We start from the raw sequence: 72,089 nt of genomic DNA, 5'->3' as shown, positions 1-72,089 counted from the left end.
CATCTCCTATCTTGAAAAGTAGGCTTCAAAGTGTGGTCATTATCTGCTCAACCTTTTGGTCTTGTCTTGATGACCACCCACCAATCTACCTTATCTCTTATCCTCTCAAGATAAGATAAATAACACCACATGTTGGAGAAGAATGAATGGATCAAACTTTAGATATCTTCTATTATGTTGAATCTCAATAATATCATATTGTTTGTGCACTTTTATCCTCGATTTATGATATGATCAAACCATTCATAATAAAATATCACCACCCTTTTATCACCTTATCTTAGATACTATAACTCCACCTCCTTAAGAATACCATAGAAATTATTTTCACTATCGTCATATCCTCTGTCCTTAACACACTCTACTATTGATTATTTTTTTATCCTCACTGTATGCATCTGTGTGGAATTTGAATCCACCAACGAAATACATGGGCCATATTTTTATCACTCTCATGGGATCCTAGGCTAAATCATTCAAGTGTTGATTTTGTATCATATTACATGGATTGTGCACCTAATCATAAATTGCAAAAGCAATGTATTAGACTTATGTTTCACATGAACAAATAATTTCTATTCGCACAAGCAGGAGTTAAAGCTTACATAATCTTTGAACCATGATGCAAATGAAGCCTCAACCCGTGCATCTATTTGAGCATCACTAAGATATCCAAGTGTGGAAGCATGCACATACTGCACAAATATACTAAAATACCATATTGTATTAATTTTGTTGGATTCATCGATGGAGTATAAATTCTATGTGGAGTTAAGGAGAATGCAATACTCACTCAAGATATGGCTTCACTTCATCACAATTTAATAATACATGTAATGTTGCAATAGTAAACTTTGCATCAGTCAAATATGAGTTCTACATTGACCAGATGGGTGGTCAAACTGACTGAATATTGAAAGAGTTGGTTGGCGCCTTATTTCATACTCTTTTCTATCATCATTTTGATTAGGTCCAATGCCCATAGCATGTATGTGAGGCTCAAAATAATACGAACAGAAGTAAAATATCTCCTGTGCTAAATATGCCTCACATATAAAGCTTTCAATATGAGCTTATTCTTAACCATCTTTTTCAATTTATTAAGAAATCTAAGAATAGAGTATTGTATGTTAGCATATGTGATATGAGAGATTATGTGAATAAAGATTTGAAACAAATATAGAAATATTATTCTTTATCTCTCAAAGGGATACATCTATCTGTATTGAATGGATCACCTACTCGTGCTTCATATGGTAGGTGAATTGGTAAATATTCTATTCAGTCAAAGAAATTATGTGAAAATATGTGTTCCAACTTACATAAGATGATAGAGATATTGTATTCCATTTGTACTAAATCCTCCTCCCGTCGAATAGTTGAGCATAAGTCTTTAAAGAATATACTCAATTCAGTAAGAGACTTCTATATCAGTTTCAATAATGCAATAAATGCAATGGGCAACAAATATTCCATAAATACGTGGCAATCATGACTCTTCATCTCAAATAACTTGCCTTCGTTCATGTCTACACATCTATCCAGATTTGAAGCATATCTATCAGGCATTTTCAACCCTCTTATCCATGCACAAACAACTCTTTTTTGGTCTAGTGTGAAGCTAAATTAGCTTTTGGTTTCACCACCTTCCCATTAGGTAACTTATAGAGCTCCAAATCTTGCCGCCTATAATGCTCTTTCAAGTCCATTTTGCTTTAACATTGTTCTTTGTTTTATTTTTACATCTATAATAGTATTAAGGACATTGTCAAATATATTTTTTTCTATATGCATGATATCTAAGTTATGTCAATTAAATTCATCTTTCAATATGGTAATTCTCAGAATATGCATTATTTCATCCAATTATGACTTTCTTTATACCCATAAAATTTACATGGACCTATTTCAGTTATTTTGGGATATCGACGAACTTTTTTCCATGCTTGGTCCCCTATTAATTTGAGAGGAGGCTCTGATCTATTAACTTTACTTTTTCAAAAGGCATCCTTATTTCTTTTGAATATATAATCAAAAGCAAGAACTGATAATGACAATCAAACTATATATTTTACCCCCATGTTCCAGCGAAAAGCCTTCATTCATCTGTACGATAAGAACATGCTAATTTCCAGCTACACCCACCCTGACAACATGCCATATGCCGAAAAATCATTAATTATCTACATTAAGGTAGCCCTCATAAGAAAATTTTACTTTCTTGAAATGTTATAAGTAACTACACTCTCATTCCATAAAACTTTTAATTCATCTATTAGTGGTTGCAAATACACATCTATCATGATCTTCGGATTATGCGATCTAGGAATGAGTAAGGTTAAAAACATATATGGAGCGGTCATACACATATCAGGAGGTAGATTGTAAGGTGTAACAATTACTGGCCAATAGAAGTATGGTGAAGTAGATAGGCTATATAGAGTAAAGCCTGATGCACATAACAATTATGTGCTGATGCACATAACCCAAGTCTAACATTTCTTAGCTCTAATGCAAACTCAGGATATGCATGGTCAAAATATTTTCATGCTTCTCCATTTGATGGGTGGCACAAAACACCCTATTCCCGTCTATTCTCATAATGCCATTCATGTGTCTAGCGATTTGTTCGAGGCATAAAGCCTCTTAAGTCTAGAGATAAGTGGCAAATAATGTATCCTCTTGTAAGATACTTGTCTATGATTCTCACTTCCCATCCTGCCTGATTTGTATCAAGGATGACCATAAAACTTGCAATCAGTTAAAGACTCATCATCTTCGTAATACAACATACACCCATTAAGCAACAGTCTATTTTTTTGGCAGATATGCTAAGCTTCGAAACTAATTTCTTTGTCTTATAGAAGTCGGGAGGTATTTGGTTATCGACAGGGCTTATCTCTTTTAAAAGCCTCATAAATTAATTAAAACAATATTGGGACATTTGTTATCAGACTTGATGCTTATCATTTTAATCACAACTGATAACTCTAAGTGATTAGTACAATCTGACCACAGGATTGATCTGCTACATGCAGCATCTCGTAAAATCTTTCAGCCTCCCTATTTAGAGGCTCCTCTACATAATTTGGAGCATCCCTATTCAAGATGAGCATCCACATTGCTATTATAAATATCTTTAAAATTCAGTCCAACAGCATCAAAAACCATAGCTTCATATCTACTGGTTTGCTTGCCCAATTGACCACAACTAGGAGCACTAAATTGAGCAATATTTGAACCAACAAACTATGTTTGATCAACACCATAATTCATAGTTGGTTCATATTCTCCATATTCTGTCCAATACCAGTAGTCAGTTTGAAATCTTTTTTATAAAGATGTACCTTCACTTCCTCTACAGTCAAGTATTTTGTGTTTTTGCACTTGAAACAAGAACATCTAATTTTTTTCTCACTCAAAATTATAGGTTGTCGGCATACAAAGTGAACAAACTATTCCACCTCCATTAAAAACTCATCTATATAACTCTTTTGGTCCGATAAAAATCTATTATATATCCAACTATGATAATAACAAATGTCTATATTCTATCAAAAATATAACACACAAGTTTATCAACAACAAAATTTTATCATTTTCTAATGCAATAAAGAAATAAGTAATTATCTATACATCCCATTATTTCACAACATACAATCAAGCAAATCGGATCCATAGCAATCAATGGGAAGGCACAATTCCTTTTCGAAAGCATGTATATATATATATAGGAGATAAAACTCTGAAATCACCTAAATTATTTTCTAAATGCCCAAAATAAGATCCTTATCCTATGTGGTGGCACGTGGCATTCCCCACAGATCTCGAAAAAACATAATATGAAATGAAAAGAAAAAGAAACCAAAAGGAACACACCACAACTCTCAAAAAAATAGAATGAAATGAAAAGAAAAAAAATTAAAAGAGGAAAAAATCAATGGGAAAAACCAAAGAAACATAATGAAATGAAAAGAAAAAGAAGTGAAAAGGAGAAAAATCAATAGGAAAACCTCTGGTTTTTCCATGCTCAGGGGTCTCGATCGGGTGGGAGGCTTGGAGCGGCCGAAAAGGGATGCTTAGATGATGGCTTCCATGCTCAGGAGTTTTAATTGGGTGGGAGGCTTGGAGCTATCGAATAGGAATGCTTAGACGATGGCTAGATTCCTTAGCAATCTTGATCGGGTGGGAGGCTTGGAGTGGCTGAATAGGGATGCTTAGATGATGGCTAGGGTTTCGACTCGAGCCGCCGCTGCTACTAGATGTGGGGGAGGAGGGGTTCCACCAAGCGGGAGTGAGAGAGGTAGAGAGGGGGATGGAGGGTTCCATTGAGCGAGAGCGAGAAAGAAAGGAGATGGAGGGGGAGTGAGGACTGATCGATCATCGAGCGAGAGAGAGAGAGGGGGGAAGGGGATGGAGGTTTCGCCGCTAGGGTTTCACCGAGCGAGAGCGAGAGAGAGATAGAGAAGGAGATGGAGAGGGAGTGAGGACCCATCGGCCATCGACTGAGAGAGAGAGATGGCGAGGGGTGGGGGGTGGGGGGGAGTGAGGACCCACCGGTCATCGAGCGAGAGTGAGAGTGAGAGAGAGAGAGAGGATGGGGGGTTGGGGGAGGGCGAGGATCGGTGCAAGTTTTTTTTTTATGTAAACGAGAGAGGGGGGGTGGGGGAAGGGTGTCGATGTGGATTTTTTTATCCAAATTTAGAAGCTATCCTGATTGCGTGTATGGGATTAAAGTTACTAAGTTAGGGTCAAACAGCCAGATTAGTCATGTTCGATTTAGATTCGAAAACTCCAACAACCTAAATCCATCCGATCTCAATTTTTAGCCTAATCAGGAACCTTTAGTAGTTACGAATCGCTGGTATCCTTTACAATTCTCTCCAATATCGAGACCTATCACCAATGCCTGTTGGTCCATTCTCCTATTCGTGTCCGCACTCGATGTCGTCGTAAAAAATCAAATTCCTTTCTAACTATTGATTATAAATTAACTTTAATTTATAATAACTAACTATTGATTATGAATATATTTTAATTACTATATCTAAATGAACTCTTATATATTTCAATTAAGTAACTCTTGTGTGTGTGTGTGTATATGAATTTTTCTAATATGTGCCCTTAGGGCATAGGATAAGATAATATTTATAGTAGTTTTTTATGATTTTTAATACAATAAAATAGTCAAAATTCAATTCTAATGCATTGACTAAATAAAAAGTTACCAATAGTAGTAGTCTTATAAAGATGGTCATCAAGTGTACTCTCACCATTTGACATGCTTTTATATTTATAAAATAAAAATTCAATTTTAATATATAACTTTCAATATGTAATGATAAAATGACTAAGAAACTAGTTATAAACAATAAAAAATTGATTCATTTTAGTTTATATAGTAATAATAATTCATATAAAATAATCAATAAATAAAATAGAAGTAATTACATAAAAAATTATTTGAATCCAATCTGACTCGACCCAATCCATCTAAATCAGAGACAATAAAAGCATCGAAAATCCAAATCCGAACCGCCTGATCGACCCTACTTCAATAATAATTAAGATGTGTAAGACATATTCAATAATCAATATATATTACTTTTTAGCTGTTAATTATATATATATAATCAAGATATATAAGAGTTAATAAATATTGAGAACATACTAGATAGTTAAGAGTTAAGAATATACTAAATAATTAATTCATTAGCAATCCTTCGAAGATTCCCTTGAAAAATCATTTAAAAATAATTTATTGGCAATCCCTTAGTAAAAAAAATCATTAGAATAAATAATTTTTTGAAATCCCATAGAAAAGCTCTTGAAAAACCATTTAAATAAATAATTTATTGGTGTTCCCATGGAAAATCCCTTGAAAAATCATTTAAATAAATATTTTTTGATATACATCAGAGAATCCCACAAAAAGTAAAATAAAAAATAATTTATTTAGAATCTCTAGAAAAATCCCTCAAAAAAAATATGTGAAAATAATTTATTTAAAATTACTCAAAATATCCCATGAAAAATCTCTTGAAAACTAATTTTTCAAAAAATTTTTTGGGGGACTTGTTTAATCAAAATCTTACTGAAGAAATCATTTGTAAGGGAAAAAACCCTTGGAAAATCCCTCAAAAATTATTTTTATGAGGGATTTTTTAAGGAAATATTTTTTGACAAATTTTTTTTCTAAAATTTATTTTTGAGGAAAAAATCTCTTAAAAAATCTCTTGCAAAAATAATTTTGGAGGAATTTTCTAAGAAAATATTTTTCATTAAAATTTTTTACTAAAAACTCATTTATGAAGAAAAAATCCCTCGATAAATTTTCAAAAATTATTTTTTTGAGAGAATATTTTTTATCAAAATTTTTTACTAGGAACTCATTTATGAGGAAAATATCTCTCGAAACATCCCTTGCAAAAATAATTTTTGGAGAATTTTTTGCGGGAATATTTTTCATCCAAATTTTTGTCCTAAGAATTGATTTATGAAAGAAAAATTTTCGATAAATTTCTAGCAAAAATAATTTTTAGGGATTTTTTGAGGGAATGTTTGTCATTAAATTTTCCCTAAGAACTTATTTATGAGGGAAAATTCCTCAAAAAGTCCTTCACAAAAATAATTTTTGAGAGACTTTTCGAGGGAATGCTTTTCACCAAAATTTTTCACTAAGAACTTATTTATGAGAAAAATATTTTGTAAAAAATTTCTCATAAAAATAATTTTTGAAAATTTTTTGAGAGAATATTTTTCATCAAAATTTTTTCCTAAGAACTCATTTGTGAGAAAAAAATTTCTCAAAAAATCTCTTGCAAAAATAATTTTTGAAGAATTTTTCAAAAAAATATTTTTCATCAAAATTTTTTTCCTAAGAACTCATTTATGAGAAAAAATCTCTCGCAAAAGTAATTTTTGAAGGATTTGCCAAGAAAATATTTTTTATCAAAATTTTTTAACTAAGAACTCATTTTGGAGGAAAAAATTCTTCAAAAAATTTCTTGCATAAATAATTTTTGAGGAATTTTCTGAGGGAATATTTTTCATCAAATTTTTTTCACTAAGAACTGATTTATGAGGTAAAAATCTCTCAAAAAATCTCTCACAAAAATATTTTTTAAGAGATTTTTTAAGAAAATATTTTTCATCAAATTTTTTAACTAAGAACTCATTTATGAGGAAAAAATTTCTTAAAAAACCTCTCGTAAAAATAATTTCTAAGAGATTTTTTGAGAAAATATTTTTCATTAAAATTTTTTAACTAAGAATTCATTTATGAGAAAAAAATTTCTCAAATCAAATTTTTTTCACTAAGAACTCATTTATGAGAAAACATCTCTTGAAAAATCTCTCAAAAATTACTTTTATTGGATATTTTTCGAAAAAAAAATTTCCTTAAAAAATTTTAGTAGTTAATATTTTTTGTCGAAAAATCCGTTGGAATTGTGAGGGATTCTTTTTCCTTGATAAATCACCTTTTTCTAGTAGTGATTTATAGACAAAATGTTGTTTTGGTACTGGCTATGAGAGTCATAGGTGAACTTTGAATGCTAGATATGACTCCATAGAATTAGGGGGTCATTACAACAAAAATGACCATTAACGACATGCTATAGGCTATAAAGAATGCCGCAAATATTTTTATCAGTATTTTTTATGTACCGTTTTAAGATGGTGTTGGTACTGAATTATCAGTATTTTTAAAAAAATTTTGATAAAAATTTTTATTTTAGTGATATATATTAGTGCCTTTAAAATTTCAATTCCATCATATATAAGTACTTTTAAAATCTTAATAATAGTATTTTTTATATATCAATAAAAATTATCAAAACAACAAACTATATATATCAGAATTAGAACGAAAGGAAGATTCAAACCAATAAACTCTTGTTTAAATGACGAGCTCTTAATCACCAAACTATAATTTTTATTATTAATATATAAAAATAGTTTATTTAACTTATTAATATTGTTGGCTATATTCTAACTCACACCTTTCAGGGTCTGATATGGGATTTATGTGGTTGGTGATGTGGTAATAATTCTCAGAGGATCGATCTCTTATGAGGAGATTGGCTTATCCCTCGGTGGATTAAAAGGAGACTGACCGCTCCATCTGCCGCTGGGATTGATCTAGCTTGAAGTGGGTCGATGCCAGTGCGAAGGTCCTCAGGTCTACCCGCAATGCGTATAGACGTGGAGTTTTGAGTTTAGTGGATAAAGACTAATAAATTTCACTTTTTATTAGTGATTTCTCTTTTAGAAGGTTGGTCAGAGGCTATGGTCATAACATCTAGTATCAAAGAGAGATTGTAAGTACGAGTCTCGCTTGGCCCTTTGGATAGCCCTAGGGGAGGAGGATTGTTGGCTATATTCCAACTCACACTTTTTGGGGCTCCAACCCTTATGGGGGGTTGGCTCGTCCAAAAGGATCGATCTAGCTTGAAGGATCTTGCCTTCTATTAGGGGATTTCTTTTTTAGAAGGGTTCGTTAGAGGCTACGGTCCAACAAATATTTGTTCATATCATTAAATAAGTAATACTAACAATATCTATATATAATAATATATTTTATGAGATCGATATGATTAAATCAAGTTCTGTATAAAAAAAATTAATAATTTAAAATTTAGCAATAATTTTTCAAAATACTGTAAGTTATGATATTATTTACTGGCATATTAGTTAAATTTCATAATAGCAGTTCTAACATTTCAAGTTATATGCCATAAGATAATAATTATAGCAGTATTTATAATAAAGTACTATTAATAAAAAATATTTATGAAAAAATAAAGATATTTTTATCAAAATACAGTAAAAAAATTTAGTGGCATGTAATAATTCTCGAAGGATCGACCCCTTATGGGGCGATCGACTGATCCCTTGGTTGGATGATTAAAGAGAGATTGACCATTTTGCCTACCGCTGGGGTCGATTTAGCTTGAAGCAGGTCGACTTCAGTGCAAAGCTCCTCAGGCCCATCCACAGCACATATAAATGTGGGGTTCTGAGCCTAATAAATAAAGACTAATAAATCCTATCTTCTATTAGTAATTTCCTTTTTAGAAGGTTGATTAGGGGCTATGGTCCTAACATCTGATATTCTAGCGAGATTGCATGTTTGAGTCCCACTTCACCCTTTGGGTAGTCGCTGGAGGGGGGAATTGTTGGTTATATTCCAACTCACATCCTTTGGGGCCCGAGTGTGGGGTTTATATAGCTAATGATGTGGCAACAATTCTCGAAGGGTTGACCCCTTTAGAAGATTGGTTAAGGGCTACAGTTCTAACAAATATTTATTCATATCATTAAGTATTATAACATATTTTATGAGATCGGTACGATTACATCAAGCTCTATATAAAAATAATAATAATTTAAAATTTAGCAATAATTTTTTAAAATATCATAAATTATGATATTATTTATCGGTATATTAGTTAAATTCCACAATAGCAGTTCTGATTTTCAGTATTTCAGGTTATATGCCATAAAAAATAATTTATAGCAGTATTTATAATAAAATATCGTTAATAAAAAAATACTTATGGGAAGATAACGGTATTTTTATGAAAATATAGTAAAAAAAAATTTAGAGATATATAATAAGAAATATCATAAATAATTTATTGTTAAAAATTATTTTTGTTGCAGTGGGTTCATGATAGCAGGAAAATTATGGCCACCAAGAATGTAAGAGGCGAAGGTTGCATTTGCAGTTTATTTTGATTGCAAGTATTATACAAAAGTCCAAGAAATCGCAACTCAACGAAGGCCACAGGTTGAAAACACTAATTTTCGCATAACTCACTCATATTAGATAGTTATGTCTATTTTATATACACTTATATACAAGTCGACGAATAAAATAATCATCGAAAAGAAGGGCTAGAGATCAAAATGTTCAGTCAACTGATGCTAAAATGGCAGCCCGTCCAAGGGGTTGGAGTTGATTTCTCTTCATATCATTCTCAAACTCACTGTGCTAAGAATAAGATTCTACAACATCCTATCTTTACAAAGTCAATGCATGGTGGAAAAGATAATATAAACAAAGATCACGCATCAGGAAGATTACACAATATCTACTTCTTTATAAAAGTCAATAGTAGGCGGCGTGCATGTAGCAAGCGCTAGCAACATCAATAATGCAATGAAACACTTCATTTCTCGATCATGTGTGGACTGTTCGGTTAACACTGTACGCAAGCTACACTATCGATCGACATCAAATACTTGGAAGCTTATGAGGAAGTCTATTTCTCCCAAAAAATATGGATCCCCAGAGAGCGATTGGCCTTACTCCGTTATTGGTATACGAATATTCAATTGATGCTGGCGGCATCGTAGATCAACATAGAAACCATTATTTACTGTTGTAATGACAGCAAGGCAATGATTTACCATTCCAGCCACGATTGGGATTATCGGTGTCAATTTATGATTCATATTACGGACGTTATTTTTTGTTAAAAAGGAAACTAATGAATAATAACCAAAATATTGTAGCATTATTTGCTCAAGACACAATTCACTGAACTAAAGATAATATTTTTAATCAACTGATTAAAGTTAAGCACATATTTTGGTCAAAGATAACAGTGAATAACCTAGATAGTAGTTTTATTATTTCTTTTTTAATATAAAAGTTTTTATAATGGATAAAATGCACAAGATGGAAACTTCACCGTGAATATATGAAATATATGTCTATACTACTACATAAAACAAAACCTTTTTTTTGCTTTTTTGGCCAATTGTTGCTTTTATGTTCAAACAATTTAAGGTGATGTTATATGAGAAAAGAAATTTGATAAAAAAAATGAAAATAATTCTTGAGATGTAGGGGCTTTTGGTTCAAGAAAATTAGCATTTTAATGACTGATTGCTTGATAAAAAAATCAGGCAAATAAAAAAAAATAAATATATTTTGAGAAAACAATACCGCCTCCAACATTGGACATCTCAATGTCTCTCTTCATTAATCAGGGTAGAGGATCACAATCGTGCATTCACCCTCACGTGTAAAACAGATAAAACAATTACAAATAAAACGATCAAGGAAAAAAATATTGGCTATGAGATGCTTAGTTGCAAAAACTTTTGATATAATATATATCACTAGAAAAAAAGATATTTTCCAGCGCATGAACGTATCCAATCATTGCAGGCGTCCACGTTCAATGTACGTTCCAAAATACAAAGTCGAAGACATTGCGGGTTAAGGTTACTCCCGGCTCCGCTAGATCGACTCCCGTCTCTCTAATTACAAATATAGAGAAATAAAATGTTAGGCACCATGTGAGTGCACTTAGTAAAAAAAAAGAGCGTATCTTTAAATCAAAAGAATCATTTGACTATTTAAGCCCGCGCTCCTCTGCTCATCCTATCATTTCCAAACACCAAACAGTCTTGCGAGCCCTTCTGCAGCAGAATAGGTGGTGGGACCCACCGTCAGTCTTATCTTGTCGCGATACATATGATGAGATGTTGACGTGTCATAAAAAATCTAGGAGCTTGGTGTTTGGAGGGGCATAGCTGCTGAGCCGAGTCAGTTTTGATTACGTATCCAGTATCTGTCTCATACTAATGGCGTTTGGCTCGCTTTTTTTATTTTTTATTTTTCTAGATTTTTATTACCAATAAAACGAAGCGTATCGCGAAGGATCGGCTTTTTCTTTCTTCGTGAGGCCCATACGAACGGTACAGTTCTGGTCATGGTGAAGCGACTTGTGACTCACCAATTCTAGCGCGACACGTGGCAAAAGTTCTGTTGCGAGTAACAGAATTGGGCCCGAATTTGAGTGAAAGCCTCAGAATAAAATCCGGCCCTCGGGGCCGGGGGTTGTAAAGGCCGCGTCTTATTCTTTGCTTTCGCCGCCGCTTCTTCCTCCTCCGCTTCCATTACCGTTGCCACTGTTTGTTGGATTCCCGGTATTCGCCTCCTTCTTTCCGTCTAAATTTTCCAGCATCTTGTTCTATTGATTTCGCCATCTGTCTCTCTATTTGAAGAATAAACGTTTAAAAAAAGAAAAAACATCCAAAGTTACATCTCGACTTTGTTTTTTTTGGATATATTTTTTAAATTTTGGACGAGAGGAGGTGGTTTTATTAGCAAAAACATTTCTCCAGTTATTCTCAAGGTTTCTAATGCGAGTTTTTTTTTCTCCTTCTTTTTGACAAATCCTTTTTATACATGACCTTTTATTTGTAACGGTATTTCGAATTATATGTTGCGATAATTAGAGTTATCGTTCTTTAAGAATTTCAAGTTTTTTGATCTGTTTGGCATATAATATGTGCTGATTTTTCTACATAAATAATACAGTTGGTTTACAGAAGCGTGGGTCTGATTTCTTGTGTTATCTGTTACGTGTTATGGGTTTGATTTCATGTGTTTGATATATAAAGAATATCAAAGAGATTTCCAGCCGATACCATATATTAGAGGACATCGGAAAATATCAGAGAATATTAGGAAAGATTTTCAGCTAATGTAGGTGTGCCGGAGAGGTTCTAGAATGTGTATAAAATCATGGGATCCCAATTTTGTTTATTTCTTTCTCTAAAATCATTGGATTCCGATTTCCTAAATCTTTATACTCTTGTATATATATACCATCCTGGTGAATGCAAAACCATAATAAATTTTTCTGCTCAACTCCAATATTTTCTTCTTATTTCTAGATTGCAAGAAGAATTGAGGGTTTGCTGTATCTTGTATGTATTTTTCCCTTATTGCAGTTGCTCTGAACGATGGGAGAAGTAGGTCCTACAATCGCCAAGGATGTCACTGATGTAAGCTTTCTAATTCATATCCTTCTTCTTCTTCCTCTTCCTCTTCCGTTACATTTATTATTATTCATCTAGTTATTCGTCCTAGCTTTTATTCGCACTTAGTTTACCAAATGATTATCAATTTAATGCACTAGTTGATTGGCAAAACCCCATTGGTGTACCTAAACAATGTGACGACCGGCTGCGTGGCACGTATTGCTGCTAAGTTAGAGATTATGGAACCCTGCTCAAGCGTCAAAGACAGGTGATTGCTGTTCATCATTTTTTTCATCCCTTTATCACTGGTGATTTGATATTTTTATGCTCATCTAAATTTTTTGGTGGACAGGATTGGATATAGCATGATTGTTGATGCAGAGGAGAAAGGACTTATCTCACCAGGAGAGGTTAGATATTTGATCAAACTATTCTGTTTCACTTCAACAAAACCAAGAAAAGTGAAAATTATCTGGTTATGATTTGGAGTGTAATTAAATCTTTGTGGATATTCACTAGTTAAAAGGTCATCTCTGGTATGATTCATAACTCATATAACTGTATACAAAATGAACTATCACTATTCGAGAGCATAAAGCCTCAGCCAATGCAGAAATCTTGATCTACATGCAGTGATTATTCAAGTGGTGTTTGTTAACTAGTGATTTAGAGTAATTAATTTATCTGTGTTTGGTTTTAAATGATCAATGTATATCCAGAGTACAAAGGAATTATGTTCTGAAAAAATTGAGGTGCCTCTTGCTGCAAAAAACAAAAACTACAAAGATGAATGCAATGATTGACCTGGCTGATGCGTTCCTTTGTGTTTTGCAACATTTGTAGAGTGTCTTGATTGAACCCACTAGTGGTAATACCGGCATAGGGTTGGCCTTCATGGCAGCTGCCAGGGGTTATAGGCTCATACTTACCATGCCAGCTTCCATGAGCCTCGAGAGAAGGATCATTCTCAAAGCTTTTGGTGCCGAATTGGTCCTCACAGATCCAACGTTGGGCATGAAAGGTGCTGTTCAGAAGGCAGAAGATTTGTCTGCAAAAACACCCAAGTCATACATCCTTCAGCAGTTTGAAAATCCTGCAAACCCAAAGGTAATGTAGAGAATAGAAATGGTCTTACAACATTTACATTTCAAAAGAAGGCATCTATGTACTTTACTTTGTGCTTGTAGATTCACTATGAGACAACTGGACCAGAGATTTGGAAAGGAACCGGGGGCAAAATTGATGCCCTTGTGTCTGGTATTGGTACAGGGGGTACGATTACTGGGTCAGGAAGATACCTTAAAGAGCAGAATCCCAACATCAAGGTTAGTTCTTCTCCATTTGGGTGAACTATGTTGCCAACTAGTTCCATGTTGTAGCTCTTGATGGAGTATATTTTTGGTGTGGCACATTTATGTTCTAGAATTTTAACATCTACTAATTTCCTTGTTGTGTGGCATGTCTTTCCTTTGATTTAGCTATATGGTGTGGAACCGGTTGAAAGTGCAGTTTTATCTGGAGGAAAACCTGGTGAGTTGGTGCATCTTGGTTTTCTTTGGTACTTTTGGCTTTATTAAGTTCTATTCTAGCATATGAAGTAAATATTGGATCCATTGCTTGCATCCGTACTTTCGCTGTAATTTTGCATAAACATATTGCATGTATATCATTTATTGAGGAACTTGTATATTGCACATGCCCACCATGATAGGTGGATCGCATTTGAAAGGCTTGGTTTCTGCAAGATTCCCCACTTTTACTGTTCTTGTGCATAACTCTTTTATTTTTTGTGACTGCATGTTTTTTTGTTTGTAATGTAATCTTGGAGAAAGTAATAGAAAGGACAAAGGAGGCAAAGCTGATACTGTTATCTTTGATCATTTTCAGTACCTGAACATCTCTTTTAGCCTTAATTCTAGAATCCTTTCCTTGAATTCTTTATTGGGTTAAAAAATAAACCAAAAAAGAAAATAGTTGATATTTGTGTATAAGAAAGTCTCTGATACTTGGGTAATGAAGATATTAAATTTTGGAGAACTAACAATATGTAAAAGACAAAAGAGAAAATACATTTCCATTTTCAGCATTTTTGAAGTATCACCAATATTTCTCTTGGTGTTGGATTATATTGTCTCTTAGGTTTAGCCATTGGGATCATTTTTTTTTTTTAAGCCTGAGATGTTGACAGGTACAAACCATTTGGCATATCACATGTAAGATTTTGTGGTTAGATCATATTAAAACGTATGCATTTTTTAAAAGAAAAATATCTAACTGCTTAATATGATCTGAGTGGTATGTTTGACCTAGGCAGATTGAACAGCTTGTTTTTGATTTGGTAGCTATGTGATATAAAACAAATGATGAGCCTTTGCAAAAGGTAAGGTTGCTCCATTGTGACCTAGAGGTGACAGGTTCAAAACTAGAAAATAGCTTCTTTATACATGAGGGTAAGGCTGTGTATGTCTAATCCTCCCCAGACCGCATGATAGCAGGAGCCTTGTGTATTGGGCATCCTTTAACTATGTTATGTAAAATAAGAAAAGAAATTAAAATCCTACCTAAAGCACCCAATCCTCCTTCAACCCTCACATCTTCCATGTCTTTTCTCTATGTTAAGGCAGCTGAGGTGCATAACAACACTTCAAAGAGGGTGACAAGGACATCACTGATGGGGGATGATAAGGATGCTGCTACTCTCTGCTAGTTCATGGAATGTTTTGCAGCAGTATTGATGATGCTATATTTGGACTTGAGTTGGAAATTGCCATCAAGGAAAGAGGATGTTGGCAAGAGGAGGACACCACCAGCGGAGAGTACATTTATTAGGGAGAAAGATTCGAGAGGGGTTGTTCTCTTCTCTTTAATAGAAGATTTGGCATTATATAAGGCAAAGGATGGGCATATGAAGAGGGATCGATGTTGTTTAAAATTAAAAGGGAATAGGGATTTGGATGGGAAAGCATATTTTGAGATTTAGGACAAAAGAGGTGTAGTTGTTCTTGTTATCACTGATCATTTTTAACAATTCATGCTCATCTCTTTGTGCCATTAGTTCCGCCTTATTTCTAGAATCGTTTCTTTAAAGACTTGGATAGGTATTGAAGAAAGAAAGAAAAAGAAAAACAAAGATCATTGATATTTATGTATTATGAAAGTTTTGATACTTAGGTAATGAAGTTCCATGGAATTCATAATATTCAAAAGGCAAAATGACAAAGTAGAGGATAGATTTTCATGTTCAGCATATTTTAACTATCACCAATATTTCTCTCCATATTGGTTTACGCCAGTGTTATTAAAAGCACGCCTTAGGTGCAAAAGGCGCGGGGTGCAAGGGCTGTCGCCTCTGTACCCCCTAGGCAAGGCGACAGCCCTCAGGCACAGCCTAGGCACCTTAGGCGCACGTCTCTGCATTGTTCAGAGATGCAATGAGGCATCCAAGAGGTGCAAAATTTCAGTAAATATTAATTTTTAGTTTCTAAGAAATAGGAAAGATCGGTTATAGTACATAGAAAATGTTAATTTTATAGTAAATAGAGATTGGAAAGGCATCATGAAAGTCAGACAGGCTTTAAAAACATACATGAGGCTCTTGGAATCATCTAAAAGAATCAGAAGGCAGAAGCTGAAGCATCTCATCAGACTATCTCATCTCATCACCTAAGAAGCATCTCTATCTCATCTCATTGCCTAACACCATCCTAAGTGTAGCTTGTAGATGAATCAGAGGAGACAGATGATGAGTATGAGAAAGATATTGAAGAGAAACAAGAAAAAAATGATGAAGCTAGTATGCTTGATGATGATGAGGAGGATTAGCCAATAAGGAATTTAGAAAGTACTTATTTGATTGTTTTTGGGTTAGAGCTAATTTTTATATGCTAGACTTCTTGTCTATAGCTAGATCTTTTTCTTTTTTACTTTTTAATAACAGGGTGCTAGTTTTTACTTGCTGGAATTCTTACCTATAGCTAGTTCTCTGTTTTTCGATTTTTGACGTCTGACTTTTCTCAGGTGCGCGCCTACGCCTTGCGCCTAGGGTCCAAGGACCTTTAGCACCTAGGTGCGCTTAGAGCCTTTAACAACACTGGTTTACGCTATCTCTAGAACTAGCATTATGATCAATTTTCTTATAAAACTTGAAAGGTTGATTGGGATAATCTATCTGGCCCATCACATGCAAGAAATTGCTAGTTAGATCATACTAAAACTTGTGTATTTTGAAAAATAAAGTCTAACTGCTTAATGCTAATCTGAATAGTTTGCTTGAACTATGCAAGTCGAACAGTTTATTTTTGACCTTGCTGATACATCTTGAAATTGACGCAACCAATATAGCACGTTTGACCAATCTGAGCTTGACATGTACCAACCGCGAAGTCCTTACCTCAGCCATTCAACTCCTACCACATGGCCACCCCAAAGGGCACATGGAGATGCCCAAATCTCTCCCCACTCGGTTATAGTTGGCCCATAATGACAGAATGGCCTTTCTAACCATGAGATCTATATCTCACCATATGTCTTGGATGTGCGAGCAGTTATCCTCAACAACCTTCCTCATATGTCCCAAGATTTTGATTGTGATAGGCTTCGACCCTCGCCTATATAAATCATTCCATGGGAGCCCTCCAAGTAAGCCAGACTAAGTCTCTAAAAACTCTTTCTCCAAGTCTTTGAGTATAATGTCTGAGCTTAGAGGACAAGTGATAGTGGAGATCCATATAGAGGTGCTAACAGCTTTAGGCTGAGCAATACTGAAGGCATGGAACTCTTCTTAACTCACAGAGCTCTCCTTCTCCCTCACTTTCACTCTAGTCTCTCTCTCTACCTTCTTCCACTTAGAACCTCCTTTGTTCTACTGAGATAGACTGATGTAGGCATCAGAGGGTCCCTTACTGGGAAACCCTCGGCAAGTGGACTTCTTCGGCTTGTGTTGTTTTTAGGTGCCATCCTTAGCTCTCCAGCTTACCATTCAGTTTATTGGCCTGAGCCAGATTGATCCTCGATGGCAACACCCGTAACTATGTTGTATAAAATAAGAAAAAGACATTCAACCTTGTTAAAAGCTCCAATCTTCACCCCTTATATCTTCCTCTCCGCTCTCTCTATTAAGGTGGCCGAGGGATTAAATGACACTTCCTAAGGAGGAGATAAGGATATCATTAATAAGGGATGATAAGGATGCTGTTGCTAAGTTATGGAAAATGAGAGGATATTGCTACCAAGGAAAGAGGATGGTGTTGTAGGCAAGAAGACACCAAGTGGGGAGAGTATTTCATTTATGGGGGAGAGGAAGATTTAAGAGGGGTTGTTTTCTTCTCTTTTTTTTCTTCTCTTTTGAAGAAGGTTTCCTATTATATGATATCTTGGATGGGTATAGGGAAAGGGGTGTGGTAGATGTTTAATATTAGAGAAAAATAGGGGTTGAATCTGGGTCGAAAAAGCATATTTGGAGATTTAGGTAATGTTGCATGGACATGATATGATAAGTGGGTTTGGGCACGTGTCCAAGTGTCTAACTTGACAAGAGGGAAAAAAGAAGATTAAGTAATATGTAGAAAAAAGAATTAATTAAATTATATGCTTATTTTTAATTATTATATAAAAAATATTAGAATATGTTAATTGTTAAGTCCTTTCACTATATGTGTTTTTCAAACTTATTTGTTGAGTCACAAGAAAAAGAATATTTTGCAAATTTGTTTCACTATTTATGTCCTTGACCAATCTCTATAAAAAAGATCACTTTCAACAATATTATGTTGGTTTAACTCATTATTGGAAGAGTCAAATCATCCACCTATCTATAAAAGCTGGAGAAAAGAGATAAGTATCCAAGTCTTTAACATGTGTCTAATTCAAATATGTATCCCAAACACATTCTTGGAGTTAGAAGCAAGTGTCCATGTAACACAGAATTTAGGTAGAAAAAGATAAATATTGCTGGTTCAACTATGGTTGGATGGGATCCCACAAATAGCCACCAAGTAAACCAATAACTTAATCTCAAACCAAGGCATTGCATTAAACACAGGGTATACTTGAATCTCAAACCAGACCACCCAGCAACACTTTCTGATATGTCATATCAAGATACTAAGAAAATTGTTGGTGATAAAGAAGACGTTTTCCTGTTTGAATATAAATCGACTATGGCATCGAGTAGTTGGTAGAACCTCACGGCCACACACATCGTAAAGTAATACTTCAAAAATAAAAATAAAACGAAAAAAATGTCACAAGGGCATATGGGGCTGAAGCTGGAGGAGAGTGGACATTGCTGGTGGCGTCGAGGGATGATTGTCGCAGTAGCCAAGGTGCTAGAAGGAAAGGACAGGTGAATATGTGTGTATGTAGATCATCAGGTGGAGGAGCTCGGAGACTGGTAGCTACAGCTACGGAGTCATTAGCGACGACGGCCAAGGGATTGGGGCCATTGCAGAAACTTGCATCGGTGACAATGGCAATGCTGTGAAAGTGTTGTGGATGGCAAGGGAGGATGCATGGAGTATGCAAAGAAGCATGGATTGAAATGTAATCCAAAAGAACAGCAGCCTCAACCACTGCATCAAGAGTTGCCACCTTCACTAGGCTAACTACCTCCATCCCAACCTAAAGGGCACCTTCACCTCCAAGGAGGAGCTCCTTATCCTCCATTTCCATGCTCAGATAACTCAGCAACAAGTAGGCCAGCATGGCTGCCCAAATACCACTTCCCCTTCCCCTTCTTCATCTTCTCTCTCTGCTGACATGTTTCTTCTTTCCAACCTACAATGTAAGTGTGAGTAAGATGAAAGTTGTTGTAGGATAAAGATGTTTCTGATTATTTGCTTTAGCACTGTTATGCTTCACAGTTGTTGGCATGATTAGGAGGCCTGAATTGTTGTGGCTGGAATATTAACACAACAGACAATTTGTTGGTGAATTTGCTTCTCTTGCTATTGTTATGTTTCTGATGCTTCCATACTCATTCGGTTCCTCTATCATGACAAATGCACATCCATTATCTTCTGTTTCAAGATTTATAAATAAATAGAACATATTGCTCTGGCATTTAGAAAGCATGATTCTCATAAATTTTAGAGTCATTTTAAGTATTTCTTCTTTTGACGGCTATAACATGAATCTGACAAAATTGCTACTCTCTTTTTAAATGACAAGGTCCACATAAAATCCAGGGCATAGGAGCTGGCTTTATTCCTGGTGTTTTGGATGTCAATCTCATTGATGAAGTTATCCAAGTAAGCCTTAAAGACCACCTAGTTTTCAGTTAAATGGTTGTATTCTTTGATACTTGATTGCCTGGTCAGCATGTCGGCAACTAGTTATAAGTTTTGTTTCTGCTTGTCATTTTCTTTGTGAAGCAATAAATGGCAGTCTATCAACTGTTTCCCGTTATTCTCAAATTTTTAGTGTGAATCACCTTAATTTTTGTGTGATGGTGTGATTGTCCAGGTCTCAAGTGATGAAGCTATTGAAACAGCAAAGCTTCTAGCCTTGAAAGAAGGGTTGTTGGTAAGTTTGTCAATACTGTTATAGTTTAATGTTTCTAGTATAGTTCATATTATCCTGGATTCTCTTTTCAGTCCTTTTATTTAGCCACAAGAGTTCTGCAGTCTATGCTTTTCACCTAGTTAACCTGCTGTTGAGTCTTCTGCTGCTTACAGTAATGGGTATACTCATTGCAGGTTGGAATATCATCTGGAGCTGCTGCAGCTGCTGCTATTAGGATTGCACAGAGACCAGAAAATGAGGGGAAACTCATAGTTGTAAGCTCTTAATCTTTCTGATTCTTCTATTATCTTTTCCTATCATATCAGTATTCCTTGAGAATTTCATGTCAGAACCTAATAGTTAAGCAAATAAATTTGTCATTATAGCATGGAATATTAATTCTGTTCTCACTGACAATTAAGCAAAATATATTTAAGAGCCAGCATCACAATTTTGTCTTTCTTAAAAAATATAAATAAAATTTTAGAAGTTTGGGTACCTGAAACGCTTGAAAACTTTGGATTCCAGTGATGCTCGGGTGATCAGTATACAACACCCAAATCATTCAAATGTAGCCATATATTATGTAATATTTCCATCCCCTCCATTTATTTAGATCAAATTTTGTTTGAATCTTGCGGATGTTGCAGTGATTGGATAGTTGGTGTCATGTAATCTGTTCATTCGTTACATATATTATTTCTATTATTGTTTCCGGTAGCAACACCATTCCTTCGTGTCTACTATTATAGTTTTATATTCCTCAGATTTAATCATCCATCAACTTGTTGATGATGTCCATGATTCATCACAGGCATGAATGTATGGATCTGTAGAGCTTGGGATTGCTTTCATAGTTTATAATTGTTACCTTGGGCATTATCTAGAAAGTCTTTATCATTAAGATTTATAAAATATTTACCAGCAGTTGTTCTGCAACTGTTGGATCAACCAATAGCTAGGCTTGTAAATGCAATGTCCCGGTCACAAGTAATTGTAGAACATAAGATTGTAGTTCTGTTGCTCAGTGTATGAATCATGTTATAGCCAGCTATAATGTCTTTTTTTTCAAGAAAAAATACAAAGCAAACCAGCTACCGATCAATATTCCCTTTATGAGTGCAGGTTGTTTTCCCAAGCTTTGGTGAGCGTTATCTTTCAACACCCCTCTTCCAATCAATAAAGAAGGAAGCTGAGAGCATGGTTTTTGAACCCTGAGGGTGATTTTTTGCAGTCATTATTGTGGAATTTTCATCTCAATATTTAATGAGAGTGATTTTACAATGGGCTCTTGCATGGGTGGTTTTAACAGAATAAAAGTACGAGTGGATGATATCATGAGCGAGTCTCAGACAATGAAATGAAAGATTTATTGCATTCCTTACTTTGTTGGTACGCTGCAAGGCACTTGCTTTACTTGCCTTGGTTATTTGGCCAGAGTATTTGAATTGTAAGGGCATAAGAAGTGCATAAATTTGTGAGTAAAATATATCATTACTAACTATTATTTGGCATGTGTAATGATTATGATGGATCAAAGATAAAGATTTTTATGAATGATTGGAATCTGAATAATGGTGAATTTGAATGCTTCTTTTAAATTAAAAATATGAATTAATATTTTGACAAAATCCAATAAATTTATTCCATCAGCAATAATAGAATCTTAAAAAATCCAAGGGATTCCTTAAATTTTGACTTTTCATTCAAATTTTCTTGCTTATTTTCCCCACTTTGACATCCTTGGGTATTTTTTTTTCTTTTCGGATGCTACTTTCTCTAAAAATATTCATGTGTTTAAGCAAGTCCTTTGACTTTATGCGGCACTTCATCCACCTTAAGGGGCATTCTGATAAACCAGTCATGTTGGATGAGCCTTAGTTTTAAAACATAAAAACAGTCAACATTTTGTAGATACATAGGGGATTTCATAGTTTTATCTACTATGTACATAAATTGTGTTGACCCAATATATATATATATATATATATATATATAGGTAGATTAAGCTCCAATCGATCGGATCTCAGTCTATATCCGATCGTTGGATCAACGCGATTTCAAGACGACTCTAAAAAGTAAACGGAGGATTTTCTTCGCCCGTTAGCTGATTTGGCATTGTTTAAAAAAAATAAAAGAAACATGCGATGGAGAGAAAGCGCACATTGATTGTGATGTGATGCCATCCTTCCCTCACATTCATGAAGGCATCTTCATTCATCATAAAAAAAAAAAAGCGACAGAGAGATGTGGATGCCCCACACCCACCCCATCTGGCGCCACCCATGGTTTCACCGCTCCTCCATGCCTCGCCCTAGCCCCGCGCTTCCCTCACCCTAGAGATTTGGTCCACAATAAGCCTAGAACGAGGTCCAGGATGATGAATGAGATCCAACCAGCTTAAAAATATCCCAAACATGGCTCACGGAGCAGCGAAGATCGATGGTGACACAGCCAGGCCTGGCGGATGCGCGAGCACATGCAGGAGAGCGTGGCTCAGTATGCAGCCTGCAGTGTGCGACAACCCCTGAGATGCACCCCGATCCATGGTGGACCAATGGTTCATAGATGGGTGTGTGGACCAAGGGAGCATTTTCTCTGGGTTTCTTGCAGTCCATGGTGGACCGGAGTCATTTCCCGAGGGGTTTCTCACAGTTTATAGATTTCTTCGTGGATCGGGTGGCCTATTGTGCGATCCGACGGGCATTGTGGAATTGATCGAACGGTCAGATGCGCATGATCAGCATAAGCACCTAAAATTTTTATTTTATATTTTTTTAGTTGCCTAAATTTTTTTTTATTTCATGTAGGCGCCTACATGAAGCATCCAGACGCCTACATGCTTCGTAAAGGCATCTATATGCTTCATATAGGTGCCTACATGAAATTAAAAAAAAAAATAGGTGACTAAAAAAAATATAAAATAAGGAAGGCACCTTCTAGATGCACATGATCAGCGTAGGTGCCTAAAATTTTTATTTATATTTTTTTTAGTCATCTAAAACTTTTTTATTTCATGTAGGTGCCTGCATAAAGCATGTAGTCGCCTACATGCTTTGTGAAGGTGCCTATAGGTGCCTACATGAAATAAAAAGAAATTTAGGTGACTAAAAGAAATATAAAATAAAGAAGGCCTCTTCATCAACCATAATCAGCATAGGCATCTAAAATTTTTATTTTATATTTTATTTTAGTCACCTAATTTTTTTTTTTATTTCATGTAGGCACCTACATGAAGCATATTTATCGAAAAAATATCAATAAACAAAAACTCATTGAGATAAATAGAAATTTTTCGAGATAAATAAAAACTTCCTAAGATAAATACAAACTCGCGATTCAAAAGTTGAGTGATCCTAGGTCCACCCATGATAAACAATAATGATAAATATTAAGTCCTATAGAAATAAATATAAACTATCAGATGATAAATATAAATTTTAAATAATAAATAAAAACTGTGAATAACAAATACAAACTCTGTGTAGATAAACAGAAACTACGAAGAATAATAAATACAAACTATGTGCCGATAACAAAAAATTTTCAGGATAAGCATAAACTTGAGGTTCAAAAGTTGAGTGATCCTAAGATCTACTCACAATAAACAACAAGAAAGAAGGATAAACATTAAGTCCTGCAGAAATAAACATAAACTATCAAAGGATAAATACAGGATAAATATAAACTTCAAATAATAAACAAAAACTGAAAATAATAAACACAAATTCTGTACAGATAAACAGAAACTACGAATAATAAATACAAACTCTATATCGATAAATAGAAACTTTCCAAACATAAATTTAGATTTAAAAGTTGAATGATCCTAGAGTCTACCTATGATAAATAACAACAAAAGGAGGATAAACACTAAGTCTTGCAAAAATAAATATAAACTATCGGAAGATAAATACAAAACTCTAAATAATAAACAGAATATGCAAATAATAAATATAAACTCTGAATAATAAATAAAAATTATGAATAATAAATATAAACTCTGAGCTAATAAACAGAAACTCTTAGGATAAACACAAACTCCTAGATCTACCCATGATGAACAAAAAGATAAACATTAAGTCCTGTGAAAATAAATACAAACTATTGGAGGATAAATATAAACTTCAAATAATAAATAAAAATTATGAATAATAAATATAAATTCTATGCAGATAAATAGAAACTGCGAATAATAAACATAAACTATATGTCGATAAATAAAATTTTTTTAAGATAAATACAAACTCTAGACTCAAAAGTTGAGTGATCCTAGATCCACCCATAATAAACAACAAAAGAGGACTTAGTGTTTATCATCATCTCTTATGTTTTATCCTGAGTGGACTATTAGATCACTCAATTTTTGAACCTCTGAGTTTGTATTTATTTTGAAAAGTTTCTATTTATCAACACAAAATTTATGTTTATTATTCGTAGTTTATGTTTATTTACATAGAGTTTGTATTTATTATTCATTATTTCTGTTTATTATTTGGAGTCTGTGTTTATCCTTTGATAGTTTGTATTTATTTTCGTAGGATTCTTATTGTTTATCGTGATGGATCCTAGGATTACTCAATTTTTGAATAGAATTTGTGTTTATCCTAAAAAATTTTTGTTTATCAGCATAGAGTTTGTGTTTATTATTCACAGTTTCTGTTTATCTGTACAGAATTTATATTTATTATTCATAATTTTTATTTATTATTTGGAGTTTGTATTTATCCTCCGTAGTTTGTATTTATTTTCGTAGGATTTGGTGTTTATACTTCTCTCTTGCCCGCTTTCATACTACATGAAGGAACCTTTAGTTGAAGGCGCCTTCAAATGAAGGCACTTTCATAAAGTTGAAGGTGCAACTATGAGAATCCATTGTTAGGTCACCCATACACAGCTCTAAAACTGTTAGGTCGCCCACGCACAACTTTAAAAGCTCACCGAAATCCCACCCAACCCATTGCAAATGAAAGCGCAAGAGGACAATGGGTTGGGTGGGATTTCGGAGAGCTTTCAGAGTTGTGCATAGGCGACCTAATAGTTTCAGAACTATGCATGAGCTATGCATGGGCGACCTAATAGTGGATTCTCAGAGCTGTGCATGGGAATCGAAATAAGGGACCCGCATCTTCTTCTTCTTCCTTCATTTATGGAATGGAGGTTAATAAATCAACAAAATTTAAATCTAAAATTGGAGAGATTGTCGAAAGAAGCTGAAATTAAGGTGCCTACATGGAGCATGTAGACGCCGACATGCTCCAAGCACCTACATGGAGCATGTAGGCACCTACATATTCCATGTAGGCACCTTTGTTTCAGATTTCTTCGACAATCTCTCCAATTTTAGATTTAAATTTTGTTAATTTATTATTCCGTGAATAAAGAAGGAAGAAGAAGAGGATGCGGGTCGAAGAAAAAAAACCTTTGGAAGGTGTCTTCATGCAAGCATGTAGGTGCCTTCATGCATGATTGTAAGTGCCTACATCTTGATTGTAGGCACCTTCATGCATGATGTAGGCATCAACAATCAAGATGTGGGCACCTACAATCATGCATGAAGGTGCCTTCTTGAAAGATTTTTTTTCTTCACGGAACAGAGAACTCGTATCCTTTTCTTCCTCCTTCATTCACGGAACAAGGATTAATAAATCAATAAAATTTAAACCTAAAATTGAAGAGATTGTCGAAGGAACCTAAAATGAAGGTGCCTGCATGGAGCATGTAGGAGCGTACATGCTCCATGTAGATGCCTTCATGCTTCTTCCTTCCAGATTCCTCTGTCTCATTCAATTCTTTCAGTTTATTTTTTTTAAATAATGCTTGAATGATTCGTCAGTATTCCATTTCATTTCATTTTAAAACACAAATATCATCAACAAATAAATGAATTAAAAAGAATGAAATATTATATAGTTTGAATGTATATATCATCAAATTAAAAATAATTTAAAGTTTCTGGATAAGTAAAGCATTACAACGATGGCGCACCAAGCATCACACAGAATAAAAACAACAAATAAGATAGATGAGAGTAGAAAGCTCCTTCTAACGTTCACCTTATCCCACACTGATATGCTGATATTGCAGTCTTCAAAATCTGATGATCAGAAAATTTTCAAGCACAAGTGACTCACGATCAAGTCGGCAAGGACAGCTTCAAATCTCTACTAAATGTTCTATCAGAAGGTCTGTGTTTGATGTCAAGTCCCATATGTTCTGATGAAAATGTAAGAAAAACAAATCATAGAATCCTACTGAAAACCCAACGAAAAGAAGATAGGAAAAAATAAAAGCTCAATCATAATGTATCAGAAGAAGCAGAATGTGGGGACACCTAAAATTTTTTTTATAATTCATGTAATATTATGTACCATCAATGCCACGATCTAACTACATGAGTCTGATGTGCTTTGAAAAAAATTCAGATTCTCCAGTACTAGAACATATTTTCATAGACCTTCCAAGCCAATATGGAGCTTGCAAGATGGCTCCACCTCTCAAATGACAAGCTGTGACCTCCATCGAGAAGCTGAGTACCACCACCCGCGAAGATATTGCTCCACCCCATCATCACATGATGGAGAGAGTCGAAGGAGCCCATAAAGAGAGCAGCGTCCCACCCCTATTAAGTCACAAATGCTTTCCTTAATCGCTCCTATTAAGTCACATGTGCTTTTCTTTTCGAAGACATCCGACATGCAGTGAATTCATGGGATCAGAAGTACAGACATTAAAAAATGCAAACTCTGTATCGATAAATAGAAACTTCTTAAGATATATATAAACTCATGGTTCAAAAAGTTTCTGTTTATTATACACAGTTTGTGTTTATTATTCGGAGTTTATGTTTATTATAGAGAAATTTATGTTTATTCTGGGCCTGTTTGTGTTATATTATTTAGAGTTTATATTTATTCTGAAATGGTTTGCATAGACTTAGTATTTATCCTATCCCTTTTTTGGTTATTTATCCTCGGTAGATCTTTGGATCACTCAACTTTTTAATCCCGAGTTTGTGTTTATTCTGGGCAATTTATGTTTATCGCCCCAGAGTATGTTTATTTTGCAGAGTTTGTGTTTATTCCAGTAGAGTTTGTGTTTATTATTCAAAGTTTATGTTTGTTATTCAAAATTTCTGTTTATTATTCTGGAGTACTTGATGTTTATCCTACACATGGTTGTGTTTATCCTACCCAGGGTTATTTGCAGTTTATATTTATCCTATTAATATAAATACAAATAATAAGAAACAATAATGAGAAATAATAAGAATACAAATTTTTGAATGTAATTCATACAAAATATTTATTAATGATCGGTGGAGGGTTTGGGAGGAGAGGAGATAGTGGCCGAGGGGTGGGGAACTCAGCTCGGGAGGAAATGAGACAACGACTTTGGGAGAGAGAAGAAGAGAGGAGGCACTGGTGGGGGGGTTATCGAAAGATGACGACCATGGGTGGGGGGAGAGAGAGAAGAAGAGAGGAGGCATGGGGGGGTTATCAAAAGACAATGGTTGTGGGTGGGGGGAGGAAGAGAAGAAGAGAGGAGGTGGGTGGGGGGGGGGTTACCGAAAGACAGCAGCAGAGGAGACGATGATGGTCGCATGTGCTGACCTTATATCACATCACACCCTATTGAATGCTTTTTTTTTTTTTAACATGCCAGCTCAGCTAACACCCTCCGAACTCCTCCATTAGCTTATAAAAAAAGCTCTGAGATGCGCACCGATCCAATGGAAGGGTATCCAATCGGATGAGAGCTGGGATCTGGTCGAGTAGAGCCTAGTTTACCTATATATATATATATATATATAGACACACACACATATACATGTATGTGTGTATGTGTGCGTGTGCGCATGTAATAGTAGAGTTGTTGGGTCTCAGGGGTAGGTTAATAAGGAGCAAAGAAGAAAGGTTGAACTTAATTTGAGAACATAATTTAAGGCAAAATATGGGGCTAGGAAGAAGTGGTTAAGGCAACATATAGATTGGTCTGTCTATTACAAATGGTTTTACTCATGGCTAGCTAAACTACGGCTAGCTAAACTTTAGCTCGAAAGGTTGATAGCTAGATTCAAGATTGCCAATTAAGTAGCTCCTATTGAGTCCATGATGAATGACTCGATCACCCTAACTTGGTATTAATATCCAGATTGATATTAGCTGGCTTTCGAGAAGACAGCCTCCCATAGCTTTTAGCTATAAGGGTGAATTCCTAATGATTTGCTCCATATCATTTCTTCACTAACTTGACCTTTTTCCCTTCATTTCATAGCTATGTTGGTGGCCTTCCAGTTCGGCCTCTCACACTTAGGTTGAGCCATAAGCCCCAAAATGGAAAAAAGTCATGGTTAGTGTTGCAGGAGATTCCTGACTCTAATCGAAGTGGTTGGAGGCGGTCAAAGATGATTAGTGTGGTGAGAACCCTCCGATGTTGGCTCCAGTGGAAACCCTTCGATAGTCAAGTCAGGAAAATGCAATAGAGAGAAGGAGAGCGAGAGGGGTAGAGGGCGTGCGTATGTGCATACTTGAAGAATTTCTTTTTACCTCTATTTATAAGGAGGGGAGAGCCATAAGAGGAAAAATGATGGGAGACCATTCTGGCCTCTTCATCCATACTACCTAGAACATCCAGATTTATGAAATACAAGGGTTATAGTGGCGTGTTATCAATCGTGGGACTTGAGTAGTTTGCCTGGGCATGGTCTAGGTAATCATCCCTCCTGCTTTGGACTTTGGTGGCAGACATCACCTTATCCAATGCACAGTCAGTCACTCATAGAGATGGCTTGATTTGATGTAGCCTCACTTGGTGCGCAGCCAACCGTTGGAGTGGTATGGCCCCATGTGGGGTGATGTGACTTGATGTAATGGCATCGAGGTTGACTCTTTCAAATACAATAGCTAGCAAGTATTGAAGGAAGAATAGCCTATGGCTAGAAGCAGGCATCGACATAGGATCCTTCGGTCAGAGATGAGATCGGGCTTAGATTCTTTTTTGGATCGATATGCGATGTTCGGGTGTCACCCTAGTGCTAGTGGCTAAGGCCCTACAGGTGATGCTATAAGAGGCAGCCAAGGCCAAGTTTAGCGATCGATGCTAGGGCTGGGGGCCGAAGTCAGGATCGTCTGGATCTTCCACCAGCTATTGCGAGAGCTTCATCCAAAGGGTTAGTAAGAGAGTGAGGATCGATGGGACCTGAAGTGAGGTCCACTGCTTCATTATGTATTAAATGATTTTCTTTGAAGTGGCTTTTTCCATAGTTTTGGGATAACATATCTATCATTAGAATTGTACTCATTTACCTCCGCTCAATACTATGGTGACAACCTTGGAGAGAAGGGATCAGAGTGGTCCGAAGTAAGATCTCCACTATCATGTGTCTTCGGTATGGGCAACTTACTTCCCCTAACATATGCCTCATACTCTCAAGTTTGAATTGGATAGTGTTTGGATGAAGGGAGAATGCTGATCAGCGATCGCTAAAGATACATTCCTATCACGATTGAGGTGACGTCCACACTTTTTTGAAAAATGGAAGGATCATGCAGGGATTAATCATGATCAAGAAAAGTAGGACAATTTTACGAGATTCGAAGGATAGTGTACTTCATTTTGGGTGCTTTTCATAAATGAGACATCTGTCGATTTCTACAAGCCAATAGGGGTGTGCCTGATGTCAGCCATATGATGGTCAAGAAGATTTGGTATCTGGGCTGTATTGGCCTTTTTGTGCCTATAAAAAGCAGCTGCATCTCCTTTCTAGCTTCTCTTATGCTCCCAGAGTTTTTTCTTTCCTCCTAACCAAGTTTCTGGCTTCCTCGAAGCTCTTAGAGAAGTTCCCCTTTCGGTTGTCTCCCCTAGGCTCCTTGGGTTGCCAATGACTTCCTTTAGCGACTTTCCCTAATTAACTGTCCTCGTCTCCCGCATCGTCGTAGATGGGTCTCTTCGTTCCCCCACTGATTTTTGGTTTCTTCCCTTTCTTTTGGTTGTATTAGTTTTCCTAATCCATCTCTCTCTTCTTCTTCCTTTTACCCTTCAATGGCTGGTTTTGGGGGCTTTAGTAAGAGTTGGTCTTCCGAGTCCCCCCTTCTTTGGAGAGAAATCCCATCAGTCCTGGTGTCAAGCGCACAAGTGAACCACCTTTCGTGCCTGACACCTTTGGGTCCATGTTGGATTCAGGAGATTTGGATCTAATATGGGCTCAGTATGAGATTCTAGCTTTGTATGAGTTGGAGTCCCTAGGGCCCAGCGGCAGGATTGGTGATCCTCCATTGGGTAGAATTGCCTATACAAAGAATCATTTAAGGCCGGTCTCAGGTTGCTCGTTCACCCCTTTGTTGCAGAAATTTTCCATTCTTTTAACATCTCCCTTTGCTCCATCATTCCCAACTCCTTCCACTTTATCATTGACTTTGTTGTCATCTGCCTTCTAACCAAAGTCCAACCCTCGATTCCTCTCTTCCAATCATACTATACCATTAAGAGATAGATCGAAGATTGTTAAGAAATATGTCCTAAAGCCAATCGTTTGGATGATTGTGCTCTTTGTCATTTATATATGAATTATGAATGAATAAAATTTATTTTGACCTTTTCATCACAAGATGTACATCTTCCTTATTAGAACTCTTGTGTTGTGATGAAGTCTTTAGAACTATATAACAATCGATAAAGGAGATTTTATTGAATAGTTCTTAAACATATTCATGACCAAATAATACATCATTAAGGAACGATGACGTTTATCGAGCGTAGGTCATTGTTGTTAGATGTATGTCCTAGAAGTCAATTATTGACTGATACATTATTCATTTTATGATACAAATTTATACTTAAACTATTGATTTAATCAATAAAGGATAAGTTTTTTTTTCTATTCAAGTATTATGTGTCTTTGAATTATCTTTGGAATTAATATTATGATATATATTCTGAACTATTCAGAATTAGAGTCATTTATGATCATTTCTTAAATTACTCATGATCATAGGATAGTCATGGAGATGGTGATCAATCCGGATAGATCGATGCACAGTTTGCTTCCTTCAGAATAGATAAATCTTTAGTCTACAGTGTAGAGACACTGAGTGACAAATGTGTATAATTATTAGAGAATAACTAGTACTGAGCGTGACCACATGAGAGATCACATAGATTTCTATCCAATCGTCAGTGATCATCTCAATGTCATAGTTGTGTGACTGATCCTTTGACCTGCAGTGTCACAATTGCTCACAGTAAAGTTGCTATAGTTTGACTACATATAAGCATTCACTCAATTATAAGTTTTTGTAGTGGATGTTGACTTTAATTGGTTGAGCTATGAGAGTAAGGTGTGCATCTAGATGGGATCTATCGATCTTGATAGAGAGGAGTCGTCCTATGAGATTTGAAAAGCTGAGTCCATAAGTCTATGGCCATAGCAGTGTGATTAATGAAAATAAAAAAGAGTTTTTATTTGAAATTACTATTGAACTTGAGCTGATCGGATCTATCATATGACTGATAATGAGGTTTGATAATTTATCCATGACCTACCATCTAGTCAGGACTCACGATAGAGGGACTGTATTACACATTAACTACACCTAGATGTTCTATTTCGATTCTGCTGGGTTGCCACTACATATTGTTAAATATCACTAGTAGATTATAAGAGTTCAATAGGATCATTCTGGATCAATGATCTTTGTCGAGTTAGAGTGAAACTGTTCTGACCCACTGAAAGAGATTTCAGTGATATCTATGATAGAAATCATGGTATGTCTCATTATCAGAAATAATTGAACCTATGGGATCATACATAAAGGGAGAAGACCTGGATTGATTAAAATTAGACTTATGAAGCATCAATTTATATAGATTTAGAGAAATCCTATTGAGTTTATTTTAACCTTATCCTATTGGGATCCTAATTTGATTAGGACACCTTTATGTTGTCAATTTAAAGGATCCTCGTCCTACCTCTCTTAACATGACACATCCCCTCATCCTTGCCGCCACCCTTATTGTGCCCAATGCCTGCCCTCTTCTTCCTCTCTTTAGCCTATGTCCTCTCTCTCTTGGCATCCTCCCTTGAATCTAGGAGAGAGGTGGGCGGCATCCTATTCCTTGGTGTCAAGTGTTGGCACCAAAGATCTTGATTTCTTCTTCTTGACACCAAAGATCTTGATTTCTTTTTCTTTCTCTGAAGTTTGTTGGGAGTTAGTTATAACTACTTCTTATTAGTAGTTCTTCTTGATTAGTTGAGGGATCAAGAAAGGTTCTTAGTTTCTTCAAGAATCAAGAAAGAAAGATCAAAAAGGGTTCAAGGGTTGATCCCTATCCAGGCTTGGTTCAAGTCTATTCAGGCATTGAGTTTGAGTGAATTGTATTAAGAGAAGCTTATCCAGATCGATCTTGTGAATACTCATAGAGGTAGGATAATTATATTGCTGATTCAGAACCTGCTCAATCCCAGATCTAGGATTGAATTGGATTCAGTCCCTATTATAGGTTTGAAGCAAAGAGAAAGCGATTCAGGTATGTGAATTGATCACAGATTTTTTTTTATTCATCCTAAAATTAGTTTATATTAATTTCAGCATATAAACTAGATCCATAGGTACTTTTATATGATGAATGCATGCTTAGATTAAAATTATTTTAATATAATTTTTTACTAATTTTTAGATTTAAATTTTTTTTTGAAATTTACATATACTAGCATTTATAGAAAATCCAACAGATTGTTGTATGCCATATAGGTTGATTGTCCTCGTAATCAAGGAGTGTGGAGACACTAGTATAGCATATAGATGAGATGTAGGAGTACATCATCACTGACCAAGTGACTCACCTGTGGAGCATTCTATTGTCAAGAACAGCTCGCGAAGCATATGGGTATAGTGTCTCTCAGACCTAAGATCACCATACTGACTTGTAAGTAACTCATTATGCTTTGGTGCTGGACTATCTATATTTCTAATACAGTGACAGAAGACTACTGAGTACAGTCAAGTACTTGCGAAGTCTGTGCATGGATCAAGATGGGATTGACCCCTTTGGATTATAGAAGTTGATGCATCACTGTATTTTAATTTAGTAAAATTTGAACTTGGATAATCCATGTAATGTATTTGAAAGGTTAGAATACAATATGGATGACTTATCCAAGGTTGATAGTTAAATCCTAGGTCATTCCTGAGCATTCGAGGTCAAAGGAATGAATTATGTGATAACCATATGCATAGGTTCTTGAATATTGCCTTGCAAATATTTGACCTATCCGGATGTCAAAAACTATTGCTAGATGATAATTTTGATTGGTATGGAAAACTATTCCTGTGCTACTAATTTAGTGTTCGAATCTATGGAGTCACGCACAAAGTCAAGCAATGTAAAAAAAAATTAACCTAAGTCTATGAGTTCAATTTGAAAGTATGTGACTTAATTGAACAAATAGATTAGCTTAATTGAGAATTAAGTTAGAGATCATATGGGATTAAATAGTTGACTATGTCTAGCTAGCACTGGACATAAGGTTCAGGTTTAATTCTAAGGATGATAATGATCTAATCTATGATCTAAGAGATTTATGAGATATTAGATTTATATCCTAATTAATTTTAGATTTGATTTGATTTAATTAAGACTTTATTGGTTTAAAAATTCAAGTTAGACTTAGATCTGACTCCTAATCAGATTGGGATTGACAGTCTATTTGAATTTGGTTCGAATAAGATCCGAATTGGATTCGATTTGACCCAAATTTAGATTAGATCCTTAGAGTCCAAAATTCTTGAAACTCTCTCTCATAGTAGGCCGACCAAGAGTAGATGGGGTGCTAGTTTTTCTGCCCCATATTCTTGTTCATGCACAATTGTTGGCGCTAATCCTTTCTCTTTGGGTTTCTTAGGTGATTGGATAAGATCCAATTTGATTCAAATTAAGAGACCTAATTCCTTTGAGTCTTGATGGGGCGTCACCTATTTAAGAAGGGGGCCTAACTACCAGTTGGTCTGGTCTTGGTTTGTGCGACAAAACAAAGAGAGAAAACACCGATAGAAATATGTTGTGCAACAACAAAAGGAGGGAGGTATTCTTTCTTGCTGTGAGACAACCTAAGCACTGATTTCTTGGTGTGAAGGCCTCCTTCTTAGGCATCCCCAAAGAAAGAAAATCAGATCTTGTCTCTCCTTTTGTTTCCTTTTGAAGGTTTGATGCGAAGGCTGAAGAAAAATTGATAGTTCAAAGCATACATTTCTAAATATTTTTAGCGAAAGATAGTAGATTAAATATTTTAATCTCCTATGCATGCTTTAGATTAGATCTAAACTACCTATTAAGGATCTATGATATAAAATTTTCATACAAAAATTTGATGTAAAAAAAAAAACTACATCGATCACATTGATCCCTAGATCAGATCTAACCATTAGATCTGATCAGATGAGTTTAGAACTCATTACCTTATCGTGGATTAACAATCATCACTATTAATAGGTATGATACGAGATTCTTTCTGATGTTGAGTAGCCACATAGCTCGTTCGACCTCTACCAGTAGTCCACTAAAAGCTCTGATCGGATTGTCCTTTCCGAGAGTGCTAGCTCACGCAGAAGGCACTAGATGGCTGAAATAGGCTCCTTCCTTCGGATCATCCGAACACTTTTGGATTAGAAGATAGAGCTACTTGAGGAGGTGGTGGTGTGGGAGATAGGAGCAAGATCCTCTTGTATTTTTTCTCACACAAAAACTAAAGCCGAAACCCTAAAACTTACCTTCTACCTCACGCCCAAAGAGGAAGGTCTCTTCCTCTGTTTCTCATACACAGAAGTCTACCCCCTCTCTGTTTCACACCCCCTCTCACTGAAAAACTATTTTTCATGGTGATTCTAATCCAATTGTCGCACAAAATTTGAGAGGATTTTAAGGTGGCATGGAGAGGAAAAGAGATAAGGATGAACTGGTTCGAATTAGTTTGAATTCAAACTATTTTGAATTCAAACCAAAATCACTTCATTCTTTTCCAAATGGGGCATCAGAAGGGCTGAGGCATGAGACATTTCTCATGCCATTTTCTTCTCAATTTATTGCACAAAAATCAGCCTTCCCAAGGTGATGGCACCAATGAAAAGATAAGGATAAGGCCAAGGTGGTTTCAAGTCAAATTTAAACCCTTTTTGAATTCGAATGATGAACTAACTTATCCTCATCCAAAAAGAATTAGAGAAGGGGTGATAATTCATGTAAGAACTTTTCTCATGTGAAGAAATGGTGGGTGCAGAGAAAGGAGGCGTAGGGTATAATGAATTCAAATTCAAATTCAAGTTCTTATCCAATTTGGTTCTTAATCCAACCAAATTAGGTTAGACCTAATTAGATCACCGAACCTAATCTAAGTAAATAACAAATAGTTTTGATTAAATTTTAATCAAATTAAAAATTAATCGAGCTCAAGTTCTGATCAAATCAGGAATCGAACATCCTTAGCGATTAGGCCAACTTATAACCTAATGGGTCAAATCAAATTGAATCTAATTCAATTAGATTTGATCCAAACCTCAATACTCAATCAAATTAAGCTAATCAATAATCTAATTACTAATCAATGCTCCTATAATTCATCAATAATTAATGAATTAATTTATTACAACTCTTGTATAGGATTAATCATCAATCAAATTGACTATTATACCCTGGAATGATTCTCAATCATCGATCAACTACATGATCAGTCAGAAATTTTTTTTGAGTGTGACCCTATAGGTTCGAATCAAAGACAATAGTATAGAAATAATCTTTTTATACCAATCAAAATGATCATCTAGTAATGGTACCCGACGTTCGGACAGATTGAAAGATTACAAAGCAACATTCAAGAATCTATTGGCATACGGTTACTGTATAATTCATCTCTTTGACCTAAATACTCAAGGTGACCTAGGATTTAATTATCAATCCTAAAAAGATCATCCATATTATATTTCAATTTTTCAAATCCATCACATCGGATGCTGCTATATATTTTGTCTCGCAAGTAGAGTCAGCCATGGTGTGCTGCTTGAAACTCTTCCAGCAAACTGCTCTACTGTTCAGGATATAAATGTATCCCGATAGCTCTTGCTGTCGTCATGATTTGACTGAAAATTAGTGTCTGTAAATCTCATAAATTTTAAGTCAAATTCTTTATAGATAAGCCACTGGTCCTTAGTATTTCTCAAATACTTAAGAATGATCTTTACGACCTTTCAGTGATTTTCATCTGGATCGGACTGGTATCTGCTCATTACCCCTAGTGAGTATGCCACGTTCGATCTCATATATATCATGGCATATATAATAGATCCTACTACCAAAGCATATGAAATTTTATTCATACGCTCTCTCTTTTGAGGAGTTATCGGATAATCACTCTTCGAGAGAAAAATTTTCTGGCCTATCGGAAGATAGCCTTTTTTGAAATTCTCTATGTTAAACCATTTCAGCACAATATCAATATATGTAGACTAGGATAATTCAAGTAATCTCTTAGATCTATCTCTATAGATCTTCATTCTAAGGATGTAGGATGCTTCTCTCAAGTCCTTCATGAAAAACTGTGATGACAATCAAACCTTTATTCCTTATAATATAAGGTATCATTCCTGATTAAGAGAATATCATCCACATACAAAATAAGAAATACTATCTTTGATTTATTAACCCACTTGTATATGCATAGTTTTTCTCCATTCTTAATGAAGCCATACATTCTGATCACTTTATCAAAATGCATGTTCCAACTCCGAGATGCCTGCTTAAGTCCATAAATAGATCTCTGAAGCTTGCACACCTTCGACTCATCTGTGAATATGAAACCTTCAGGTTGTATCATATATACCTTTTCTTTCAACTCTCTATTTAGGAAGACTATTTTCATATCTATTTGTCAGATTTCATAGTTCAGATGTGCTGCTATCGCAAGCATGATCCGAATGGACTTGAGCATTGCTATAGGAGAAAATATCTCTTCATAGTCAATATCATAATACTGATGGTAACCTTTGACAACCATACGAACTTTATAGGTCTGCACCTTTCCATCTATGCCCCTCTTCCTTTTGAAGATCCACTTACACCCTATGGGTTTTATCCCTTCAGGTGGATCAACCAATGTCCATACATCGTTGATCTTCATGGATTTTATTTTGAATTTTATAGCTTCTAGCCACTTATCAGAGTCAGACATCTGCAACGCATCTATATAGGTGATCAGATCCTCATTATTCTCATCAAATTTAATTGGATCACCATCCCGGATCAAGAAACTATAGTATCTGTCCGGTTGATGCAGTACTCTATCGAATCTCCTTAAAGATGTCTCTACAACAGGTTCCATATTTGATCTAATCAAATCCAACTTTATGGGTTTACTAGATCATGTCGGTTCTTCTACTGATCGAACTTCATCAAGTTCAATCTTAGAGGCATTAGTTTCTTCCCCAAGGAACTTCTTTTTTAAAAAGACTGTCCTATTGCTGATGAATATTTTTTGTTCATCAGCAAGATAGAAGTAATACCCCTTAGTCTCTTTTGGATATCCTATAAATAGATATTTAGCAGACCTAGATCCAAGCTTATATGTTTTCAAACATTTGACATAAGCCAGACACCCCCAAACCCTAAGGTGAGAGAGAGTACTGGCTTATGCCTTATCCACATCTCATATGGTGTTTTACTTATAGACTTACTCGAAATTTTATTTAGAATATAACAAGCTGACTCAAGTGCATATCTCTAAAAGAAGATCGACAGACTTGCAAAGCCCATCATAGACCAAACCATATATAACAAGGTTTGATTTCTCCTTTTCAAAACATAATTATGCTTTGGTATTCTAGGAGGGATCCACTGTGAGAGAATCTCATTCTCTTCTAAGTATATTAGAAACTCACTGGAGAGATATTCACCTCCTTAATTAGATCGAAGAATTTTAATACTCTTCAGTTTATTTTTCTACTTCATTATAGAATCGTTTGAACATTTCAAACGATTCTGACTTATGTGTCATTAAATAGATGTGTCCATACCTCGATAGATCATCTATAAATATAATAAAATAATAATATCTACCTCGAGCACTAGTGTTCATAGGTCCACATACATCAGTATGTATCAAACCTAGAACATCACTAGCTCACTCATCTTTTTCAGTAAAAGATGACTTGATCATTTTTTCAAGTAAACATGACTCATAGATTGAAGTGATTCACAATCACTGACTTCGAAGATTTTCTCTTGAGTCAACATATTTATTTTATTCTTATTAACATGACCTAACCTACAGTGCCAAAGATAGATATCGATGACATCATCAATTTTAGGACGTTTGCCGGACGTGTATATTACACTAACAGGTTGTGACAATATATAAATTTTATTGCTCAACGGTCCATTCATCACATTAACACCATTCATAATGATATTAAAAATATTTATTTTTATTGAAATCTCATAACCGTACATGATCAAAAGGCCTACAGAAATAATATTCAATAAAAATGAAGGACAAAAGTGACATTCACTAAGAACAATTATATTGGACTTGAATACAAGCTTAATAATCCCTAATGTTAGAACTAAAACTGATCTTCCATCTCCAACATTAAGAAATCTTTCATCTTCTTCAAATCTTCTACTGACCTGTAGACCCTGTAATGAATTACAAATATTAAAAAAACTTTCGGTATCTAATACCCAGATAGTAGAATCATAAATTGAGAAATTACAAGATGTTATCATATAATTACCTTATCCAGCAATAACTTGCTTCTTTCTCGATCTGTTCAGATCTAGAGAGGTAATGTACTGAGGACAATTTCTCTTTTAGTGCCCTTGCTTCTTACAGTAGAAGCACTCTGTCTGACTCTGATTGGACTTAGATTTCTTGGTCTGATTGGGCTTGGGTGTCCAAGCACTTTACACCTTTTTCTTGTTCTTCTTGCTCTTTTTTTCTTTCTTAAAGGATCAATGTCCAGAAGAAAACCCTCCCACCACATTCACCAACTCCTTGTGGAGCTGGTGATCCTTCTCAAAGTTCTGTAGCAATCCCAATAATCTATGGTAGTTGACTGTAGGCTTCGTCATTCGATAATGAGTAAGAAAAGAGGGATAGGATTTAAGCAAAATTCAAAATGGCATCCTTCCCTAGCTACTCATGCAAAAAAAAATCGAACTTGCTCAAGCGCTCAATCATCTCGATCATATACAGTATATGATCAGTGACTGACGCACCTTTCCTTATTTGAGCATTGAAAATGGCACAACTTATCTTGTGCCTCTCAATATCATCGGGTGTGCCAAAAGACTCATTCAATATTTATAACATATCCTAAGGCTGAGCATTCTCGAAACTATGATTGAACTCATCATTCAATGTCGCCAGCATAATGCAACGAACCATAGTTTTGTCGTTGAGCTACTTCTAATAAATGTCTCGAACCATACTGTGGACATTCAGAGCTGGCTCTTCGGATGTCCAATCTATCAGCACGTACAAGATCCATTCGTACTCCAGGACTATTTTCAGCTTTTGGTACCAACTATCAAAATTGGATCCCATCAATTTATCACTATCTAATAGTGATCGGAGTGACAAGATGGTGGCCATAACTGTAAAAAAAAATCAAAGTATAATTAGAATATGAACTGATTAAGCCTAAAGATATAGAATTTAGTCTAAAGATTCTCTCACTATTTTATTCGAATTAGTAGCCTCTACCTTCAATTCAAGAAATTATACTATTTTCTTAGTAGGTACCAAAATCTTCACAGGCTGCACATGGATCCGAGTGTGGCTCGGCCAATCTCTATGCACCCATGGGTAGGTTCTTAATCAATTGTGTCACCAAATAATTTTTAATATTTAATTTTGCCCCAGACTCTTCTTCAGCAGGCGTGTGGCACCTCCATTGAAAGTCCTGATTAGGTCCTACCATTAACATGTCAGAATTTAGTACATCTAACAAATGAATGATCAGGTCTGAGTATGACTCGGCCAATCTAACCATCATTAGAAAGACATAACTAAATCAACATATTATGAATGATAATTTTGACAGTCAGATAAGCACCAGGCGTGTGGCACCTCCAATGATCATCTAAACTATTGAACCCATTATCATCTAACTTAATGGGAGGCTATGATCTAGCTATTATCATAACTATTTTATTTTTAAGATCTAATAATTTTAGAGAATTTAATTAGATAAAATAAAAGAAGAAATAAGACTCGACCTACTAATCTTAATCCTCCCACTGACTTTACTAAGTCAAATCAAAGGAGATTGGCATAAGCTAGTCTAGCTAACTAGTCATAAATCCTTCCACTAACTTCAGCAAGTCATGAAGAGGACTTTAAATAAGTTGAACTAGAAGCACCTAAATCAGTCATATTAATTTTCTAGTTAGCATGGGTCAATCCCAATCATTAAGTGATCTGATCAAAATATGATTCACCACGTTGGCTAGATAAGTGAGATCGGTGGGAAGGATATACCATTAACTCACCATAGACAATCTATGCGAGTAGCTCTTAATTAATGACTATTAATTAAGACTGCCATACTTAGCTTAAACATCAATTGGTTGTCAGTTTCAATTGGATCAACTTATAGACTTGGGTTTGACCACGGAGCTACGATCAAGATCTATCTTAGTCTAATCAAAGACATGGACTTTGACCAACTACCACTATTGAGAATTGATCAAGAGAAGAATTGATCCAATCAGAACTAACTATTAATTAGATTTGATCAATTACTAACATAGTTCATTATCAATGATTTCTAACCCTAGGTCTAACCTAGTTAAATGAATTTGATTTGAGCTAACCCATAAAATCATGAATTATAAAATTTATGCCTTAGATCTTTGATTCTCAAATCTAGATTACTTAATTTTTAATTAAGTTTTGGGCTGACATGGGTTGGGATTCGATATTTGAAAATAGTTTCAAGTTTTTTAAAATATTTTTACAAACTGTTATACAATCAAATAAACTTTAATTTTAAATCTAACATACAATATATCAGATCTAAAATAAAAAAATTTAATATTTTTTATTGTTGATCTTTATGGAAAAGACCGTGCAGCATCCATATACGTCATAAAAAAACCCCATCGAATAGGAGGAGAGGGCTATAAAATCTTACTTTTTCCTATTACCAGATGGCTATGGAGATCTATCCAATTTGATTACTACACTACTCAAATTTAAGATTAATTATTTAGATCTAATTTAAATAATTAAAATAAAATTAAAATTAGATTATATGCAAAATATTTATGTCATAAGCAATGAAGCTCGGATACTACTTGAAGAAAACTGAGAGTTCAAATCATGTATTTTTAAAAATTTATAGCAAAAAATAGTAGATTAAATATTTGAATCTCCTACATATGCTTTAGATTAAATCTAAACTATCTATGAAGAATCTATGATATAAAATTTTTATACAAAAATCTGATGTAAAAGAAAAAACTATATCGATCACATCGATGCCCTAGATCAGATCTAACTGTTAGATCTGATCAGATGAGTTCAGAACTCATTATATTATTATGGATCGATGATCACCACTATTGATAGATATGATATGAGATTTTTTCTAATATTGAGTAGCCGTACAGCTCGTCCGACCTCTACAGGTAGTCCACTCGAAGCCTTGATCAGGTCATCCTTCCTAGAAGTGCCAGCTCACGCAAAAGGTACTAGATGGCTTAACTAGGCTCCTTCCTTCGGATCATCTAGATACTTCTGAATCAAAAGATAGAGCTACTCGAGAAGGTGGTGGTGTGGGAGATAGGAACAAGATCCTCTTGTATTTTTTCTCACACAAAAACTAGAGCTGAAACCTTAAAACCCACCCTAGACCTCACACCCAAAGAGGAAGGTCTCTTCCCCTGTTTCTCACCCACAAAAGCCCACCCCCTCTAAGTTTCACACCCCCTCTCACTGAGAAACTATTTTTGATGGTGATTCCAATCCAATTGTTGCACAAAATTTGAGAGGATTTTAAGGTGGCGTGGAGAGGAAAAGAGATTAGGATGAAGTGGTTCGAATTAGTTTGGATTCAAAAGGTGGCGTGGAGAGGAAAAGAGATTAAGATGAAGTGGTTCGAATTAGTTTGAATTCAAACCATTTTGAATTCAAACCAAAACTACTTCATTCTTATCCAAATGGGGCATCAGAAGGGATGAGATATGAGATATTTCTCACACCATTTCTTTCTCAATTTGTCACACAAAAATCAGCCTTCCCAAGGTGATGGCTCCAATGAAAAAATAAGGATAAGGTCAAGGTGGTTTCAAGTCAAATTCAATTCTTTTTTGAATTCAAATGATGAACTAACTTATCCTCATCCAAGAAATTAGAGAAGGGGTGATAGAACCATCTGGGCATGAGAAAAAATTTATGTAAGAACTTTTCTCGCATGAAGAAAAGGTGGGTGCAAAGAAAGGAGATGCAAGGTATAATGAATTCGAATTCGAATTCAAGTTCTTATTCAATTTGATTCTTAATTCAACCAAATTAGGTTAGATCTAATTAAACCACTAAATCTAATCTAATTAGATAATAAATAATTTTGATTAAATTTTAATCAAATTAAAAATTAATCAAGCTCAAGTTTCGATCAAATCAGGAATCGAACATCCTTAGCGATTAGATTATCTTATAACCTAATCGAATTAAGCCAAATTAAATCTAATTCAAGTAGATTTAATCCAAATCTTAATGCTCAATCAAATTGAATTAATCAGTAATCTAATTACTAATCAATCTTCCTATAATTTATCAATAATTAGTGAATTAATTTATTACAACTCTTGCACAAGATTAATCATCAATCGAATTGACTATTATATCTTAGAATAATTTTCAATCATCGATCAGCCATATGATCAATCAGAAACTTCTTTTGATTGTGGCCCTATAAGTTCGAACCTAAGTGGGTAGTATAAAAATAATCTTCTTATATCAATCAAAGTGATTATCTAGCAATGGTATCTGATGTCTGATCAGGTCGAAAGATTGCAAAGCAACATTCAAGAACTTATTGGTATATGGTTACTGTATAATTCATCTCTTTGACCCAAATGCTCAAGATGACCTAGGGTTTAACTGTCAACCCTGAAAAGGTCATCCACATTATATTTTAATTTTTTAAATCCATCACATGGATTACTCTGGTTGAGATTTTACTAAATTGAATTGATGCATTAACTCTTACTTATTCGAATAGATCAATTTTATCTTGACTCATACACTGACTTCGCAAGTACTTGACTATGTCCAAAAATCTTTTATCACTGAATTAGAAATTCAGATAGTCCGACACTAAAGCACAATGAGTTGCTTGCAAGTCACCATGATGATCTCAGGTCGAAGGGATATTTATATCCATATCCTTCATGAGCTACTCTTAATAGTAGAGTGCTTAACAGTTGGTCACGTTCAGTGAGATGGATCCCTATGTCTCACTTACATGCAATGTCAGTGTCTTCATACTCCTTGGTTAAGAGGATAACCAACTCACATGGCATACAACAACCTATATTTGATATAGCTATCATCCTAATAATAGCATATCATTTGATCGTGAACTAAAGTTTAAAGACTAAATGATGTATTCTCCTATATCGATTCAAATAGTTCTAAGGACTTCATCACAAAACATAGGAGTTCAAATAAGATGTACATAGAGTGATAAGAAAATTAAATAATATTTATTAATTTAATAATTTATATATAATTATAATAATTAGCTCAACCATCAATAGATCAATGATTGACTTTGGGATATAATTTTCAATAAAAACTTCATCCTGCTTTTCTAAGGGGCTTAGCATGCAAGCGAAGTAGAGGGTCTATGAATTCAAATCTTGTGAAACATTGAATTCGAGAATCTCCTAGAGATTTTGATTTCTATTCTACTGCATATCAGGTAAACATTAAATTTATGTTAGCTTATCATAAAAAAATTTTCAGATGCATCTTGATAATCCGATCAGATCAGACAGATTTTTTTTTCAATTGATATCAGAGCAAGGTTGGTACATGGATGCATAAATAATTTTTTTGATATGATTGAATATTGTATGTAACTAGATTTTTTTATGTAGGACATTAAATTTGATTTAGACCTGTTTAAATAAATTTTTTGATCTGGTTTTGATCAGATTTTAAGAATCTAATCAATGGTTGGTTATGTTTATTATAAATCTGTAATAACAGAATTTTCTTGATGCAGATTTTTATCAGAATAATAACCTATTTTATGATCTATTTTAAATCAAAATTAACAAATATTTTGTGGTGTTATTCAAGATTGAAAGTTGGACTTAATTTAGATCTAAATTGAATCTATTTTGATAGATTTTTAAATCTGATTGTAAATAAAATTTTACACAACTACAAATCAGATCTAACCAAAAATATTTCTATGCATTCATATGTGTATTTAAATATTTTTCTATATGATTTAAATCTAAAATTAATTATTTTATATGCCATATAAAAGTAGGTTCAGATTTAAAATTTATTTGAAACATCATATGATGATATAATCTAATTAGATTAGATACTTAATATGCATGATATGATCATATTCACAAAAAGTGCATACCTAAATTTTTATTCATTGCATGAGTAGATGCAATTAAGTTTTAAAAATTAGATTTTTAATCTTAGTAGCTTAGTACTCGAATTGAGATGATTATCAAGCTATCCGATCATAAGAAAAAGTAGGGATTGAGTCTCTCTCTTATCCATTCGATGGGTTCTCCTATGATATGTAGAGATGCCACTATGATCAAATCTCATGAAGAAGAATAGCAAAAAAAAATTTTAAAATTATTTTAATCATAAATATATTTAGATTAATTCTAAAATAATTTATGATTAATTATAATTTTAATAAAATAAATTTAGATATAAAAATTATTTTAAGATCTAAATTATAGGTTGCATATGATGTAATCGGTAGTGATCTAAAAGTAGTTATGATACATGTGATGTATATATGATATTTAGATTAGATTTATGTATATTTAATTATGAAACATAGATCTAAAAATTAGATTTTAGGATCAAAAAATTGCATGACATATGATATATGCTTCACTAAAAATCTTAGTAAAATAGTTTTACAGACTGAAACACATATTTCACACATTTAATTTGAAATTAAGTTGAAAAGATCTAGATTTAAGAATTGAAAGATGTTAAGATACCACATAAATCGATGGGCCATGGGTTAGCACAAATCAGATCTTCTAATTGGGTTAGACCTAGGATCAGAAATAAATATGGATCAATTAAAAAAATTAATTAAATCTAATCAAGAGTTGAGTTAGATTAGGTCAGAATTTCTTTAAGATCAACCTCACTAGTTATAGCTTGATCAAATCCATATTTTTGACCATCTCAAATAGAACTGATTGTGGCTCAATAGTTTAGCCCAAGTTCTTTGGTTGATCGAACTGAAACTAATCGATCAATTGGTGTATAAGGTATGTTTGGCAATATTGCTTGGCAAAATGACTAGTGGTTTTTAATTGACAGTCCACTTATCTGACCATTTCGATGGTATCTAAGGCAAGTCAAGGCAGATCCTCCTATCGATCTTATTTATTTGGCCAATTTGGTAGATTCTATTTTGATTAGGTCACTGATCGATTCAAGTTGACCCATACCATTAAGATAAATCAGTGTGACTGATTTAGGTGTCTGTGATCCGGTTTGTCTTTAGTCCTCTTCATGACTTGGTAAAGTCAGTGGGAGGATTTATGACTTATCGGTTGACCTCTTCTCTTATTCTCAAATCATTAAATCAGTTCGACTGAGTTAGGTACCGTTTGACCATCTATCTTCTAGTCCTCTTCATGACTTGATGAAGTCAATGGGAGGATTTAAGACTCACCGATCAATTGCTTGTCAAATCATTAAAATTAAATTCTCTAAATTATTAGATCCTTAAAATGATAATATTATGGAGATAACAGAGTCATAGCCTTCCATTAAGGTGGATGGTAATGGGTCCAATAATCTAGATAAACATTACAGCACTCTATGCCTGATGTTCATTTGGATATGAAAATTATCATTCATTATATGTTAACTCTATTGTACTATCTGATGAATAGTTGGATTAGCCAGAGCTCTACTCGGGCCTGATTATTTATTAGTTAGATTCACTGAGTATGTTTATATTAATGGTTGGACCTAACTGAAATTATTAGTGGAGGCTATAGCCTACTGAAAAGGAACTTGAGGCAAAATCATTAGTAAAAATTATTTGAAGAAATAATTGGTTAAGAATCTATCTATGGATGCACATGAGTTAGCCAGAGCTTTACTCGAACCCATATATAGTCTGTGTAGATTTTAGTACCCACTAAGAAATTAAAGTAACTCCTCAAATTGGAGGTAAAAGCTATCAATTCATATAAAATAGTGAAAAAATCTTTAAACTAAAGTTCAAATCTTTAGGCTTAATTAATTCATATACTAAAAGGTCTTAATATTTTTTTTTTCTGTTATGGCTAGTCATTTATCGCTCTGCTCACTGTTGAACAATGACAAGTTTATGAGATCCAATTTTGATAATTAATATCGAAAGTTGAGAATAGTTCTCGAGCACAAGAAGATCTTATATGTGATTACAGATCTAGCATTTAAAGTACCAGCTCTCAATATAGATGCGATAGTTAGAGATACTTATCAGAAGTGGCTCAATAACTGTACGATAGTATGTTGTATAATGAGAGCTACTATGAGTGACGTATTTAGTTGTAAATTTGATGATGCTTAGTCGAAGGAGATGCTTCAAATATTGAACAAGTCTTTTGGCGCACTTGAGAATTTTTTCTCAATAGGACATCGCTCCTCTGAGAGAGAAAAAGAAAAGGATGGTGTAGAAGTATCGTGCTAGAGCTTCTAAGGCCAATCGAACTAACTAGTCTAAAGCAAATCAGAGTCAGATAGAATACTTCTTTTACAAGAAACTAGGGCACTGAAAGAGGAATTATCCTCTATATCTAGCTTTTCTTGATTCGAACAGGCCAAGAAAGAAAAATCAGCAAGAGATTATTGGATAAAGTACTTATATGATAACACCTTATAATTTTTCTATCTGTGATACTACTACCTGGATATTGGATATCGAAAGTTCGATTCATATCTGCAATTCATTGTAGGAACTTCAGATTAGTAAAAAATTTGAGATGAGCGAACGATTCCTGAATGTTGGAGATGAAAAAACTATTCCAATTCTAGCTATAGAAAAAGTTCAGCTTGCTCTCAACTCAAATGTCATTATTTTAGATGATTATCGTTATTGTCTATTTTTTTTTATGAATGTAATCTCTGTAGGTCTTTTGACCAAAGAGGGTTATAGCTTCTTAATAAAGAAAGATTTCTATGATATCATTTTGAATAGTGTCACAGTAATGCATGGATAATTGAAACATGGCATCTTCATTTTATCATAGCCTGTTAGTGTAACACACATATCGAATAAACATCCTAGAATAGATAATGTCATGGATTTCTATCTTTGGCATTGTAGACTCAGTCATGTTAATAAGAATAGGATAAATAGGTTAACTAAAGAGGAAATTCTCGACATTAATGATTGTGAATCATTATCGATCTGTGAGTTCTATCTTCTTGAAAAAATGACCAACTCATCCTTTGTTAGAAAAGATGAACGAGCCAATGATGTTCTAACTCTAGTACATAGTGATATATGTGGACCTATGAATATAGGTGTTAGAGGAGGGTAGTACTACTTCATTACATTTACTGATGACCTATCGAGGTATGGATACATCTATCTTATGAAGTACAAGTCTGAAACCAATTCTATAATGAGGTAGAGAAACAAATTGGAAAGAATGTTAAAATTTTTTGATCTGATCGAGGAGTTGAATATTTTTTCAATAAGTTTCTCACATATTTAGTAGAGAATGAAATTCTCTCACAATAGACCACTCCTGAAATACCACGATATAATGGGTTGTATGTCTGAAAGGAAGAATCAAACTATAGAAAAGAGAGGTACAGTTGATAATATAATACATCAGGGACACCCAGTCCCTATTGCAACTCTTGCAAATGTATTATATAATCAACTAGTAAGTAAGCATTCATGCATATATCCATCACATAGATGTTCCATAGTCCATAACAAATCAACATAATATTTCATAACAATTATGAAACATTATAACAAATAACCCATATTATTTTAATTGCGATATCATGCAAATATATATCAATAAAGATGTTTAAATACATGGGTATTGGACCCATCTAGGGTTTTCAATTCAGATTCAACACTTGACCCAAAGTTCAATATTAGGTCAATCATTTATCATCCATATGAGTTAGATTGATCAATTCTTAAGTTAAACTTAATTCAATTAGGTTAACTCAGATTCAGTCACCCATAACTCAAACCCTAATCTAATTAGGTAAATGATAAAATTTGATTAACCAAAATTAAACATGGCTTTTAATCAAATTAGAATAAAGATTTTGATTTAATCTATAATAATTAAACTCTAATCACATTAGAATAATGAATTATAGTAAAATCAATCCATCGACAAAAATCCTAATTGATGTCGATGCATCCTTTTTCATGATCAAAATTTTTTAGCCCCACGCATACCTCAGGCAACAATCAAGATGGTTGACCCACTATAGTGAGTGCCCGATAACATGGTGGTCGGTCCTTGAATTTTATGTAAATACACCAAATGCAAAAAATCTTAAGTCTTGGTAATGTACATCCATATGTAACATTCCAAGATCCCTGCACATCACAAGCACTGGATTTCAATTCCATCAAAAATAGATCAAAGGATCTAAATTAAACTTGTCACATATGTCTATAAACCATGGAATTTCATATCCAAGATTTAATCATGGATCGATAACACTTTATCATTAATAAAATATGCATCAAAATTATCAACTAAACATCAATCAGAAAAATTAATTTTGACATAGTTCAAAATTGATCTAATCCATATCACAAGAATAACATGCTATTTGACTGAACCTATCAAGGGTGGCTCTGATACCACTGTTGAATTTTGATGATGCAGCGAAATATAGATTTTAAAATTTTTTTAACATGCATATAATAATAAAAATAAAGTTTAACATTTAAAACACAACCATCAAAACTCAAAAATCCTAGGAACCCCTTGACGATTTCAATCAAATCACTAAATTAAGCATATGAGGAGAAAACAAGAAGTCATATACCATCATGAAGATCACAAACTGATGATTTTGAGATCTCCATGAGACTCTAAAATAGAAACCCTCCAACGGTGCGTCTCCAATGCTTTAGAGCAAGGTTTTTCGATGGACCTCACCCTCGCCTCACTACCGATGAAGACTGACCTGAAACAACAATAAATAAATCATTAATATGATCCAAATAAAAGAATCAAATTTTATTATATAAAAAGTATAATAATACCACTCGGATCCATCTCACTCGGATCTGCCTCACTGGGACCTGCCTCACTGAGACCTGCCAGTGTAGGACCCTCTGACAATGGAGCCGGTGCGACAACGGAGATCGGTGAAGGTGCCTCAACCTCCCCCATAAACTGTGAATACGAACATTGTCGTCTGTCTCCTGGTGCCATATCTATAATAATTGATATATAAATAAATATAATATTAAATAATAATAATAATAAATAAATAACATTCTAATGAATACAATTATATCGCATACCATTATTATAAGAGAAGATTGAACGAAGAATATAGATCTACTCATCAATATTCATATTTTCTTCGATGTGTAGATCCTCCATCAAATCACAATAATCGATATATGTATCGTCTTCTATCTCATCGTCATTTATGAACTGATCATCATCCTCCGACTCATCAAGATTAAATATAAAATCAGCTTCAACTTCGTTGGACGGTAGATCAGCCCTATTCAAAAGTACCGTTACCAGTTCTTCATCAACTAAAAGCTCGACTAATGTTTATTCTTCTTGCTGTAAGCTTTCTCTTCATATAAATCTAAATTTTCATCCATCTCTAATCAGATTGGTATGTCATGTACGCCTCTAGGTGTTATTTTTTGTACAACATACCAATTACCTCGATATTTTAGATCCTTCAAATATATTACTTATTTTGCTTGAGTTACTAATATATACGGCTCATTTTGGTACTATATTCGTGCAAAATTTATACTGATAAAGTGTGAATCAATATGAATACCAATCTTTTTATTACTAATATCCAACCATTCACACTAAAATAAGAATACAAAATTATTGGATCCATACTTCAGTTCTATGATATCTACTAGTACACCATAATAATCAATCTCTTCTTCTCCTTCATATCCTATTGTAGCAATCTCACTATTTTGGGTCCGTTGTTGCATCTCAAATTTTTTTATGTAAAATCTCATTCCTCCAATGATATAGGATGCATAGTGATTAACCTTTCAATCGAGACCACATACTAAATAGTATAACTTATTGATCGCACCCACTTCTTTATTGAAATACTTATATTTTATCTACACCATAACATAAAAAATTATATTGGTTCAAATAATATTATTTATAATTAAATAAATAATGTATCACTAATGCAACTTATAAGATCACCAAACTATTTTACAAATTCTCTCCTATGTCAATCATCAACATCCGTATTATTCTCTCTACATAATATACTCTTGTGCTCACTGCAATAAGTTATGATTTTTAATTTTACATCATCATAAAATTTACTTAAAATATTAAACAGTATGCTAAGTAGTACTTATTCAATAAAATCTTTAATTTCTTCATAATTATTTAGAATGTAAAAGTGTACCTTGGATAGCTCATTTACGTCCATAAATTTATATCTCCTTGCACCAATAGGTCAAATCATTTGTTTAAATATAGACAATGTCGGTTCATTATCACTCCATTCATGATCTACATTACGATCTATATGATTGAATCTTATTTCAATATCATCAAGATACATCGAGCAGAATGTGATATACTCCGTAGCTACATATGCTTCCACTATAGACCTTTCAGGTCTTATTTTATTACGCACATACTTTTTAAGGTACACAAAAATCTATAAATAAAAATAAATTTATATCTTATAATTGATATGACAAAGTGCATATAATTTCTTTACCTTTCAATAGGATACATCCATCGATAATGTATCGATTTGGTCAAAAGAGATTTCTTTGGAAGATGAACAATCAGATGCACCATAACATTAAAAAATGATGGTGAAAATTTTTTTTCTAACTTATAAAGAATGAGTACGATATCCTTCTCTAATTTTTCAAATAAGTTAATCTTCAATTTTTGGCAACACAGTTCTCGGAAGAACATTCTCAGCTCAATCAATGTAGTTTGAACATCACCATCCAAATAGCCATGCATGACCACAGGAAGCAAACATTGCATCATCACATGGGACTCATGATTTTTCATGCTAGAGATATTACCGTCGTTGTTTCCAACACACTACGATACGTTTGAAGCATATGTATCAGAAAGCTTTACGATTTTGAACCATCCACAAAAATTTTTTTTTTCCTCACCAAACAGTGAATAACATGCAGGTGACATAAAAAATCTCTCACCTTGATGAACTAAATGCAACTCTGATCAGATTCTCATTTTCTATAAATCAAGATAAGCTTTTGTATCATCTTTTGATTTTTTTGAGATGTTCAATATAGTACCAATGATATTATCCCAAATATTCTTTTCAATGTGTATTATATCCAGATTATGATGAAGTAGTAGCTGCTTTTAATATGATAGTTCGAAAAAGATGCTTCATTTCATCCAATTCAGCTCAGCTTCAGTATGCTTCCGCTTGCGAGTATCTGATATTTTTTCAAATTAGATATTTTCAATGACTTCAAGTTGTTCTAAAATTTTTTCTCCACTTAACTCCTTAGGTGATGGACGTCGATCGAACTTACCATCAAAATATTGGTTATAATGGATCCTCCAAGAATGATTAGTAGGGAGAAACCACTGATGACCCATGAAACATAATTTCTATCCGTGCTTTAAATGTAAGGAGGATGCATCCCTATTGCATATTGGATATGTAAGATATCCTTTGGTGCTCTATCTAGATAAGTTTTTATATGCAAAAAAATTATTTATGGTCCATAGAATCAAAACATGCAACTTAAAATTACTTCGACTCATAGAATCATATATCTGTATCCTATTTTCTCATAGCTCCTTCAGATCATCGATTAAAGATTGTAGATATACATCAATTTCATTACCTGATGCTTTCAGATCCGAAATCAATAGTGACATAAAAATAAATGATTCTTTCATGCACTTCCAAGGTGACACATTATATACAACTAGTATCATAGGCTATATGCTGTAAGAGGTACTCAAATTGTCAAAGAGATTAAATCCATCTGTCGCTAGACCAAGTCAGATATTGCGCAGATCACTCGCAAAGTGTAGATGATTTGCATCGAAGTTTTTCCACACTAAAGAGTCGGCTATGTGGCTAAGTATGTTCTCCTCCAAAATTTGCTGCTCATAATGTCATCTTATTTCTTCAGCTGTCTTTGTGGACATATACAATCTTTGAAATCTTGAAATCAATGAAAAATATCTCAAAATTTTTTGAGGTATCTTCTTTGCTTTCCTATTATCGATTTTGTATCTAGGCTCACTATATTTTGGATATTTAGTTGCTTGTTCATTATCCTTATAAAATAATATACAGTCATTTTTGCATGCATGTATAGGAATATAACCAAGTCCTAATTCTTGCATGTATATTTTTGCTTTAGAATATTATTTTGGAAGTTTATCTCCATCAGAAAGAGCTGCTTTAATCAATGTCAAAGTTTAATCAAGTGACTTCTGACTCCATCGGTTCACAATTTTAATATGAAGCAATTTTATCAAAAACTCTAATTTAAAAACTTTGGACAATTTAGATAGAGTGGCTCTCGTGCATCCCTTACAAGTTTTGTAAAATATTCAGAAGTCTCTTCTACCTCAAACCAGATATTATGTTCATGATCAGAATTACTTTCAGATGCAGTAGTACTCATGCGTATATTTGAACAAGCATCTTGATGTAAATCATCTAATAATTCTTCTATACCATTATTTTCGATAGGTCCAGCAACATCACTATCATCTTCAGTATCGTCATCATCGTGCATCACTTTATTCGGATCACCCTCCCCATACCATATCCAATAAGTATACTTCTTATCCATACCATAACGTAGCAGATGCTCCTCAACAAGTGTTATGTGATGATATATCAAATTGACACAGCTCTTGCATGGACACTTTATCTGACTAGCACTGTTAGCCTTATGCCATGCAAACTCAATAAAATCTCGAACTTCTTTTCGACATTCAGATAAAAAAATACCTTTAGCATTCATCTAATTTTTATTGATATCCATCTAAAAAATATAGAATGAACAGTAGCACAAAAAATATCCTTCCATCAATTTAATGAAGTAAAAATGCATGATCCTATCCAGATCAAATCATTACTAACAGGTGTAGCTCTATCCCTTTCAGAAAAGTAATAATCTTATTATTGTTATTAGTAAATTTTTTATCTCATTTTTATGATAATTTCGACAGTATCTCTCCATGGTTCTCCAAGTATATGATGTGAATATGGTGCCTATGCACCCTATCCACCATATATCCGAAGAATAATGGATAAATAATAACTGAATACCACATAATAAAATAAAATATCAATTATTAAAAATAATAATATTATTACTTTTCTAAAAAGCTCGAATATGGGACATTCAAGAGTCAATCTTGATGAAGATCGACTCTTGAATGAAAATCTACGGCTCAATACAATTTAACTACCATTTTTGAGCATGCATTCGAAGATGAATTTTTAATTTATTAAAAAAAATAACTCAATATTGAAATTTTTTCATCAAAAATTTCAATAGAGTTTTTTTTAAAATAAAAATATTTTTTATATTTAATTATAATTTTAGTAGCATACAAAATAACATATAAAATAATTAAATTATAATAAGTAATAACAATGTGCATTATGTTAGTAAAATAAATAATTAATCAAATAATTAAATAATTTAAGTAGTAACACTAAAAAATAATATATAATAAATATAATTAATCAAATAATTAATCAAATAATTTTTTCGACCCCATCTCCCCCGATCGCCTCCTCCCCGGCCTTGTCTTCATTGGTCGAAAAAAAATTACCGACCTGGCCCCATCCCCATCGATCCGGCTTGGCCCCATCCCCATCAGCTCTGAAGCTCATCCTCGTCGGCCTAGCCCGGCCCCATCCCCATCGGCCCTAGAGAAAACACAAAAAAAAAAAACTTAACAATGGCGGACGCAGCCGCCATCGGTCCGGCCCGACCCTACCCCATCCTCATCGGCCTCGACCTCATCCCCATCGGCCCAGCCCGGCACCATACCCACTGACCCCGGCCCACACCGTCGGCAGGCCCCGGCCCCATCCCCGTCGGCCCCCCGATGGCTCAAAAAAACACCAAAAAAAAAGAAAAAAAAACTTAATGATGGCGGACGTAGGCACCGCCGGCTCGGCCCGACCCGGCCCCATCCCCATCGGCCCCGACCCCATCCTCGTTGGCCCGGCCAGGCCCCATCCCCGCGGGCTCCTCGATGGCCCGAGAAAACACCAAAAAAAAATTTATCGACGGCGGACACAGGCGCCGCCGGCCCGGCCCGACCCGACCCCATCCCCGTCGGCCCAGGCTCCATCCCTGCCAGCCTGGCCAGACCCCATCCTCACCAGCCCCGGCCCCATCCCGATCAGCCCGACCCGGCCCCATCCCCACCGGCCCCCCGATGGCTCGAGAAAACACCAAAAAAAAAAATTTACCAGTGACAAATGCAGGCGCCGTTGGCCCGGCCCAGCCCCGGCCCCATCCCTGTCGGCCCGGCCCAGCCTCGGCCCCAACCCCATCGGCCCGGCCCGGCCTCGTCCCCGTCGGTCCAGCCCCATCCCCACTAGACCCGCGGTGGCCCGAGAAAATACCAAAAAAAAAATTTATCGATGACGGACGAAGGCACCGCAGGCCCGAGCTGACCCAGCCCTATCCCCATCGGCCCTGGCCCCATCCCCGCGGCCCCCCAGTGGCTCGAGAAAACACCAGAAAAAAAGATTTACCGATAGTGGATGCAGGCGTCACCGTCTCGACCCGATCCGACCCCATCCCCACAGGCCCCGGCCACATCCCCACTGGCCCGGCCCGGCCCTATCCCCGCTGGTGTCTCCCCCATCCCCGACATCCCATCGGTGGCCCGAAAAAATACCAAAAAAAAAAAAACTTACCTTACCGACGGACGGCGATGGATGGCCATGACGACGACGGACGGTGATGGCGGCAGACGTGGTGGCGGTCGGATGGCGGACGTAGTGGGGAGTGGGGGGAGAGCAGAGAGGGGGAGGGGTGGGACCACTTTTGTGCGAAACCGAGGGAGGGGGGAGGGGAAGAAAATGGGTTTCAGGATGGGACTTGACAGGACGCGACCTATTAGCGACAAAAATTTTCTTCGCTAATAATTTATTTTCATCACTAATAATTTTACTAAAAATATTATTTATGATGAAAGAAGAAATTTCATCGTTAATAACATTATTAATGATGGAAAATATTTTTGTCGCTAATAGTTCCCACCAAAAAAAAAATTCGGCTAAAAAAGTTTTCCCACCCAAAAAAATTTATTTGTGGCGAAAAGCTTTGCGTCGTTAATTATGTTATTAGCGATGAAAAAATATTTTCATCGCTAATAATTTTTTTAAAAAATTCTCTATTTTTTTAAAAAATTTATGATGAAAATAAATATGAGCCATATGATGCAATTTAACTCCTTGGTTGGTGGGTTTTTCATAGAAAGTTTATATATATATATATATATATAGCCAAGTTAGGATCAGAAAATAAACATGAGCCATGTAATGCAACTTAACTCTTTGGTTGGTGGGTCTTCCTTAGAAAGTATATATATATATAGCCAAGTTAGGATTAGATTGATAGTATTTGGACTCAGATATGATCATATCAAAATTTTGTAATAGAAGTTCTAAATCAATGATTCAAGCTGTTGAATGTAATTTATTATCTCAAAGCGGCTTGCACACAAAAAATCATATGATTTCTAATCCTTCACTTTTGTATCTATGAGTCAAAAATTGAATAGTCCAAATAAAATTAAATTAGATATATTTTTTTTATCATTTGATGCATAGGTTAGGGATTTTCAAATCATATAATATTTTTGTATACAAGCAGTTTTGAAATAATAGATTACATCCAATGATTTGGATCATTGATACAGGATTTCTGTTGTCTAGTTTTGATTTAATCGGATCTAAACATGTATATATTGCTTTGAAAGGATAAACACTTTGTAATCCTTACTAGCCTCTAAAGGATTCATGATAGGTACCTCAAGTATTTATGCATGATCCTTGCCTCTAAAGATCCCACCATAGGTATCTCAACGATTCATATGTCATTTTATCATATCAGAATCCACTTATATTTTAGACCATGATTGTGAAGTTATAATATCATATGGACAACCAATATAAATGTAAAAAAAGGGTTTAAAGATATAAGTTTAGTTTTGTTTAGAATTGAACGAACATTACTGTTTGATATTTATATGAGAATGGATTTGAAATTGGGATCCATCTTCCAATAAAAAATTATTTAAACTGGATCACGTTGTCTAGAACGCATATCAGGTGACTTTGTTTCAATTTGCTTATCTAATCTATTATTTTTATCGTAAATACATATTATTTATGATGTAATATTTTCATCATAACTAATCTGTTATTTTTAAATTTTTAAAATTTTTTAAATATTAGTGATGAAATTTTTTTTCGTCGCTAATAGTTGAGTTTTTGAAATTTTAAAATTTTTTATTTTTCATAATTAGTGATGAAAAATACTAATAATAAATCATCAAGGATTTTGCGATCGATAATTGAATTTTCATGATAAATATGGGATTATTTATGATGTAACCTTTTCGTCGTAACTAATCTTTTATTTTTAAATTTTTAAAACTTTTAAAATATTAGTGATGCAAAAGTTTCATTGTAAAAATGATTATTATCGATGGAAAACCTGCTTTTTGTCATCAATAATCTAATTATTTACGATGAATACATTTTCATCGCTAATAGTCAAATTTTTGAAAATTAAAATTTTTTTATTTTTCATATATTAGTGATGAAAAATATTCATCGTAAATCATTATAGATTTTATGATGAAAAATAAAAATTTCATCATAAATAATCTATTCATTTATGATGTAATCTTTTCGTGGCAAATAATCTATATTTTTTAAATTTTTAAATTTTTATTTTTTTATTATTTATGATGAAATATTTGCATCATAAAAACTTTAGTATTAGTGATGCAACAATTTTATTCTTCATAAATATGTGATTATTTATAATGAAAATTATTTCATCGCTAATAGTTGAGTTTTTAAATTTTTAAATTTTTTTTATTTTTTTACATATTAGCGATAAAAAATATTCATCGTAAATGATGAGTATTTTATGATGAAAAATATGTTTTCCATTGAAAATAATTTGTTATCTATGACATAATATTTTCATCATAAACAATCTTTAATTTTTAAATTTTTAAATTTTTTTGATTTTTTTAAATATTACTGATGAAATTTTTATCATTAATAATTTTTATTTGTGACATAAATGTGAGTTTCATCACAAATAACATAATTATTTGTGATGAAAAATTATGTCATAAATAATCTGTAATATTTAAAATTTAAAATTTTTTTATTTTTTTTCAAATATTAGTGATGAAAATTTTTAGTCTTAAATAATAAATATTTATGATGGAAAATAAATTTTCATCACAAACACTTGACTTATTTATGATGAAAATATTTTCATCGATAATATTTAAAAATTTAAAATTAAAATAATATTTTATTATTTATAATGAAAATAATCATCATAAATAATTTTTATTTTATGATGAAATTTTATTTTTCATCATGAATATTATTTATTTATGATGAAAATAAAGTATCATCATACATAATTTTTTATTAGCGATGAAAATATGGTAACATCATAAATACATTTATTTGTGATGAAAAAATTTTTTATCATAAAAAAATTCATCATAAAAACTCTCTTTTATTGTAGTAAAAATTTATTATCAAAAATAGATAACCATTGCTAATACTTTTATCAAAGAAAAAATATTTTTTCAAAAATTTTAAATATTTTTTTAAATATTAGTGACGGTGAGTGCCATCGTTAATACCATCGGTAAAAATATTAGCAACGGTATATTCTATTGCTAAAAATAGAGAGCTGTCGCTAATACTTTTATCAAAAAAAAATATTCTTTCAAAATTTTTTAAGTAATTTTTTTCAAAATTATTAGTGACGGCAAATATACCAGTCACTAATAACCATCGATAATTAATTAATTTAATTATAATTATAATCAAATTTTTTAAAAAATTTAAATTTATTAAAAAATTTAAGTTTTAATTAATTTAATTATAATTATAACCATCACTAATAGTCATCTTCTGTCGCTAATAATGATTATTAAAGATGGTAGAAATACTGTTGCTAAAAGTCGTCACTAATAACTTTAACATTTTAAAAAACTATTAATATTTTAAAGCTATTAATTTTAAAATTTAAAATTTATATTCATCATTCATTATCTAAATAATTATTATTAGAGTATCGTCACAAAAGATCATCTCAATCCAGTAGCCCTAGGTATGTCGATCAATTAAATTTGATTTCGATGGTCACGAATGACCGCATAATGATCTGATAGATAGAAATCATTGATGTATTCAAAAACTTACAACGATGATCTCAGTAATATTTATAGCATACTATCAAAATTTTACTTCAATTGAATATTATTATCATGGTCAATTTAGCTTAAGATGATTTGGATCATTAAATAAAAAATGAGTGATTAAAAGGCTAAACGACATCCGATTATAAGGTAATTTTGTAGATAAATGATCTTTGCTACTACTTTGATTTATATTTAATGGTGATCATAAAATTCAAATCACACGTATATGAACAATCCAAAACTATATATCTCTTGATACTCATTCTTAAAGTCGTTAAATAATTATACTTGTGCTTTTGTAAGATCTGCTTAATATGGATAGTTCATATACATACAATTTGAATTTTATGATCATCACTGTACAAATATCTAAAATAGTAATAAAAATTAATTTCTAAAAAATTATCTTAATAGGATACCATTTGGCCTTTGATCATTCATTTTTCATTTAATGGTCGAAATCATTTCATGCTAAATTGACCATGATAATGATATCCGATTGAAGTAAAATTTTGATAGTGTGCTATAAATATTATCAAAATCATTGTTATAAGTTTTCAAATCCATCGGTGATTTCTATCTATTAGATCATTATACAGTCGTTTGTGGCTATCAAAATCGAATTTCTTGATCAACATACCTAGGGCTACCAGATCGAGGCGATCTTTTGTAATGATGTTCTAATGATAATTATTTAGATAATAAATGATGAAGATAATTATTCACTATCACTAATAAGTTTAATAAATATATATTTTTTACAATGATAATTTTCATCTCTAATAGTGCTGTCGCTAATAATTATTAGCGATGCCTCATTTTGTTGCTAATACTCTTTTCGCCATCACTAATAAATTTAATAAATAATTTTTTTTATGATGGCTAATCCATCGTTAATAGTGCTATTGCTAATAATTACTAGCGATGATAACTGTCATTTCTAATATATTTTCCACTGTCGCTAATTAGTTTAATAAATAATATTTTTTATGATGGCTTGTTTTTTATCGCTATTTGTTGTCGATAAAAATTTTTATTAGAAATGACAAAAATTTTATCGCTAATATCTATCGATTAAAAAGATATTAGCGATGGAATTATTATTATCAATAATACCATTGCTACTATAGTTTATTAGCGACGGCTAAAATGCCATTGCTAATACCTTAATTTCTTGTAGTGACCTCTGTATTCGAAGCCCGCGATGTCTCCCATCGAAACTTCTGTGAACCTTGCACCACCTGTGCCCATAAGCGTTCAACTTATGGTCTTCGAGTAGTAGATGGATGACCAAATGATGTAGAAGATGCCCTAATAGGTTGCTTTCCTTTGTCCTTCAAGTTCCCCAAGTGACGTGACACAAATGCCCCCAAAGATTCAGCTCGATCCAGCTCCATCTCGATCCCTTTCTCCCTTGGATTAGAGGAAGAAGAAGCCCTAGGAATCACTTTTTTCCTCAATAGAAAGAAATAAACTATTAATTCTTTTAATAGTATCGGTTGATTTGAGAAGACATAGATTGCTCAAACCAGTGCATCATACGTAGGAGAACATCCTGTATCTATCTTAAAATGAATACAATGCCAACATTGCAATTCTATGCTAGCATGGCTGTTTTGAGGATGGTGTCTATGATAAAGAGGTTTAAATTTGAAAAAAGAAAGATATTATACTTTTTCTCTAAGATTCTTGGTTTTGGTGAAGGTAATGCTCTTTCAGCAAAGAATTAGGTGATTTAACATGTAACTTCTGCATCATGATTTCAGCGGCCATCACAAAATACCATAATCTTTTGACTATCTTAAACCAAATTCAACTTTTAGAAATTTGTGAAGACTACAGGAGTTAGATTTTTACCTCAAACAATAGATATTCAGTATCACGATCACTACAAGAAATAAGATAATTAGCTATGCAAAAAAAGTATAGCTAAATATTAAAAAGTGTCACAAAAAATGATTGCCGATATAATATATATTGGCAAATAAGCATCAGCAATAGGGGAGTCATTGATTTCATTTATCGATGCTTAAAATTTTTCATCGATAAATATTACATTTTGCCGACGATTATAAAAAGTGTCATTGGTTCTATTTACCTACACTCCAAAAAATCATCGATAAATATATATTTAGTGATGCAAAAATTATATCAAAAAAAAGTTTGTTTACCTACGCTTATTATGTGTTGCCAAAAGTCAATTTTTTGTGACACTAATTTTATATTAGTAAATATTATTAACGACGCTACCAGAGCGTCGGTAATGTTGGAATTTCTATAGGTGCTAATGCATGTGAATTTTATAATAATTTTTTAAATATAAAATATAGTAAAAAATTAGATTAAAATAATTTTAATCTAAATATGTATTCATCATATGAAAGCACCTATGAATCTAGTTCATATGCTGAAATTAATATAAACTAATTTTAGGATGAATAAAGAAAAATCTGTGATCAACTCACATATCTGAATTGCTTTTTCTTTTGCCTCAAACCTGTAACTGAGGTTGAATCCAACTCAATCTCTGGATCTAGGGTTGATCAGATTCTGAATTAGCAGCACAAGCATCTTGTCTCTACGGATATCCATAGGACCGACCTCAATTATTTTCTCTTGAAATCTGCTTGCTTGAATTGAAAACCTGAATAAGCTTGAACTAAGCCTGGATAGGAATCAACCCTTGAATCCTTTTTGATCTTTTTTTTATGATTCTTGAAGAAGCTAAGAATATTTTTTGATCCATCAACTAATCAAGAAGAACAATAAACAAGAAGTGGTTGTAATTAACTCCCAACAAATTTGAGAAGAAGAAGATGAAATCAGCAACAACTTGGCATCAACCTTTGACACCAAGGAAGGGATGCCGTCCACCTCTCTTCTAGGTCTAAGAGGGATGCTTAAAGAGAGAAGATGTGGGCTAGAGAGAGGAAGACGAGGGGAGATGTTGGGCATAATAAGGGTGGCGGCAAGGATGAGGAGATGAGTGATATAATAAGAGGTAGGACTAGGGTCCTTTAAATAGACAACATAAGGGTGTCCTAATCAAATTAGGATTCATTAGAAATTCTAGCCATAATATATATGGACCAAGTAAATGAGGGGCCACCCATAATTCACCCATGCCCACACCCCATGCTTGACGTCCCATCATATGGGATCCAATTAAAAGCTCTCAAATTAGCCCACATGATTTCATAAATTCACTTCAGAGATTCTTGATCAAATCAAGATAAATAAAATCAAGAAACTCTTCATTGATTTAATCCAAGTCATAAATTAGGTTCAAATCAAGTGTAAGAATGAGCTAATACTTATTATATAAGCAAATCAACTATAAGAGGAATTGAGTTCATCGGGTTCATCCAGATGCTAGCAAAGTTAACATGAATCCAATAGAATTTCTCTAAATCCATACTAATTAATGCTTTACAAGCCCAATTTAAACCAATCCAGATCTTTTTCCTTTATGTCTGACCCCATAGGTTCAATTTTGTCTGATCGTGAGACATACTATGATCTCTATCATAGATATCACTGAAATTTCTTTCAATGGGTCGGAACAGTTATACTCTAACTCGATAAGGATCATTGATCTAGAACGATCCTATTGAGCTCTCACAATCTATCAGTGATATCTAGCAATATAAAGTGACAATCCAGCAAAATCAAAATAGAACCTCTAGATATAGTTAATTATGATACAGTCTCTCTATCATGAGTCCCGACTAGATGGTAGATCATGGATAAATCATCAAATCTCATCATCAGTCATATGATAGATCTAATTAGCTCAAGTCTACTAGTGATTCCAAATAATTTTTTTTTTCATTAATCACACAGCTATGGCCATAGACTTGTAGGCTCAGCTTCTCAAATCTCATTGGACTACTCCTCTTTATCAAGTCGATAGATTCTATCTAGATGTACACGTTGCTCCCACAGCTCAACCAACTAAAGCCAACATCTACTATAAAAACTTATAATTGAGTTAATACTTATGTGTAGTCAAACTACAGCAGTCTTATTATGAACAACTGTGACACTATAGGTCAAAAGACTAGTCACACAGCTACAGCATCGAGATAATCACTGAGGATTGGATAGAAATCTATGTGATCTCTCGTATGGTCACGCTCAATACTAGTTGTTCTCTAATAACTATCCATACTTGCCGCTTAGTGTCTTTATACCATAGATAGAGACTCATCTATTCCAAAAAAAGTGAACCGTACGACGGTCTATCTGAATTGATCACCATCTCCATGACTATCATATGATCGAAAGTAATTTAAAAATCGATTATACATACCTCTAATTCTCAATACTTGAGAATATGTATCATAACATCAATTCTAAAAATAATTCAAAGACACATAACACTTGAATGGAAAAAAAAAATTATACTTTATTGATTAAATCAATAGTTTAAAATATAAATTTGTGTCATAGAATAAACAATGTATCAGCCAACAATTGGATTCTAGGACATACATCTAACAATCTTCTCTTGAACTAAAGTCAGTTGGTCATTAATCTAAGCCCCATCTTTTTAAGGTGAGCTTTCATTTTGGGCTGGCTTAATTGCTTTGTCAATGGGTCTGCCATATTATCCCTGGATTCTACTCTTCGCACCTCGACATATTGCTTCTCAAGATAGTCGCATATGATATGGAACAGCTATTTAATGTGCTTTGATTTTTAATAAAATTGGAGCTCTTTAGCAAGTGCTATAACTTTATTGTTGTCATAGTATAGTGGTATGTTATCCGATATCATTGCACCAAGTTCTGTGATAGACTTTTTAAACCAAAAACTTTCTTTTGCAACATCTGAAGTGGCGATATACTCAGCCTCTGTGATTGAATCATGATGATTCTCTTCCAGTTGACTACACCACCATTGCAAATGAACACATATCCCGATGTAGACTTTTTATCATCGAGATTCGATATGAAGTCAAAATTTGTATAACCCTCAATCCCCAATTCAGGTGCTCCTTCAAAGACCAAAAATAAATCCTTAATCCTTCGTAAGTATTTAAGAATATTCTTTACAGCTATCCAGTGTTCCTCATCTGGATTCGACTGATACCTGCTCGTGACACTCATAGCAAAGATAATATCAGGTTGAGTATATACCATAGCGTACATGAGGCTCCCTATCATTGAAGCATAAGTGATCTTACTCATGCACTCGATCTCCTCAGAAGTGGTAGGATACATCATCTTGGAGAGTCGAATACCATACCTAAGGGGTAGAAATCTTTTTTGAAGTTTTTCATACTGAACCGCTTCAGCACTTTCTCTATGTACAACTTTTGTGACAGGCCAAGCATTCTTCTAGATCATCGTATAGATCTTTATCCCAAGGATGCTTTTCCTAGATCTTTCATAGAGAATTTCTTAGACAACCAAGCTTTGACCATTGTGAGAGAGATTTCTATATCATCCACACACAGTATAAGGAAGACAAGCATGCTCTCACTGACTCTTTTATAAATATAAGATTTCTCTTCATTTTTGATGAAACTAAATGATTTGATTGCATCATCAAAATAAAGATTTCAACTTCGAGAAGCTTATTTTAGTCCATAAATAGACCTTTGCAACTTTCAGACTCAGTGATCACTATCACTAGATATAAAACTCAGAGGCTACTCTATATAGATATCTTCTTTAAGATATCCATTCAGAAAAGTAGTTTTCACATCAATCGGTCATATTTCATAATCATAGTAAGCTGCAACAGCAAGTAATATGCGGATAGATTTCAGCATGGCTATAGGTTGAAAAGATATCATAATAGTCAATGTCTTCGTACTGACTATAATCCTTCACTACCAACTTTATCTTATAGATCTCTACCTTACCATCGATACCTATTTTGCTTTTATAGTCCATTTACACCCAATGGGAATAATTCCCTCAGGTGGATCCACTAAGATCCATATCTGGTTCGAGTATATTGAGTCAATTGCTGACTTTATTATTTCTAACCATTTCTTAAAATTGATGTTAGACATTACCTCATCAAAAATATTAGGATTATCACCATGACCCCCATCTCCCACAAAGAATGCTTTCTCTACATTCTTTTTCAGTATACCCATGTATCTTTCAGGAGGATGGAGGATGGGAGATTCTACCTGATTTACGAGGTAGAGGTGGAATATTAACTATTGGATCATTATAGATAGATTTTTGAGGATCTATAGCTCGCTGCTTTTCAAAGATATTCTCATCGAGCTTAACTAATCTCTCACTACTATCATCTTGGATAAATTATTTTTCTAAGAATGTGGTATTGTGACTCACAATCACATTGTGGTCATATAAAAAATAAAAATAGTACCTCATAGATTCCTTAAGATACCTTATAAATCAAGCTATATTAGATCTATCCTTTAAATTATCAACTTTCTGTCTCTTAACATAGGCTGGACATCTTCAAATGTTAAGGTAATTCAGACTCAACTTTTTACCATGTCATATCTCATATGATGTGATAGGAATGAATTTAGAAGGAATCCTATTTAAAATATGCATCACGATAAGCAAGGCATGTCTCCAAAAAAATACAGATAAATCAGTGAAACTCATTATTGATCAAACCATATCTAATAGGATCCTATTTCTCCTTTCAGATACTTCATTGAGTTAGGTGTGCCGGGAGGAGTCCATTAAGAGACTATGCCATTCTCCTTAAAATATTTCAGAGATTCAATACTTAGGTATTTTCCTCTTCGATCAGATCGAAGAACTTTGATGGATTTATCAATTTGCTTCTCTATCTCATGCCTAAATTTTTTGAACCTTTCAAAGGCTTTAGACTTATATTTCATGAGAAACACATATCTATACCGTGATAGATCATTAGTAAAGATAATGAAGTAGCTATAACCACCCCTGGCCTGCATATCAAATGAGCCACACATGTTGGTATATACCAGGGCTAGTAACTCAGTGGCCCTTTTCTCATCCCACAAAAGATAACTTAGTCATTTTTTCTTGAAGATATGATTTATAGATTAAAATTGACTCAGATTTAACCAAGTCTAGGATCCCATCTCTTTCAATCTATTTATTCTATCCTCTCCTATATGGCCAAGCCTATGATGCCACAAGTACTTATGGTTAAACTCATCTCTGAATCTCTTTTGGCCTACGACACTCACTACTTACTTATTTAGGTTCACATTAGCATCAACATGTAAGTGATAAAGACTGTCAATCAAAAGATCAGATGTAACTAATTTATTTCATAAATAAATAGAACAATAGTTCTTATTAAATTAAAAAATAAATCCATCCTATGCTAGTACAAAAATTGAAATCAAGTTTTAGCTGGCTATAGGAACAACATAACAGTCTTTTAAATCTAATCTAAAGTCTGATGGTAATCCAAGAGGATAGATTCTAATGGCTTCTACAGCAATCTTTGCTCCATTGCTGATTCGAAGGATCATGTCACCTTGCCTCAACCTCCTACTTCTTATTAGATCCTGCATTGACGTATATATATGAACATTAGAACCAGAGTCTAATATCTAACTAGAAGTAGAAGGAATTGTTAGGTTAGATTCTATTATGAACATACCTTCAAAAGGTTGTTCATCCTTTTTCATCTTTAGGCTCTCCAGTTAAGAGGGACAGTTTCTCCTCCAATGGTCATTGGAGTTACAATGAAAATACTTTCTCTTCTCTACACCTTTTTTCATAGTGTCCTTCTTAGGTTTGCTCTCCTTCTTCTACTTCTTTGTAGGCTTATTCTTTTTCTTCACTTGAGATTTTCTCTTAAAAAGTTGTGCTCAATAGCAAGAATAGAGCTCTTTGAACTTTTCAAGGTACCCTCAGCAGTGACCTGTATATTGACCAATTCGGATAAGTTACAGTCCAATTTGTTCATATGGTAGTTTATGATAAACTGTCCAAAGAAACTAGTTAGGGATTGGAGGATTAAATCCATCTTTAATTTTCTCTATATAGCAAGATCGAGCTTCTTAAGCTCCTCAAGATCCTTGATCATTGTCATACAATGATCATGGACTGACTGTCTCTCATGCATCTTCATATTGATCAACCACTTGGATAATTCAAAATATGCGGTCTGACTCTGTTTACTATACAACTCTTGCTGGTGAGTGATCATAGCACAGACAATGGCATTTGCTCATGCTGGCTCTATAACTCATTTGATATGGAAGTTAGCACATAGCACTTTATCCTAAGGTCATCATCCATCCACTTATCTAGAACAGCTCTTTGCTCTGCCGTAGGAGGAGCTGGTAAGGCTGGGGCATCCTGATCGAGTACATATCTAATTTTCTTAGATATCAAGACTATCTTGAGATTTCTAAGCCAGCCCTTAAAATTTATGTCAGTCAGACGATTAGTTTCAAGGATGCAGGCTAGTGGGTTAGAGACCGACATTGTTTATCTACAGGAGTAAAGTTCTAGTTAGACATTTATACTTAAATTTATATTTGCTCTAGGGATATTTAGATGTAAATAGACTCTCACTATTTTTTTCGAATTCCGACACTCTTTGGGTGGAAAGCGAAAATCTGATGTGACTAATGCAAGATTTCTAGTGGATGCTATGGTCCCACCAATATCGTATATCTCACCTAATAGTTATTGATGACACGCACATCATTGCATAGATAACTCTTTATCTAGATACTTCTCTAAACATATTATAGTGACTTGGTCTTTAAGTCATGTGAGCTCAGATAACATATATTGTCCCACTCCTTAGTTAAGTCAGACCCATCATTCACAAGCAGGTGTGAAGCCGTTATTGAGTCCCTCAGATAACACATATTGGGCCCAACCCCATCTTCACCCTGGAGCAACTCTTTGCAACAGTGGTTGCGTATTTTTGATGCAACTGAACCATTGTAACCAGCCAAGAATAGTCAATGCCAGTACCATGCCTGCACTTCTATAATGGTGGAAGACCATAAGGCTTAATATTGATTAGAAAGGTTTAGATCAGGTCTCATCTAATCAGTCATCACATGATCGATGTAACTGGCATGGGCTAAACCAAAGTATCTTAGCAACTAATAAACACAATCATCCAATTGGTTAGATAAGTGAGATCGACAGGAGGATACATCATTAACTCACCATAAGCAAAATTATTTAGGTGAGTAGTCTTCCAATTAAAAACTATCGATCGAGACTTACCTTAGACACCAAATGATTTATTGATTTCAATTAGTCAGCTTAGGTGAATAGAGTTCGAGCTATAAAGTCGAATTAGGTCCTTAGGTTGACTCAATTCTACATATAGAATTTGATCGACTTCAATCTACAACACTTATAGAATCATTAGCTCAATTGATCTAATCCAAATCAATACTTGACTTGGTTTAATCAATAGCTACATCGATTTCGATCCAATATGATTTAATCATAATCTAAGATGCATTCCTCATACAAAACTACCCATGCCTAATGATTCATGCACATATTAATTTTAGATCATAAAAATAATTTTTAGATATAAATTTATTACATAAAAAGTAAGTTTTTGATTTTCAAAATACTTTCAAAATATGTATGCAATGATATATCATATATATAAAAAATTTTAGATTTTTCAAAAATTAATTTTAAATTTAAATATACCATTATATATCATATACATAAAAAATTTAGATCATAAAAATTTAATTTCTAACTTATGCATGCTTTTATATATCGCATATATATATATAAATCAGAACTAAAATACTTTTTAGATCTGAACATAAATACATACGTCGCATGTATGAACTAAAATCAATATTTTAAAAATAATTTTCAAAACTTTTATGCTACTTTCATACATATTAATATGTGACTCTGATACCACTATTGGAATTTCTACAAGTGCTAGTGCATATGGATTTCAAAATAATTTTTTAAATTTAAAATACAGTAAAAAATTAGATTAAAATAAATTTATTCTAAATATATTTTTATTATATGAAAGCAATTATGGATCTAGATCATATGCTGAAATTAATATAAACTAATTTTAGGATGAAAAAAAAGTTTATAATCAATTCACATATCTGAATCACTTTTTCTTTTGCCTCAAATTTGTAACTGGGGTTGAATCTAATTTAATCCCTGGATCTGGGGTTGATTAGGTTCTGAATCAGCAGCACAACCATCCCGCCTCTATGGATATCCACAGAGCCGACCTCAATTATTTTTTCTTGAATCCTGCTTACTTAAACCAAAGGCCTGAATAGGCTCGAACTAAGCCTAATAGGGACCAAGCCTTAAACCCTTTTTGATCATTCTTTTTTGATTCTTGAAGAAGCTAAGAATCTTTCTTAATCTCTCAACTAATCAAGAACAATAATAAATAAGAAGTTATTGTAACTAACTTCCAACAAACTTGAGAGGAAGAAGATGAAATTAGCAACAACTTGGTGCCAACCCTTGACACCAAGGAAGGAATGCCGCCCACCTCTCTTCTAGCTCCAAAAGGGATGCCTAGAGAGAGAGGGCATAGGCTAGAGAGAGGAAGAGGAGGGGAGGCATTGGGCACAGTAAGGGTGGTGCAAGGATGAGGAGATGGGTTATATGATAAGAGGTAGGCTAGGATCCTTTAAATAGACAACATAAAGGTATCCTAATCAAATTAGGATCCTTCCTCTTAATCATATTAGAAGTCCTAGCCATAATATTTTTGGATCAAGTAAATGAGGCACCACCTATAATTCACCCAAGCCCACACCTAGTGCTAGGTGTCTCATCATATGGGACCTAAGTAAAAGCTCTCAAATCAGCCCATATGATTTCATAAATTCACTTCAAAGGTTCTTAATCAAATCAAGATAAATAAAATCAAAAATTTTTCTTGATTTAATCCAAGTAATAAATTAAGTATCCAACCATCGGAGGCTATTGAATCAAATTCATTTAGGTTCAAATGAAGTATAGAAATTGACTAGCTTATCATATAAGCAAACCAACTATAAGAAGAATTGGATTCACCCAGGTGCTAGCAAGGTTAATATAAATTCAATAGGATTTCTCTAAATCCATACTAATTGGTGCTTCACAAGCTTAAGTTAAACCAATCCAGGTCTTCTCCTTTTATGCGTGATGCTATAGGTTCAATTCTATTTGGTAATAAGATATATCATGATCTCTATTATAGGTATCACTGAAACTTCTTTCAGTAGATTGGAACAGTTTCACTTTAACTCGATAAAGATTATTGATCCAGAGCAATCTTATTGAGCTCTCACAATCTACCAGTGACATCTAGCAATATGTAGTGACAACCCAGCAGAATCAAAATATAATCTCTAGATATAGTTAATGTATGATGCAGTCTCTCTATCGTGAGTCCTGACTAGATAGCAAATCATGGATAAATAGTCAAACCTCATCATCAGTCATATGATAGATCCGATCAGCTCAAGTCCAATAGTGATTCTAAATAATTTTTTTTTCATTAATCATACTGCTATAGCCATAGACTTGTGGACTCAGTTTCTCAAATCTCATAAGACTATTCTTCTCTATCAAGATCGATAGATCCCATCTGGATGCACATGTTATTCCCACAGCTCAACCAACTGAAGCTAATATCCACTATAAAAATTTATAATTAAGTTAATATTTATGTGTAGTCAAACTACAGCAGTCTTAATGTGAACAATTGTGACACCATAGGTCAAAGGACCAGCCACACAACTACAGCATCAAGATGATCACTGACGATTGGATAGAAATTTATGTGATCTTTCGTATAATCACGCTTAATACTAGTTATTTTCTAATAACTATCCGTACTTATCACTCAGTGTTTCTATACCATAGATAGAGACTCATCTATCTCAAAAGAAGTGAACTGTACACCGATCTATCTGAATCGATCATCATTTCCATGACTATCCTATAATCGGGAGCAATTTGAAAATTGATTATACATGCCTCTAATTCTCAATATTTGAGAATATGTATCGTAACATCAATTCTAAAGATGATTCAAGGACACATAACATTAGAATTAAAAAAGAAAACTGATCCTTTATTAATTAAATCAGTAGTTCAAAGTATAAATTTGTATAATAGAATGAACAACGTGTCAGTCAATAATTAGCTTCTAGGACATACATCTAATACGTAAATGTTGCTTAGCATCGCCAAAAGAGCTGAAAAGTGTCGAGGTTTTGCATCATCAAAGGTCTTTGCCTATGCTTATTTTACGTCACTAATATCCTCTTTGACGATGCAAAATAAGCATAGGCAAAGAGCGACATAAATTAGCATCAATAACTATTCCATAGCATCGCTAATGGTGGCACGTCTGACATCTCAGCATGCCTTTTGACGATGCTATAGAGCATTTGCCGATGCTTATTAGCATCGCCATAGGACTTTACCTTCGCCTGCTTTGCATCATAGTTTGGTGATGCTAATTAGCTTCGATAAATGTATAAAAGCATCGCTAATGATGGTACACTTGGTATCCCAACATGCCCTTTGGTAATGCTAAGGTTTATTTACCGATGCTAATTAGCATTGCTAAAGAAATTTACCTACGCTTATCTTGCATCGCTAATTATCATTTTTATCAAAAAAAATTATAGCTTTCATGCCAATTTTTTATAATTTTTCTTATAAATCTATAGATAAATAAATAAATATAATATATACAATATGTACACTATCTTCTTCATTCACACATATGCCAGAATTAAATTCATTTCACTTTAACAATGACACAATATATATATATATATATATATATATATATATATATATATATATATATAGCAAAATATTGTGTTCATTTTTTACAACTATACATATAGCAAA

At 33.9% G+C, this 72,089-nt stretch overlaps 1 protein-coding gene across 1 annotated transcript; it reads left to right on the top strand.

Moving 5' to 3' along the window:
• Nucleotides 1–11,806: 11,806 nt before the first annotated feature.
• LOC105033392 (cysteine synthase) lies at nt 11,807–21,670 on the top strand. Its single transcript, XM_010908157.4, has 11 exons — nt 11,807–11,946; nt 12,757–12,810; nt 12,945–13,054; nt 13,139–13,196; nt 13,630–13,893; nt 13,974–14,111; nt 14,265–14,316; nt 19,954–20,033; nt 20,248–20,307; nt 20,481–20,561; nt 21,412–21,670. The coding sequence occupies exons 2-11, from the start codon at nt 12,769–12,771 to the stop codon at nt 21,502–21,504; spliced, it is 978 nt and encodes a 325-aa protein (XP_010906459.1). The 5' UTR covers nt 11,807–11,946; nt 12,757–12,768; the 3' UTR covers nt 21,505–21,670.
• The last annotated feature ends 50,419 nt before the right edge of the window (nt 21,671–72,089 follow it).

This window comes from Elaeis guineensis, unplaced genomic scaffold (genome assembly GCF_000442705.2).
Source record: "Elaeis guineensis isolate ETL-2024a unplaced genomic scaffold, EG11 Super_Scaffold_31900, whole genome shotgun sequence".
In the NCBI taxonomy this organism is placed as follows: domain Eukaryota; kingdom Viridiplantae; phylum Streptophyta; class Magnoliopsida; order Arecales; family Arecaceae; genus Elaeis; species Elaeis guineensis.
This window is presented reverse-complemented; position numbering and strand designations above follow the sequence as displayed.

What these genes read in the sequence shown, in the direction of transcription:
- LOC105033392 (XM_010908157.4), top strand. Translation starts at nt 12,769, where the DNA reads ATGGGAGAAGTAGGTCCTACAATCGCCAAGGATGTCACTGAT. An exon ending in GACTTATCTCACCAGGAGAG is followed by an intron (nt 13,197 to 13,629) that starts GTTAGATATTTG and finishes CAACATTTGTAG; the next exon opens with AGTGTCTTGATTGAACCCAC. An exon ending in AAAATCCTGCAAACCCAAAG is followed by an intron (nt 13,894 to 13,973) that starts GTAATGTAGAGA and finishes TTGTGCTTGTAG; the next exon opens with ATTCACTATGAGACAACTGG.